The sequence below is a fragment of the Mytilus galloprovincialis genome, chromosome 3, assembly GCF_965363235.1.
Source record: "Mytilus galloprovincialis chromosome 3, xbMytGall1.hap1.1, whole genome shotgun sequence".
Taxonomy (NCBI): Eukaryota; Metazoa; Mollusca; class Bivalvia; order Mytilida; family Mytilidae; genus Mytilus; species Mytilus galloprovincialis.
In genome coordinates this window covers 101,028,907-101,082,661 of record NC_134840.1, presented here as the reverse complement: position 1 = coordinate 101,082,661, position 53,755 = coordinate 101,028,907, and the positions used below count along the sequence as shown (strand labels likewise).

General features: G+C 33.2%; 2 protein-coding genes and 1 long non-coding RNA gene across 4 annotated transcripts; 1 reads left to right on the top strand and 2 right to left on the bottom strand.

The window, feature by feature from the left end:
- The first annotated feature begins 2,598 nt into the window (after window positions 1-2,598).
- On the top strand, window positions 2,599-10,380 carry LOC143069547 (uncharacterized). 2 transcript variants are annotated; one of them, XM_076244232.1, is made up of 6 exons: window positions 2,599-2,744; window positions 4,913-5,039; window positions 5,543-5,626; window positions 6,116-6,168; window positions 7,235-7,609; window positions 8,524-10,380. In XM_076244232.1, the coding sequence occupies exons 2-6, from the start codon at window positions 4,920-4,922 to the stop codon at window positions 8,684-8,686; spliced, it is 795 nt and encodes a 264-aa protein (XP_076100347.1). In that variant the 5' UTR covers window positions 2,599-2,744; window positions 4,913-4,919; the 3' UTR covers window positions 8,687-10,380. The 2 variants fall into 2 exon arrangements, with proteins under 2 accessions (XP_076100347.1, XP_076100346.1); XM_076244231.1 differs by lacking the exon at window positions 2,599-2,744 and adding an exon at window positions 2,772-3,367.
- Window positions 10,381-14,556: 4,176 nt separating this feature from the next.
- LOC143069546 (uncharacterized) lies at window positions 14,557-28,964 on the bottom strand. The gene is made up of 3 exons (XM_076244230.1): window positions 28,218-28,964; window positions 16,932-17,456; window positions 14,557-15,337 (listed from the first exon to the last, which is right to left on the bottom strand). Exons 1-3 carry the CDS (start codon window positions 28,692-28,694, stop codon window positions 15,284-15,286), a joined length of 1,056 nt encoding a protein of 351 aa, XP_076100345.1. The 5' UTR covers window positions 28,695-28,964; the 3' UTR covers window positions 14,557-15,283.
- A 6,778-nt stretch (window positions 28,965-35,742) lies between these two features.
- Window positions 35,743-43,683, bottom strand: LOC143066671 (uncharacterized). The gene is made up of 3 exons (XR_012975731.1): window positions 43,544-43,683; window positions 42,214-42,269; window positions 35,743-37,499 (listed from the first exon to the last, which is right to left on the bottom strand). It is a non-coding gene; the product is annotated as an uncharacterized LOC143066671 (long non-coding RNA).
- Window positions 43,684-53,755: the final 10,072 nt, after the last annotated feature.

Here is a 53,755-nt window from a genome sequence, read left to right as displayed (position 1 = left end):
GTAAAGTTTTATAATAGATTACAAAAAATTAATGAAAGACGTGTGGATTTAATTGTTTAATTAAAAAGACGTTGAAATGTTCGTATTTTGTGCAATTGAAAATTTAAGGACATGATTTATATTCATATAAGAAATCAGACGATACCAAGAGAATAATTTGACTACTAGTGCAACACTTACACATGTTACAGGTCGGAAGAACAAAGACGGAAAACAAACAAAAAATAAACAAATTAGGCCCCAAAAATTATTCAGTAACTTAAAAGTTGTCTCACTCTAACATTTATCTTAAAAGTAAGTAAAAATTATGTCATTCAACTCCCAGTTTTCAACTTTTTCTACATGTGCAGAAAATAAACAGGTGTCTTCTATTCCGTCCGCAATTTATGGGAAAACTAAATCTAACTTTAGAACCATATTGAAATTGAAATTACACATGTAAGATAAAATATAACATGTCATTTCTTCTTTCACAAATTCCAATTTCGAAGAGATATATAGCGAAATCTGTTTTCTTTTATTGTGCCTGTGTGCATCATTCAACATTAGAATGTAATTTTGAAGTATCAAGTCTCAATTCAAGATTATGAATGAATAGAATATAGAATTTCGGGGGGAGGGGGTAGGACCTTTATCGGAACTCTGGGATCGGGTGTTTTTAAGCTCGAGATTTCGGGATTGACACTTTCGGGATCCGGGAATTCTATTTCCGAATTTCCGGTAGTCGGGAATTAAATTTTCAGGATGTCGTGTTTTTAAGCCCGGGATTTCGGGATCTGGATCCCTCGTCCCTCCCCCTCTATTATGGTTAAAGAAAAGAGGTCAGGGAGGTTTTGTAATACTTGTAACTGCAATTTAATATTTATTGGAATGAGAGGTGAAATGTGTTCAGACTATTACATTTCGATTATTTTTTAAATTTAACCCAAGTTTACTGCAAGGGGTGTTTAACGACCTCGATGATTATCCATGAGGATCTCGCACTCGGTCAGCTCTAGGTTTTCACCTAGTTCATGATCATACAAGAATTGAGAAGCCTGTGGTTTACTAGTCTTATAATATGAGACTTTGGAGTTCATATGATTTACATTCAACGTTTTTATCGAATATTTCAAGGCTTTTTGACTATCAATGTTGACCCCCCCCCCCAAATTGATTGGATAAAATGAATGGATTACCGCCCCTATTTCACACTAAAGTCCTATAAACTGACTGGTATTCGAATTTGTTAAAAGAATAAATTGGTATCTCTCATATTGATTCAATACCGTAATGCTGAAAAACAATCATTTGTTTCCGCGAATTCAGAACAGCTAGAAATATATCCCCGAGTTTCAATTTGAGTAACTCGAATAATTCAAGCCCTTTCCATGTCCGATTTTCTCCCACACGAGAAATGTAGCATTCGTACATAAGCTGAATAATACGACTGAATTATTCGGGTTACAGTTTGTGTAAATCCCGAATTGACATAAAAGTATAGGTCCAGCCCGACTTTCGGGAAAGGACTGTTGTAGATTTCAGATTGATTTCAAGAAATAAAAATCATACAAAAATGTTTCACGCAAATACTCGTCTTCAGACGTGTAAAGTTATACAACGGTTACTAACCGGTCTGGATTGTGATAAAAAGAAGTGCATGCAATGCATAAAATATATAATGTCGTGGCTCAGGGATGTGTTGAATTATAGAGATGCTTATGCGGCACAAAGATGAGATTAATTTACCCAAATGTACTAAGAATTACCACACAACTTAAATTTACTTAAATATTGATTTGTTATCCTGTGCCAGACAGATGGCTGATATTCTGAGAAGAGACCTTGATGAAATGAAGTTTTATGGGAACAAAGATTTTGAAAACACGTCGCAGTGTTTACATTTTAACAAAAATAAGGCACCAAGGTCGAAAATAGTTCTACTTCATAATGAAGAAAATGTCAACCGTTTTCTAGCTTGACGATCTCCGCACGAACCCGAATATAAAAGACAAATACAATACAATAGTACACAAAACGTAACATAAAGAACTAAAGACCGAGCAACACGAACTCCAACAAAACGGTATATATTTCATACAAGTATAGAACTATATGAAGCGTCGTAATTGTTGCGGCGACGTCAATAACGTTGTCGCTGTTTTTTGTTTTTTTACACTCAAGATTCAACTTTAACAGGGTATAGCTTGAAAAGTAGCACGGTTGCTAATGACTTTCTTTGCACCAATCGATTCCTCAGACATTTTAGAATCGTCTCATAAATTTAAAAAAAAATCGATTGTCTAATATAATAGAAAATCTTGGAAATGTAACAATTCCTGCCGAATTTCACGATTTTCCCTATATATCCTTTGTAATTTTGGTGTATGATGCTGTTAACTTCAACAGTATCTCAAAAACGAAAACGGTTACCCCCTTTTTTTATTTTATTTTCCGATTTATTTTTACAAGAAGAATCTACATGAAAAAATTTTAAAAAATCCATTGTGTAGTTTAATTACGTACTCTTCGCCTTAATAAGACTTTAATGTTTTGATACACCTTAACGTCATTGATGTAGCTAATTAACATATAATTCATTAAACAAAATCTGTCCTTTATCCAATACCAAGCTATTCCTGCCGCCGCCATTACTGCATAAAACACATGCGACGAGATCAAGCCGAAAACGAACGCCTTTGATAAACAGGAGGACCGTCCGAAGTTACCGAAGCAAGAAGCATCGTTAAGCTTTCGATTTTACCGTAATGTATATTGTATTGTGTCGATATCAGTTGTAGTAGCCTTGCCGCCTCTCTCATTTATGCCCGGCGTCCATTTTTATTCGTCTCGGCTAATGAGTCATACATGAACTTTCATTATTTTTGTTTTACACTATTGGACAGTTTATTTATCTCGTTATGATTGCACGAAATATGTTTCACTGTTGTAATAAAGAAATATTCGACAAATTGCAGAAGCAGTTATCGCTTTGTTCTAAATGCTTTGGGCAACACTGGGACCTGTTCAGACAAAGAAACACGATCCGATATTATTTTGCCTAAATCTCCCGTTTTCGATCACACATTCAATGGTATCACATTTGTTATGAATAAAAACCGATTTAATGATTTTCTGGCTCTTCCTGTCGTCCAGCACATGTGCGAAGCGATAATGAAAATTTTTCCAGCAGTTTTGCCCATAAATTCGTTTCTTGATTTGTCGAAAGTTTTCATTTGGTGACTTGCTGTCATATGGGACCACCAATTGTGCGTTTTATATCTTCTGAGCATGATGTAGCCCAGTGTTACACCATTCTGAGTGCCAACAGTTATTTAAATTTAATTAGATGATGAATTTGCTGCACCAACATAGTACAGATGCAATGGTAATTCATTTCTTTTGATTTTGGTCTATTTTAGGTCCTACAAACCATCTGGATGAATGATGCTATTTCTACCTGTCAAGAAATCTTCAAAAATTTGAACTTTTGAACACTTTCATGTCAGACTTTGTGCTAAACATTGAATGTATGTCATGGTATTACATGCTGTCATTCTGATTGTGATATCTTCTTGGAAGCTTTAAATGTGTACCAGTTTTAGCTTTACCAAGAAATAGTAAAAATGCATAACAAGTCACAATTGTCTTTAAAATTTTATCATTTTAAACAATTAAAAAAGAATTTCTTGACAGATGAATTATATACTTGATCCTGTAGGCTAATCAGCTTCATTATATTAGCTTTTACTTCCTGGAAAATGCAAAAGGCTTGTTTGATCTGTAAAACTGTATAGATAGAACTTCAAATTTTTGATTTTAATAATAACTAATATTTAATAATCGGAGTACTGCAAAACATTTTGCAGAGATATAAATGACTTGGGATTTATTTTTAACATATTTAGATTTTACTGAAAATTCAATTTTAATGCATTTTATTTGATTTAGAATAAAAATTGCTTTTCCGAAATTGTTTGAAGATTGTTTAGATTTACAAATTCTTGAATGCACATCATGCACTAGGCTAAATTCGTTTTACAGTTATTAATCATTTTAACAACAACGAAAAAAACATTTCAAATGCAGCAATTTTTAATCTTTAAGACTTGACAGTTTTGATGGACAAAATGAATCCTAAGAACTTTAGAAACTTTAATTTAGAATTTGAAGTTCTAGATGCAGTCCATTTAACAATAAAGTTTGTGTCATTATCCTTAATTCCTTCATTTTATTCACAGGAACACATCTGTAAGAGTAAGTAAATGTATAATGATGAGTGTTGTGACAGACACATATTGATATATGTGTAAATTGTTTTTAATGATTTACATTCTTACGGGTAGAACTTGTAATATGAAGACCTTGTTTCAGGATTTAAAGAAAAATGCAATGTATCCTGTTCTGACAAAATTTTACAAATCTTGCACATGAAAAAAGGTTTACTTCTGGTCTTAAATTCAAAATTAAAAAGTGTGTCTATTAATTTTTGTAAATCCAACCCTGATTAAATACACTAAATTGTAATATTCGAGAGCTTTTAATAAAAGTGAAAATTCAAAACAAAAGTTCTTTCAATTAGCTACTACATTGTATATACATGAATTAGTCAGATCACATGTAAGTAAAATCAAGAAGTATATATACTAATACATGTAATAACAAAGCAGTTATTTAAAAATTGCAGTTCTAAAATATTTTGGTAAATGTTCACAACGGTGGACAATGGTTTCAAATACTTAAACAGTCTTCACGATGAACTTCAAAATCTACAGGCCCGGAGCTCAATTTTTGAAAATTTTTAGTTAGATTCTGTTGGCCTGTAGATATGATTTATACAGGCCCGAGAGCAATTTTACCTGCCTGGGCTGCCACTCAGTGTGAAGACTGCTTAAACATGCCAAATACTCATGGTCCAATTCTATTTTTTTAGCTGGAAAATGGTGAAGATATTCGTGGGAAACCTGAGCCAGTCTACGGCGAGGGAAGATATACAGATGATGTTTGAAAAGTATGGAAAAGTTACTGAATGTGATGTATTGAAAAACTATGGATTTGTGGTAAGTTTGTTGTCGGACTCATCCCTTTTATAAAGTTGATGAAATTTGGCTACAGAATATTTTTGAGATTCATATATTTTTTATGCTGAATACCAAATAATTCTAATAAAAACAAACAAAAATTCCAAGGTTTGATCTGTTCATTCACATTTAAATTGCAGAGAAGCACAAGCATGAAAAGTAAATCAAAAGAGCAGGAAGGCTTTAGGGATAACTACATTGAAATTTTCTAATTGTTTTGTAAATAATATCTTGTCAGAGATTTAGTATAATGTTTGTTAAGACCATTGGAATTTTTCATAGTCTATCTGGGAATTCTGCACATTATATGTAACTTTACATGTGGATTTTTATGTAAACCTGTAGTTAATTTCAAGTGACTTATATAGAAGTTGTATTTGTTGAATTGGTCATTTCTTAGTTATTATTTCAACATATGGTTAGATATAAACTTTGATTAATAATAAGTTATCAATTAGTAAACATGAACAATTGTATTTCAGCATATGGCAAGTTCAGATGAGGCAGAAAAAGCTATTCAAGAACTTGACGGAGCATCAGTAAAAGGCAGCAGAATGAGAGTGGAGGTATATTCTAACTTGATATACTTTTGTTCCAACAAAATGATTTTTGATGGCAAAGATATTATATTTTGATCACTTTAATAATAAGAATAATGTATTTTATGTTTAATAGTAAATAAAACACATTTTATTAAAGAAAAGGAAGAAGAAGGATTATTGATTATAGTGTAACCTGAATATACAAATAACTACATGTTTTAAAATACAAAAATCAGCCAGCCAAATAGGCTGATGATGCACCTGATATGTTTTACTCAAGTATTTAGTTGTGAAAAATAATTGTAGATAAAAAGAATGTAGTTTCTCCCTGATATCATGCATTTCATGTTGTAAAATTAATCACTTTAATACTAAGAATAATATACGTTTATTTTTTATATGTTTTCAAGTAATTGTAGATAAAAAAAACACCTAAAAAACTTATTTCTTCCTGATTTTAATCGTTTCATGTTATAAAATCAATTTATTTAGATTTGAATATTTATTTTCTAGAAATCAACAGGAAAGTCTTCTAGAGGAGGAGGAGGTGGCAGAGGTGGAGGAGGGTAAGATATCTGTTGTTATCTCCCCTGCTAAGATATCATTGCTATCTCCCCTGTTAAGATATAATTCTATAGGTTACAATTGCGCAATTATTTACAATGCATTTTCCATAGTGTACCCTGTCTCTTTGAATCCTAATAAAAAAAAAAGTACATAAATTGCAGAGAAACCAAAGCCAGAATCTGAAAGGAGACATACTAAGAATTTATTTCAGAAAAAAAAAACAACATGCTTTTGCGGCGGAAATTGCCTTAAATAGCTGTTGTTATGGACGCTTCCAAAATCCGCACTAAATGACATAGCAAAATTTTCAGTCAACCTATTACCACAAAAAAAATATTTCCACAGAGAATACTAAATCAATCATTCCAAATTGTTACTATTTTTGCACCAAAATGGTTTATCTTTCATAAAATCAATAAATTGAAGGCATACAATCCAATCAGAAGCCTCATAGATTTTTTTCCTTACTACCATCTTGGGTTCAAAAACTTCCCGGTGAAATGTAAACAATAATTGCGCAATTGTAACCATTACCATCATGCATTTTCTCATCCATTGCTCATCTAATTTCTGTTTCTGAATATTTGGATATTTTTATGCATGATTGCCATATAAGATAAATGAAAATGGCATCGGTTAGCAATAGCTCAAAATTTGTTTGCTTTAGTATACTGTACAACTGGAATCAGTAAATTCACAATGCTTATTCCAAATAACCAGTATCAGAAACCAAAATGAAAATGAGTATCCCATTCATAAAAGACACGAGTTGTGCTGATCGTTGTAGAAAAATAGGATGTTTCAATGTTATCAATAAAAATTTTAAATTGATGCATAATGGCCAGTTACTTCATAATAGTGGCTCAGCCGCTGATATGACTTAAAATTCTGGCATACCTTTATAAGATACCATTATTTCCACTAAACTTGGCATAGAATCTACACAATTTTGGTATTTTTCAATAGCTCGCGAGGTCCAGCAGAGGAAAAAATAATTTTAGTGCCTTTTGATATCTTTGAATCTGAAAAGAAAATAGTATGTAAAGTGATGAATTTTATTTATAGAAAAATGTCTCGTGGTCGTGGTGGAGGTAGAGGGGGAGACAGATATGGCGGAGGTGGTGGGGGTGGATATGGTGATCCATACAGACGGCCACCACCTTATGGCGGCGGTGGTGGTGGCGGCAGAGATTCTTATGACAGATATGGGGGTGGATCAAGAGACAGGATGCCGATCAGCAGAGGGTATGATTCTTACGACAGACGTCCACCACCAATGGACGACTATAGAGACAGATATGGAGGTGGTGGTGGTGGCTATGGAAGTTATGATGCTCGCCGTAGTGAGTATGACAGGTATGAACGACCCCCAGCAAGAGACCCATACTACAGTGACCGTGGTGCCGCTGCCCGTCCCCCACCCGAGTACTACAACAGAAGGTAAGTAAGTATTCTTTTTTATTATTACCTTTTTGCTTGATTTTATAATCTGTACTATTAGCATTAGAACAAGGGCACTGATGTTATCTTTTTAACTCTTTAAACTGGTATTAAGAACTGTTAATCTGGTTTTAAAGGATTGGATTCTTTTTTCATTACTTTGCTTTGAACTATCTTTCTAGGCATGACATCCTCAACTTTTTTATTTATTTCAGTAACATAAATATAAAAAAAAATTACATTTCTTAATTTTGATATTTTATTGAAAAAAAGATAAATATATATATCTCTCGCTGCAAGAATGTTATTTTAGTGAAATTAAGTTGTTATGCACTCAGCTGCATCTGAGCTTATAGCTCACCAAATTGTTGGAATAAAATTATTTGAGATTGACGGTGCACAGTTTTTGTATTATCTAGGTGTCAAAAATAATAATAATGATGGCATGACAGGACTAATGATCAAAATTATTTTGGATGTTTATTGATTATTTGAAATTTAGTCGAATGTTATGATGTATAGTGTGGGAAAGATATTGTCACGTATTTTACATGTATTTGGTGACAAGTGCACTTAGTTTTAGAATTCAACGTAAAATGGTTGGTTATGTGAGTGTTTGGTATTAGCACAAACATTGATAAAGATTAAATGTTAACTTGCATTATGAAAAATATTTACCAAATAAGTGCCAAGTTTTGATTAAAAGTAAGATTTCTGAAAAATTAACTGAATTATTTCAAATGTAATTGACAATTATAATTTAAGCTGTACATTATTTTGACATGGCAAGCTTTAGTTCAAATTGAAATAAAATTGTAGTTCAAATAATCAGAATTGGAATACCAAATTTGTGTTTGATCTATTAATAATGTCTATTTATATAGGTAACTAATTCTGGTTCCCTGTCTTTGTAGACCACCTCCTCCAGGACCAGAAGATGACAGATTAACAGGATATTCAAATGGACATGATGCTGATAATTATTATGACAGATTTTACAAGAAACCCGCACCGCCACCACAGACACAAAAATCCGTTTCACAAGGATTCTTACAGAGTGAACCGTACTACTTTTAACCAGTCATATCATTTAGTGTTGTTATTCCGTCAAATCATGGAACCAATTCCACCAGACCAAGGCATTTTTTCATTCATTTGTTTATCCTGTTAGTTTGTTTGAGATCAAAGTACATTAAACAATTATATTGTATATGTTCATTGTTGTCATACATGAATCATTGTGCATAATCGTCATCACTTTTTTTATATCATGAATTTTGTGTGTATGTATGAGCTATTTACATTGATCTGTCAGTTATGTGTTACAGGGTTGTAAGTGTGGTACTTAGATGTACGTGTGATCTTTTAAATAAATCTTTTGAGGGGACAGCAGTTAATAGTCTCAAATTATTTTAATTCTTCTTAGCTACAGCTTGTAGACCATGAAAGTTCAATATATGAATGATCGTTGCACTGTACTTTAAGATTCTGCATAGGATTTTGAACAAATTTTTATATCAATAGAACAGAGTTGAATCTCTCATTTATGTGATCATTAGAATTCAAAGGTCAAAAGTTTATATGAGAATTAAGAGTTGTTTCTGGTTGAGAATTTATATTTATATATGGCCGCTTACAATGGGGCTAAAGATGACAATCTGATAAAGTTTTAAATGTATTTGGTAAATAGCTGGCTGATATACTTATTTAATTTTTCAACCTGATATAATTGTACTGAATTAACAAACAAAAAAGATCGGGGACCATTTTTGTACACATTGTCTCACAAAAGTTTTTAACGATCAGAGGGGATTTCTTTTTTTATCATGATTTGTTCATTTCATTCTGAATGAAGTGCTTGGATAGATTTCATGTTGATACAATGAAATGGTCCCTACTGTTATAAGTTGTCAGCAAAGAAGAAAAAATATAGTTTTGCAGTCTGAAGTAATTTTCTTGTTCACTAAGTTTGTGCCTTGTGATGAACCAGTATTACATGTGAGACTTGTGTACTTTGTATTTATTATTATTTGGATACCTTTGGTCCTGTGTTTAAGGGAGTCCATTACAAATTTAATTAAGATCTGTACATGTAGTATGAAGAATTTGCTGACAATTTTTCCTTCACCTAACATACTTGATGCTAAACAAGCAACAATTGATGCTTCATCCTTAAACATTGGTACTTGCAAAAATAAATGAAATCTAAGTACACACCTCAGAATAAATCTTGAAAACAAAGTATTATCTAAAGAAATTAAGAGAAACAAATTTAAGCTCACTTCGGGATAGAAGTAGGGGGAACTGTGATGGTATTTTAACTGGGGTTGCTTTTAATCTGGAATATTTTATTTTTTACGACAGTATTTTGTGTTTATATTGTACATGTTTAAGACAGACCAAAGAACTACACAATCTTTAAATGAACCACATCAAATGTGATTCTATTTAGATATATTTTACAGATGCAGTATATCAAGTTTTCCCTCAGAATTAACATTGTAGCCAGTAAAATGGATATTTATTTCATTATATATCAACACATTGAATTAAAGATTTTTAGAAATCCATTCAGTTTGTCCCTATCAAGTCATCATTATTGTTTCTTAGGACTTGCTGCAAATAAAGTATACTATTAGAGTACTGTGTACTTTTGGCATGCTGCAAATAGAATATATTATCATACTGTGAGAAGATTTGATATAAAATTATCTGGTTGTCTGTACACCAATAACATGACAACAGTGTTATAAAATAAAAATAAACTTGTATCAATTGTTGTTACTATTAATCCTAAAAGTTGCTAGAGCCCTAATCGTCAGTCATTCTTTTTAGTGTGGACAAGGTGAGGTTTTATCAGCACTTGTCCTCTGACATCAGTTGTTCATTAAACATGTCACTAACCTAGTACAGAGGTGTGGACAAGGTGAGGTTTTATCAGCACTTGTCCTCTGTCATCAGTTGTCCATTCAACATGTCACTAACCTGGTACAGAGGTGTGGACAAGGTGAGGTTTTATCAGCACTTGTCCTCTGTCATCAGTTGTTCATTCAACATGTCACTAACCTGGTACAGAGGTGTGGACAGTTGGAGCAGAACAAAAGAACCCACACTTTTTGCAATGGTTTCAGGAAAGGTAGGTTTCAGTTCCACTATTGACTTAAGTTTGGGATGTGTGACATTTTATTATAAGAATATAAGGAGATTTGGTATGATTACCAATAAAACTACTCTCCACCAGAGTTCCAAATGATGTAGATATAAGCAATTTAAGGTCAATGTACGACCTTCAACAATATGAAAAAACACTAGTTCACCTTTACAAGCCACGACTAAAAATATGAGAAACAACAAAACGCTTTCTTGTCCTTTTTGTCGAGCCTAAAAGTCGCAGGAAGCTCAACATTGGGACAGTGATCTGGTGACGGCGTCGGCTAACTTCATAAAAAAATTATATTTAAGAAGGTAGAAGATCTGGATACTTCATACTTTGTATATAGATGCCTCATGTTACGAAGTTTCCGTCTGTCACAAGTCCATTGTCCTTGACCTCATTTTCGTGGTTCAGTGACTACTTGAAAAAAAAGATTTTTTATAATTTTAATTTCTCTTATAATGAGTAATAGGATAACTATTTTCTATGTGCATACTTTGCAAGGTCCATGTCCGTCAGACTGTTTTCACTTGACCTCGACCTCATTTAATGGATCTGTGAACACGGTTAAGGTTTGATGGTCAAGTCCATATCTATGATACTAATAGCAATAGGTCTTCTATATATGGTGTAGGGAATGATTGCAAGGTGTACATGTCCATCTAGCAGATGTCATTTGACCTTGACCTTATACTATATGCAATAAGTCAACTATATGTGGTGTATGGAGATATTTTATGATGTACATGTCAATCTGACAGGTTTTATTTGACCTTGACCTCATTTTCACGGTTCATTGCTCTGTGTTAACATTTTATGTTTTGGTCTGTTTGTACGCCCCATTTATGGGATTATCTTTTCTGTTCTGTGTGTCCGTCTGTCCCGCTTCAGGTTAAAAGTTTTTGGTTGAGGTAGTTTTGGATGAAGTTGAAGTCCAATCAACTTGAAACTTAGTACACATGTGCCCTATGATATGATCTTTTTAATTTTGATACCAAATTCGAGATTTTCACGGTCCACTGAACATAGAAAATAATAGTGCGGATGGGGTATCTGTGTACTATGGACACATTCTTGTTCTATAAGCAATAGGTCAACTGATTGTGTTGAATGGAAGAATTGTAAGCTGTACATGTCTACCTTGACATCATTTTCATGGTTAAGTCTGTTTCATTAAAACTAAGCAATAGGTCAACTATATTTAGTGAATTGAATGATTGTTAGGTGTACTTGTACTTCTTGTTTTGTTTATATGACTTTTCTTGGATCGTGTTAAGTTTATGTGATAGTTGTAGTAAAGCTTTATATAAAGGACTATCAACATAATATCAATGATTAGTAAAGAAGGCGAGACACTTCAGCATGTGCACTCTTGTTCCTTATGGTACAAAGTTTCTCCAATGACCTCATTTCCACTGCTTGAAAAAAAATTGCTAATTTGTCATGTGTACTACTTTAGAGGAATAGAATAAACATTTGTTATTTGGGAACAATGCGAAATCTATAAACCCGTCATACATAGTTCACCCTTAACTATTGCTACATTTTCATGTTATTAGTCCGTATTTCAGATGCATGTACTTTCAGCAACAGGGCTTCAGATGACAATCCTTTTTTTATGGAAGGTTTTACCCCAGAATCCGCAGAATATAATGTTTTTGATCTGTCACTCACTCCTGTTCTTGTCAATGTTACAGCTCTGAAACAACACACCAGAATCTCCTGGAACGATTTAGATAATAAGGACACACTATGTAGATGTGCATCAAGACAAGTTAATCGATTCAAATTAATTTTATAGGAGTTATGGCCCTTTGAACTTAAAATTTTGTCCTAAATTTAATCTAGGAGATCTGGAATTTTTGACCTCAATAGGCTATGTACTGCAACAATTTGTCATCGCAACTCTGTCTTATCTGAAACCACAAAACAGAAACTCTGTCTCATCTGAAACAACAAAACAGAAACTCTGTCTCATCTGAAACCACAAAACAGAAACTCTGTCTCATCTGAAACCACAAAACAGAAAACTCTGTCTCATCTAAAATTACAAAACAGAATTTTCACGAATTTTTGTAGATATACGGATATACTATGTAGATGTGTATATCAACAAAAAAATATTAGTTGACTTAGTAGAATTTTTAGTCTTAACTTGGGAATCTAGTGAGATCTTGTATGTCAAGTGACAATGTGAAGGGCGTGTGGTTTGTGAACGTGCTCACAACGGTTCTTTCATTGGTCAACGATTTGATCTGTTTTTGTGGTAATATGTTAGCATTCGGGCATCTACATATGGTGTATACAATAATTGTAAGAAATACATTTTCTTGTGCTTGAGGTCATCTGACCCTGTTATAATTTAAACCATATACAAGAAAGCTAGTGTCATATAATCTTTCAGGAATCTGCATGATCCCTGGTGGCATTTATATATATATATATATATATATATATATATATATATATATATATAAATGTTACTGTGAATTTGTATAATCAGTGAGTATGTAGAATCCCTGAAATTTTCAGGGATTATGTAGAATCACTGGCTAGTTTAGGGATTATATATAATCACTAAAATTTTCAGGGATTATGTATAATCACTAGAAAAAACATTAGGGATTATACATAATAACTGAAATGAAGAAATAGTTTTATTTATAAAGAAAATGAGTAAAATTCAAATTATCTATTCTATAAAATCATAGTTAAACATCATTATAAAAATAAATTGTAAAATGTTGGGCACAATATATTAAAATAATATGCTTCACATCTGTTTCTATCACAATATCCACATTTTAAAAAACCTTTTCATTCACATATCGAATCATATTTTTCAACACGCCTACGAAAAATAAAGTTCAGTAAAACCATCTCAAGGTATCCCGAAAAAAAAGAATATTAGCAACCTCGAACCTGTTCGAGCAAAATACCATGTTTTGTGGCCAGGCAATATTCTTTTTCAGACTTTTTGTGAACAATTGCCAATGATTATGATTTTTGGGTTTCCCTTTCTTTTTTTCCCTGCGGAATTGCTATTAGAATACTACACCAAATGCCAGCTTCCTCTAAAGTTTTGTTCTATTTATCAATCCTTAATTCTAAAAAAAAAAAATTGAGAAAGGAAATGGGGAATGTGTCAAAGCGACAACAACCCGACCATAGAGCAGTCAACAGCCGAAGTCCACCAATAGGTCTTCAATGTAGCGAGAAACTCCTGCACCCAGAGACGTCCTTCAGTTGGCCCCTTAAAAAATATGTAAACTAGTTCAGTGATAATGGACGTCATACTAAACTCCGAATTATACACAAGAAACTAAAATTAAAAATCATACAAGACTAACAAAGGCCATAGGCTTCTGACTTGGGACAGGCGCAAAAATGCGGCGGGGTTAAACATGTTTATGAGATTTCAACCCTCCCCCTATACCTCTAGCCAATGCGAAAAAGTAAACACATAACAATACGCACGTTAAAATTCAGTTCAAGAGAAATCCGAGTCCGATGTCAGAAGATGTAACCAAAGAAAATAAACAAAATGACAATAATACATAATAACAACAGACTACTTGCAGTTAACTGACTCCAGACTTCAATTAAACTGATTGAAAGATTATGATTTCATCATATGAATATCAGGCACAATCCTTCCCGTTAGGGGTTTAGTATCATACCATCATAACATATATGAGAAGAAAATAACCCGTGTCATGCCAACACCTGGTTTTTAAATAAATGTGTTTAGTTCCGATGCAAAGACCCTATAAGTGAATCAATATTAACGCCAACATATGCAATCTTTAATGACTTGACATCAGTATCGTAACTACATCCCTTCTTAATAAGTCTATTTAAAGGTTTTGTTAGCTTCTGAGGTGAATACTGACATTTTTGTGCTGTATAAAGAATATTTCCATAAAATATTGGATGTGAAATACCTGCATGAACGTATAAGAAGTCTGCATGTTGTGCTATATTTATATATATATATTAGTAGTCTCAGGACCTACAGGTACATACACGTACTGGGTTGTACAATTGGTATTTGCTCACTTATGTGTGGCTTTTTCTTGTTTGTAGTCGTCTGAATAATCTAATTTAACTATCATTCCGAATCTGTGTAAATCTTCAATGCAGTTGCACCATTAACGAAATTTATATACTAGTATAAGAAACCATTGTTACTTAGAGTCGTCTCAAATTGCAACGTTAGGTGTGAGTTTCTGTATCGTGTTGGAGGGCTTCACTCTGACGTTGAAGTTAGGAACAGCAATAACTGCAGTCTCTTTGTTCCGGGGTTTGCCAATTAAGTGTTTATTTTAGTGTCATGAATTAAAAGACACACAATATAGCGGAAATCACTTGATTCGTTTGTAGGACGAATTATCTTTTTGCAGACTAACAGCTTCATAAACATGTTGAAAAAAATTTGTACAACAACACGCATTCTAATTTTATTATTACTTTTCCATGATGTCCCATAATGAATAATTTCTATGTCAGCTGAATTATCTTCATAGATGGGTAATAGTTTCTATACTAGGTTCAAAATCTTTCTCTTCTTGTTTCTGTAATAAACAAATATATACAAATAAATGTAATTCATTTTTTGAGATTGACAAAACCTATTACTTTCTGGACTATCATTCCACTTTCATTTATACCGATAGAATACGTTGAGAATATTATTCATAAAGCTAACCTTAGCCATTGGGTCTTGTACAATTCTGTGACAAAAACAATTCGGTAGCTCAGGGACCGTGGATAATTCTCCAATGATACCGCAACTCAATGACACAAACAATATACAGAGCAGGGAAGATTTAAACAATTGGTATTTAAAGTCCATACATCGACATCCTCCCGCTGTATGCATGAGTTATAAGAACATTTGATTAGAGATGTCTCTTAAAGAGGCACTAGCTGTCGGTATTTAAAGTCCATACATCGACATCCTCCCGCTGTATGCATGGTGATAAGAACATTTGATTAGGTGTCTCTTAAAGGGGCTCTAGCTGTCGGTATTTAAAGTCCATACATCGACATCCTCCCGCTGTATGCATGAGTGATAAGAACATTTGATTAGAGGTGTCTCTTAAAGGGGCACTAGCTGTCGGTATTTAAAGTCCATACATCGACATCCTCCCGCTGTATGCATGAGTGATAAGAACATTTGATTAGAGGTGTCTCTTACAGGGGCACTAGCTGTCGGTATTTAAAGTCCATACATCGACATCCTGCCGCTGTATGCATGAGTGATAAAAACATTTGATTAAAGGTGTCTCTTAAAGGGGCACTAGCTGTCAAATTCCCGTTCACCGATTCTAATCAAATTCTCATAGTTGAATGATTTATAACAATGTAAAACATTTATCCAAACTATTAAAAGTCTAAATGAAACAACAAACAAGGCACAGGCATGAAAATACGTATCTTCGTTTCGAGTGTATTTGAGTCTAGACGCCATCTAATTATTTATCGAGTTGACCTCTATAGTCATCCGATGACCATATAAGCGATGTCAACATATTTTTTTAGATATACATAGATTAAGCAAACACGTGCTGTTGAATTATTCTAGGTCTATTTAATTTCATATTACAGATAAAAAATAAATGTTAATCATCGTTTTTAACTGTATTAGAATGTTTATAATATAATTGTTGATCGAATCAGTCAATCAAATGCTTTACTTTGTTTCACTTTCAATGTTGACATTCTCTTCCTTTGAATAACTTTACACATATAATTCACGTGTTATCCATCTCAAGCTAAGGGATTAAATTAAAGTTCACATGGATACGGATTCAATGAGGTCGAATTATTCACTTGCAAATGAATAATTCATAATCAATATTTCTTTTTAGCTTATTTAGACAAAATTGAACCTTATTGGCTACTAAAAAGGAATTATTATTTCACTATTTGTATTTCATTACTGAAAGAGTAAAAAAAAACATATATTAGGTTTTTTCATGTATCTCGTAGCCAGTGCCCCTTTAAACAACATTTACTTCAGGCTAGTTTTAACCACCAGTGCCATTTACTTTGTACTTTTTGGATATTTTTTTAAGTGGATGCATGGGAGAAAACATATACAATAAATGAATTTACAGAATCAAACATGGCGTTGAATTAATGTATGTCGAACTATTTCATTACCTTTTCCTTATCTTGTAACCATGTCCTGTAACTACCAATGTACTCTGTAGGGAGTCGATACCATTGTTCAACAGATGCGTCCATTATGAAACCCTTTGAAACAATGCTTGTAGAGGAAAACGCAGATACGAGAAATATAAAACCGGTGAAACATACTGATCCTAATCCTATATCAGGTCCTATAATGGCTGTTATCTTATCTAGTAATGTCCATATGAATCTCCAGCATGCAACGTTCCCAACACCAAGAAAAATAAAATAAGCATCATGGATTATTAATTTCATTATGTATGGAAATTTTTCTATGTGCGGAGACGTTCTGCGAAAACAAAACTGTAGTATTTCCGCTAATATTTGAACACTGAAAAATATTATAATAGACCATATGAATGTTTTCTTTTTGTCGTCTGGAAATAGATGGTTGTCCATAGTCTGCCAAGCATCGCGCCAAAACACAACTACCAAACTTCCCAGTATAGACGTGCACAATAAGACGTCAAACTCAAAGGGTATCTTATTCCTAACCTGTCAAAAGATTAGAAAAAAACATATAAAAATGTATTCCACTATGAATATGCAATATATGAGCAATACTTAAATGGCAAAATTAGTAAATTTCATTAACCCTATTATTGAACTTTACATTAAAAAGTAATTTAAGATTTTGATTAGTTAATACGAGGGAGACATTTTACTGTACTCAATGGCCGAGCGATTGACATTTTTTTCTGTAATATCACTATCTTCTGCTGACCAATCAAGAATTGATAATTTAAAAGACTTCTGACAATGAATTGAATTCTCAAGACAAATTAGAAGTTGTATGTTTTTCTTCGCCTCGCTTGACAATGTTTTTTTTTTTTCTCGGGGAGTAAGAAAGTTTTATATATATAGTGAATTTGAATATTAAAGTCCCTTCAAAAGTTTAAGTTTTTTTCAGCGTAGTGGGGAAACTACCGGTTCTGGGCCACTTTTTCTAATGTTAACCCTATGGGGAAAAGGTAGCCTCCTAAGAGGTATACTATAGCCTCCCGATGTGAGGCTAATTTTTATGACGTCAATTTAAGTTTTATTACACTAATTAATTAAATTAATTACTTTGGAAGATAAGGTCATTATAAAGTGTTACTAATTACGGCTAATTAATTGGCGTTATTGAATAAGTATAAATATATATTTACTTTATATTTGATGAAAATTCCCAGTCTATAAATAGATACACAGGAAAACCCCACCTTAGTATTAACAGATCATTATTGTATTATATGGCTCTGGTATTACATACTATTTAATCACCTACGGCTATTTATCTCTGATAACATGATTATTAAATCAATATTGAATGCGTGTTTAAACTTGTCTATTATTGTACGTAGTGACCTTTAACATGTTGATACTTGTCAATAAATCCGCCATTTTGAAAAATCGCGTCTGTCTTTTAAAATCATTAAATAGTTATATTATTGACACTTATTAGAATAATATATCTTATATTAATGGTGTGATTTTTTTTTTTTTTTAAGTATTAGAATTTATAATATACTTGCTAAATCACTGAAAGCGTTCGTTAACTTGTCTGTGTCATAATCAAGTTTAGACTTGTCAATAATCCGATTTAAATGTAGTCGCCATGTTGAAAATATTATAAACATTGTCGCGTTATGCAGTCTTTTGAAATAAGTAAATCATAATATTAATTGAATTGAATAGTATTATTCGTACAAAGATGACATTTATCCAGTAGTTAATTTTAATGTGTTTGATGATACATACTGTTATATAAATACGTCTTTTGTTTAATATCCAACTACCATCCCTCCGTTATAATCATATATTTTAATATATAGTATACATTGAAAACATGTCAAGTAAATCTTTATCAGATAATGATTATTTCAACCTTTTTTTTATTAGGCTGTACTTAAGCAATATTCATTTTTGATAAACTTATTCATTAATAAATACTTTTATTTTAAATTATTCTTTTTTACACATGTTACATCAGGAGCAGACGTCAGAAAATATAAATTTGCCTTGATAGCAAAGAAAATACGTCTGATCGCTCTAACAGGTAAATTAGACTGAACTGATTATCGATCGAAAAAATTTCCCGGATTTGAAATTAACCAATCAGATTACGTAAATTACGGAATTTCCACAATTTATATTTTTTCTGCTATATAAACGCTGTGAATTGCGGGGATAGCACAGTCTTATCGATGACACTCTAAAGGTGAAATCGAGTTTACATTAGCAGTATCTTAAGGATTTAAAGGTTTGGTATGGCTAATAATTTGTTCATTTTAAACAATTTTTAACGTTTGATAGTAAAGGATTATATGATATAAATTAAAGTTTTCTTTATATTTTTGTTTTTTAAATTTCAAACTTATTTTACGAATAACAAATAAATGGACTAGACATATGCTACTATCAAAATAATGGGGGGGGGAAGGGGGGGGTTGTATTTTAATTTAAAGTTCTCGAAAGTTTGAAGTAGACTCCTGCACTGGTATGGTGTACTGACTTAGGGCAGTGTCATTTAGCTAACAATGGAGAGGAAGTGTCATGTGGCATGCCCCGCTATAGTCAGGAAGACCTCTCCGACCAAAACCTTTGCAGTCTTGCTTAACTGCGAGAGCAGCTCTGTTTCCAGTGATGGAAATGTTGACGGGCGGTGACTACTTTGGCGAGAGCCTTAGTCAAACATTCTTGAATATCAATCAGATCGTTATTCATATCAGTATCAAGACTGGGAACCCATACGGTCGGTAGACTGAGGAGTCGTTTTTCCGACCCGTGGGCGAGTACCAGTGGCGATAGGCTCCTTTGATATGAATAATAACTGGTTGTTCGTTTCATATTATAAGGAATAATAAAAATAAAAATAAAATTCCTATACTGAATACACTTTCACTTTTCAGGTTAAAAAGATGGAACCAGCATCGAAAAAAAATAAGGATTGCAAAATCTCAAATAAAATGTGGTGTATGCAGAAAATCGTTTTCCCATAAAGAGAGTTTGATGCGCCATAAGAGATCGGTTCATACTGGAACGAAATGGCATTGCCCCACCTGCGATGTAGTATTTTCAAGAAAAGACAACTACCAACGCCATAAGCGAAACCATGATAAACAACCAGTCCAAAATGGTGGTGGTGTTACTATGAATAGTACAGAAACAAATGAAAAAACGGATCCATGCAATTTCAAAGCGCTCAATGGAACCGTTGAAACACATACGATCGATGCAAAAGGATTGAATAAATTTGATCCAATGTCATTCCTAAAAAGCCGGTATGATGATGTTAAAGATGTCATCAAGCGTAAAATTAATGAAAGAGGTGGATTGAAGTGGTATCTATCCATGAAGGTTAAAATGAGCAGACGAAAAGAAGATGCCATAGAAACTGCAGAGCCGCATTTCCGTGGAAAATGCCAGACCAGTTTAAAATTGGAGGATATCGATGCCGGATTAAAGGAATCTATCAAAAAGATGTATACATCTTTCATTGAATATCAGCGACAAGGGAGTAATTGGACGATAGATAAGGTGGTAGATCTTACAATACACATGGCACGTTACAGACCACTAAATGGCTCAAGTTATATTCCACTTCCAATCAAACTTAGATCTAAACATGCGATAGTCAATGTAAAAAACAAAGATAGCAAATGTTTCATGTGGTCGATTTTGACAGCAATTCACCCAGCGAAATGTCACGGAGAGCGAGTTTGGAAATACAAGGAACACACTTCAAGCTTAAACTTTGATACCATCAAGTTTCCTGTGAAATTAGCCGACATACCAAAGTTCGAAAAGCAGAATGAAATATCTCTTAACGTGTTTGGGTTTAACAAAGGCGAAGTATTCCCTATTCATATTTCAAAACATCGATTTGAACAACATGTTAATCTACTCATGATATCGGACAACAAGAAGTCACATTTTTGCTGGATTAAAAATCTTAATCGATTATTGGGCGACCAAAAGTCTTCTGAACATAAGCATTTTTACTGTCCATACTGCTTGCATGGATTTACAAAAGAACGAATATTAAACAACCACCTACCATACTGCCAAACCCACGGACCACAGAAAATCGAACTTCCAACTGAAGACAATAAGTGGTTACATTACAAAGATATTCGTAAGCAGCTCAAGGTACCATATGTCATATATGCAGATTTTGAATGTCTTCAAGAACCAATTGTTGATAGCAACGAATGTGACCAAAAGACGAAAAAGACTACAAAACACATACCATGTGGTTTTGCATACAAAGTGGTTGGTCTGACACCTGAAACGTCAAATGAACCAGTAGTATATCGGGGTGCAGATGCTGCCGATAAATTTGTGGAGTGTATGGTACAAGAACAAGATAATATAGAACAGAAATTTAAGCATTGCGAACCCATGATCATGACTGGGAGTGATTGGCAATCCTTTAAGAAGGCAAACCTGTGTCACATATGTAAAAAAGAACTAGCGGACAGTAGAGTACGAGATCATTGTCATGTGACTGGAAAATTTAGAGGGGCTGCTCATAACGAATATAATATCAATTATAAGTTTACAGGTCGAATTCCAGTTGTGTTTCATAACCTTAGAGGATACGATAGCCATTTAATAATGCAAGCTATTGGAAAAGTTGAAGGGAAAAAGCTGAATTGCATTGCTAATAATATGGAAAAGTATATTTCTTTTTCATTGGGATGCATGGATTTTATAGACTCGCTCCAGTTCATGTCTTCCTCATTACAAAAACTTGTGGAAAACCTGGCAAAAGAAGGTTCTAGCAAATTTCGACACATGACAAGCCACTTTGAAGAAGAACAAATACACCTGCTTCTGCGAAAACAAGTATACCCATACGAGTACTTTGATTCCGAGGCAAAGTTTTTAGAATCTCAACTACCACCGATTGAAGAATTTTACAGTACATTATCGGGAGAAGGTATAACCACACTGGACTATGCACATGCACAACACGTATGGCAATTGTTTAACATGCAGAATCTCGGACAGTATCACGATCTATACGTTCTATCAGATGTCCTTGCATTAGCCGACGTCTTTGAAAATTTCAGGGAGATCTGTCTCAACTATTATGGACTGGACGCTGCACATTTTTATACATCACCCGGTTTAGCCTGGCAAGCTGCCTTGAAAATGACAGGTGTCAAGTTGGAATTACTCACTGACATAGACATGCATTTGTTTATAGAGAAAGGCTTAAGAGGTGGAATATCAATGATATCCCATCGCTATGCCAAAGCAAACAATAAACATGTACCAAGCTACGATCCAAATCAACCCATTAATCACGTGATGTACCTAGATGCCAACAACTTATACGGATGGGCCATGTCACAAGCACTTCCAGTTGAAGGTTTCAGATGGCTAAACGATTCTGAAATTGAGAACCTAACCATAAGTGACGTTGAAGATGACAGTAAAAATGGTTTTATATTAGAAGTTGATTTAGAATATCCTAAGGAACTACACGACGACCACAACGAATATCCATTAGCTCCAGAAAAATTAAAAGTTACAAATGATATGCTATCACCCTATGCAGAAAAGCTATTGGATGATTTAAACTTAAAAGGAACATCGACAGAAAAATTGATACCAAATTTACGTCCAAAGCAAAAATACGTGGTACATTCCAGAAATTTAAAACTCTACTTATCACTTGGAATGAGACTTACAAAGATCCATAGAGTCATGACATTTGAACAACGACCCTGGTTAAAGACATATATTGATTTCAATACAGAGAAGAGAAAGCTTGCAACAAATGAGTTCGAGAAGGATTTTTTCAAACTCATGAATAATGCAGTCTTTGGAAAGACGATGGAAAATTTAAGGAAGAGAACAGATATAAAACTTTTGAATGACCAATCAAAGGCCAGAAAATTAATCAGCAAACCAACATTTCATGCCTTCAAAATATTCAACGACAACTTGGTGGCTGTGCACATGCTGAAACAACGATTATACTTAAACAGACCTATCTACGTGGGATTCACTATACTCGATTTGTCAAAGACACTTATGTACGATTTTCATTATAATTACATAAAGGATAAATATGGATCTAGTGCAACACTCTTGTTTACGGACACTGACTCGCTATGCTACGACATCAACACTGATGATATATATCAAGATATGATGGAGGACAAACACTTATTTGATACGTCAGAGTATTTCCCTGAACATCGTCTTTATAGCACTTTGAATAAAAAGGTGTTAGGAAAGATGAAAGACGAAACACACGGTATTCCCATACAGGAATTTGTTGGTCTCAAGTCAAAGATGTACTCATTAATATATGAAGAGAATAAAACACTATGCGAGAAGAAGACAGCGAAGGGTATAAAGAAGAGTGTGATCAAACATGACACAAGACACGAACATTATAAACAAAGTTTATTCAACAAAGAAATCCACATGTCTACCATGACACAGATCCGTTCATATGACCATACGTTATATAATATATCAATCAACAAACTGGGCTTGTCCCCTTATGATGATAAAAGATACTTGCTAGATGATGGGATACAAAGTTTGGCCTATGGACATTGGAGAATATAATAAGGATGAAAATCAATATTTTAATCACTCTACGTCTGTCATTCGAAGGAAGTGGACGTGTTTTAAGAACTATCAAAGATGTCGAATACTTGTCCAGATTGTGGTTCAGAATTTTCGAGAAAAGATGTCATGTTGCGACACCAAAGAAACAAACACAGAATCAGTCAACCATATCCGCAGATCAATGATGCATATCCGCCGCCGCCGCCACCACCACCACCGCCGCCTCCGCCTCCGCCGCCGCCACCACCGCCGCCGCCGCCGCCAAAGAATGTGAAACTACATCATCCGTTCACTATGATGCTGGCTGGACCTACTGGTTCAGGTAAGACGTTTTGGATGAAAACATTATTGGAGAGAGCACGGACTATGATTACACCATCACCAGAGAGAATAATATGGTGTTATAAAAGATGGCAGCCATTATTTAGTGAAATGCAACAGACCATCAAAAATATTTTGTTCGTTCAAGGTTTACCTGAAAATTTGAATGATGACTCATTCATAGACTCTAGATTTCCAAGTTTAATCATCCTAGACGATTTAATGAGAGACGTCACTAATAGTAAGGATGTGTGTGAACTTTTTGTGGAGGGTAGCCATCACAGGAACCTTAGCGTAGCTTGTATAATGCAAAATGCATTCTCGAAAGGAAAGGAGAGTCGAACCATGAGCATCAATAGTCAGTATATAGTATTATTCAAAAACCCACGTGATCAAGTTGGGCCAGCCATATTTGCTAGACAGATGTATCCTAATAACCCGAAGAAATTCATGAATAAATACAAAGAGGGGACACAACAACCATATGGGAGTCTATTCATTGATCTGAAACAGAATACGCCGGAAGACGACAGACTAAAACTTAATATATTTGAAAGCAAGAACATGGTTGGAGGGGGCGATTCTAAAGAGTACATTAGCAGAAAAGAACTAGAACCACATCAGTTTGAAGAATCATTTCAAAGTGAGCAGACGTATTTACCAGACGATAAAGAAATCATGCCGTCATGTGATGATTGCGGTGTAGTCTTTGAAAGCGTTCCTGATTTAGCTAGACATATGAATAAGTGGTGCCCGGAAAATAATGATTTAAAAAGAAAAAGGGAAATTGAGGATGAAGACATACCCTCAAAGAAGTCTCGTGTAAACGAAATTGATATAGAAGGTGGAGAAGATATGGCTTTTATAAAATTAGCTGAACTTGCCAGAGAGGCAAATACAGATATATGGGAAGAAAAAGTTGATAAATACATGGATGGTGACATGAATGAAGACCACGCCATAAGTAAGGCCAATCGCAAATTAAAAGACGATGATATGGGCCAATTTTTGTCCAGATATAGCAGTTTAGTTGAGTATTTACTACAGTTACAAAATGGTAAACTGCATGGCAAAGTCATGCAAATGATAACAGAATTAGTTAACGATGGTATGGACACCGTAAAAGCCATTAAAGTAGCTATCAGGAAATATAAACCTATGTTGGAAAGCTATCTAGATGAAGCCATTGAAAACGAAACAAATTATGATGGTTCTGAAAGTGAAAATAGCATTGATGACGATGAAGAGGAAGAGGAGGATGAGGAGGATGAAGACGATGAAAGTTCAACTATATAAATACGAGAACGTTGTACTCTGTATATCATTCTATAGTCATCATTCCATGTGAAAAGATGGCCTCTTGGGAAAAGTACTTGAGAAATATTTATTACAATCCAGCTAACCCAGCGAGTTTTGCAGGGCCTGATAAACTTGTTCGAACAGATGGAAAATTCGTTCTCAGTAAATATAAAATTCGAAAATGGTTACAACGACAGGAACCATACAGTTTACAAAGACCATTAAAAAGGTCGTTTAAGCGGAACAGAGTTATCGTTATTGGAATAGACGACCAATGGGATATCGATTTGATGGACATGTCTAAATTTTCGAAATTTAACAGTGGATTCAATTTCATATTGGTGGTGATTGACATATTCTCCAAATATGTATGGCTAAGACCTCTAAAGAATAAGAAAGGCGAATCCGTGGCGACTGCTTTGAAACACGTTTTATCAGAAGGAAGATCACCAAACAGAATAAGAACAGATAAAGGACAAGAATTCAGATCAAGATTAGTAGAATCTCTCCTAAAACAGAGAAATATTCAACATTTATTTGCACAAAATACAGAAATCAAAGCTAATTACGTTGAAAAGGTTATCAAGACTATTAAATCAAAAATCATGAGATTTATCACCAGTAAGCAGTCATATGATTATGTGGATAACTTACAGAATTTTGCTAACAGCTACAATAAGACCTTCCATAGAACGATTGGCATGGCACCAGATAAAATCACCACATCTAAAGAGACCAACCTTTGGTGGAAAATGTATTGGCCGAAAAGATTACAACCTAAGAGAGAGAAAGTACGAAAACCTTTCCGTTTCAAAATCGGTGATAAAGTTCGGATCACATACATGAGAAATCCTTTTACCCGGGAATACGATGAGAAATGGAGCGGAGAGATATTTAAAATATCTCAAAGAATATTACGTGGTGGACTCCCAGTTTATCGACTTATTGATTTTCAAGACGACGAAATTTCAGGAACCTTCTACCAGTCAGAGGTGCAAAAAGTGGATGTTCGGGAAGACGATATGTGGAAAGTTGAAAAAATCCTCAAAACGAAAGGCAAAGGACCCAACAAGCAACATTATGTGAAATGGTTTCACTGGCCAAAGAAATTCAATTCTTGGATTAAAGCTCGCGATTTATCTGATATTTGAGAGAGTTGACTTTGAAAGACTAACTTCAAGTCTCGACAGTTTACACCCCTGCACGAAAGATAGCATACTGTTGGCCCTTTCGTGAGGTTATAGATACTGTTGAGTGGTAGACAATTCTTTAATCCTTTTATCTCGATGTATAAAATAGTTATATGATTTTGTTATATTGTAAAGACATCATGCGGATGGCTCTCCGACCCATGTTTGTCTGAATTGACGGAGATATTAAATATTGTACATACTATTGTTATTATTATTACTAGTGTGGTACCAAGAAGCAGAAACTTAAAAAAAAAAAAAAATAAATAAATAAAAAAAAAAAAAAAAAAAAAATAGGGATACAATCACTAAATAAAAAAGGGGGGTCAAAATTGACATGAGCAAAACCTTAAATTAATGCAGACAAACACACACACACACACACACATACCTGAAAAATGATAAGCATCTACATACATTATTCAATGAAAACAATTAATGTTGGAATACCTAAAAATGACGTCATAAAAATTAGCCTCACATCGGGAGGCTACCTCTTAGGAGGCTACCTTTTCCCCATAGGGTTAACATTAGAAAAAGTGGCCCAGAACCGGTAGTTTCCCCACTACTTATCTATATAAAAAATGTAAACGTTGTAACGTTGAAAAGTTTTAAAAAACAATATTGGTATGTGCATTTATAACTTCTGACGTTTTTGTGAATTTAAGAACGAAATGCCAATATTTCTGAACTTGAAATGTAGTAAAATATGTCTGAAGATGACTTCAAATTGAATTTAAAAAAAATATTCGGTCAATTTTAAGCATTTTTAATAAAAGAAAATAATGAGAAGAACAATGTTAGATTTGTTATAAGCAATTATTATAATTATAAGGCTACTGAATACCAATTTGTTTTTATAGACATACGGGAAATTGTTGCAAAACCGTTCTTTAAAGTTTAAATTATTTAGAATCTTTTGAATTTTCAATTCAAATAAATTTTAATAACTTTCATATATTAATGAGAAACTTTTCTACATAATGGGAGATAGAACTTCATGTAGAATGTAGGTGTTTTGTGTTTAAATCAAGTTTACGTATAATTTTAATTAAAAAGTAAAATCACAAAAATAACTCTACTAAACTTTGGTACAGATAATTATATTTCCTAATACCCATTTGATATTGAGTTTTTCGGGACCATTAATTTCATTCTAATTGCTTTTTAATTTCACATTGCATATGTAGAAAGAACTTATCTGCGAATGATTTTACACCCAACACAATAGAATCAAAAAGACATCATCATCTTACATTTTATGTATACATGAGGTATAACATTGACCCTACCTTGTTTTCTGCACCAGATGCGCATTTCGATAATACATATGTCTCTTTAGGGATGTTGGAGGCCAGAATATTTGAAAACCTAAAGCTGATTAAAAAAATGAAGACTATACACCATAATGGATAATATCGGATGTAAGGTATCAGAGCTTTGCATGAGGAAGATCTATTCCTTAAATACATTTAAAATAATTTCCAAAATTTTGATACACACAATCCGTATTTTCATGCCAATACCGAAGTACCGACTTCAGGGCCGGAGATACACTTGAGGACTAACAGTCAACTAGCAGAGGCATCGACCCAGTGGTAGTAAAATTATAACATCAAGATTTCCACCAGATGCGCATTTTGTCAATAATATCCTTTCCTTGATGCTCGAGGTCAAAACATTTTAAAAACTAAGAATTGAAGCACAATACTACCCACATATTAGTTTATTTGAATACATGTATTGTATTCAGATTATAAACTCTATTTGATATAGATTACTATATAGAGAAATTCAACCATGCGAACTTATTTCAATTTTTGTTGATAATGAGAATAACAAATAAATATAAACATAGGCAACTTACAATTTGACTGAAAATCATTGACTGATTGAAGAACTGGTCTCTGTATCCATCAAAACCAAGAACAAACGGCGGTGCTAAAATATTCCTTATGCTACGAAGAACACATAACACAACAAGCCCTATAACAAGAAGGACCTTTGGTGACAGAGCCGCTGTATATCTGTCTAAAAAATTCCACAATCCTCTCCAGTGACATACACCACACACTGCCCAGAAAAATGCGATGCATCGAGAAATAAGAAAAAATATGACACAGTTTGTATTACGAAGTTTCTTCTTTATAGCAAATTGTGATATCGCGATGATCGATATACCGATGATTCCAATCGATAATGATAAACCATTGCTCAGTCCGTGGTGATTCGGAAACAGGTATTTGTCTTGAATATTCCAAGTAGTATACCAAAAGGCAACGACGAAAAACACAAAAATATCACTTATTATTATATTTCCAAATTTTTCGCAATTCTTCATCATTTCGTAGGTTTTCACCAACTTCGTATCCACACCAAAATGTTAAATTTATTTGTGAGAGCATTGTAAAGCACCTGTTTTTGACATCGGATAAATGTGATGTAAGATTTCATTTCTAAAGAAAGTTTCCTCACCAATCAAATAGACATACGCATGAATTCATACTTGTGTATTGATGAGTTAATCCTTACCCTATATGATACGTGACGAATAATAAAGAGTGATCGTATCTTTTGTTAGAAAGATGATATAAATGGACACACAAAATTCAAATTTGCAATGTAGACTTTTCGTCCTAGTTAGATTGAAATAAGAATGAAAATACATTATTTTTATAAATCGGTAGTGATTTGTACAGGTGCTATATTGCAAATCCCGGGTGGCGGGTTTCAATGGAAATATCTCATAACAAATGGATATACATATATACATAGGATACATAGGTTAAGGAGTACAAGACATCTTCAATAAAATAACACTACACAATGGGATGAATGAATTAATACAGATTCATTTATATAAGATTATTAAAGAAAATGTAAAAATTGCTCCGTAAAGGCATGACGTCTCGGTTATTTAAAAAAATAATTAAAAAGTCTTTACCTTTGTTTCTGTCCGTATTGCTGATTGACGTATTCACAAAAGTGTTTTTATCGTTATCTCGAGTGATTTATCCGCTATTTCGATTTATAAGTACTCCCCATGATCTTATAATTAGTTAATTCGATAGTTTCATTGTTATTAATATCAACTGCCTCGATTTATCAATTCGTTCTATCCATTGGTTTGTGCAATATCACGAATTGATGGCTTACAAGGAAACTATTGAAAAACGGGTTCCAAGATATAAAATTGATGTAATTCTTTCGAAAGTTTAATCGATACCACCCTGTGTCACAGATGACCATGGTAACCACATTCCCGTCATCTTTTCCAAAATTGTGACATCAACGAATGAGCTTCATCATCGAATGAAGAATGTCACTATTATTATAAATTAAGACATGTTTACCATTCTGGAGCATCATTGTTTGGCTCGTGGTGCTCAGTCTTTAATTTTTCCGTTTATTTTATTATCATGTATGTAATTTTTTTCGACTTTCGAGATTTCAATGTTCCTGAAAACAGTTGTATTTTTCGCCTCTATTTTGTGATGAAGTGAACATTTGTCTCATAGATAACATTAAGTATTTTTCATAATTTTTATTACATAAAATTTTGCTTTAATTCACAGAGCATGTCTCTTGCACAGTCACACATTATGCGAACCGTAATAGTTTCGACGTTATATACAAAATTACATCACCACGTGTATGCATTTGATATGATACATTAATTTTAATGGTGCAATTGTAATGATTCTAACTAAGATTAGTATATAGAGCAGAGACATTTCAATTTAAACACTTTCTAAACTATTAAAGAAGGGCGAAAGATACCAGAGGGACAGTCAAATTCATCGAAATAAACTGACAACGTCATGACTAATGAAGATAAAGACAAACAGACAAATAATAGTACATAAGACACAACATAGAAAAATAAAGACTGCAACACGAACCCCACCAAAAACTGAGGGTGACTTAGGGGTGCTACGGAAGGATAAGCAGATCCTGCTCCACATGTGACACCCGCCGTTTTGCTCATGTTATTTCAAAAACGGTAAATAGTACAATTCGGTAGGTCACATTCGTGAAAAAAGAAGGGGATTGAAGTTACGACATATAAAGGAGCATATACAAAACCATCTGTGAAACGGATATTCCATAACGGTCAGTTAAACAACTCGTGATGGCGTCCGTAAAACTTACGAAGGCCTGGAATGATTTAAACATCATCATTTGGAACTCTTGGTTTAATAGCTTCGTTGTGAGCAGAAACTCTCTAGACATATAAAGGAGCATATACAATATCATCTGTAAAACGGATATTCCATAACGGTGAACCAACTCGTGATAGCGTTCGTAAAATTTATGAAGGGATGATTTAAACCATTTGGAACTCTTGGTTTAATAGCTTCCTTATGAGCAGAAACCCTTTATCAAGGAAATAATGCATTATCAACATAATTTACATGATTTTAAGAGTATCGTCGTAAATGAATCAATCTGGAAAGGAAGGGTATACGATTGATATTTACCCTTTTATTGTAAACCTAATTGATACATAAAATACTAAGGATATTCAATGTTAATGAATTACGTAGTTGGTAAACGTTCTTTTAATGCAAACGTAAAATTATATGACATTTTCAATGTACATTCTAATGCAACAACGTTTGTAACGTTCATTTTGATTGGATAACGTCACTTTCTTACATGGCATCAATTGACAATTGATGCCATGGGACGTACGCGCAAGAGCAGTCGGCATATGACAGATTTTAAATACATGTTTTAACGTTGTTTTCTGTCATTATCATTAGAATGGAGATAACAATATTGTATTTTAAGCTCCGACGGCATCAATTGGGGATTTGATGGTCGCAAATTAAGTTTACTGTCTCCGCTAACGCGTCGCCAGTAAACTTAATTTGCGACCATCAAATCCCCAATTGATGCCGTCGGAGCTTAAAATACAATACAGTTATCTCCTAAGTACAAGCACATGAAGAAATTCAACACTTTATCTGATTTAATCGCAGCACTAGATGATGATAAAAGAAATTAGTTTTGGAAAATGACTAAATAATTTAAAATTCAGAAATCTAAAGAAACATATTTTGCGTAGTGTAATTCCCTTTATATGTCTTTATGTAGAAATTTGTTTATGCATTCATACATAAATGCATTTAATCAAGACTGACTAATATTCCAATAAATATGTATTTATCTATACAGTTAAAATGACATTACTGATATATTTAAATAATTATTTTTTTAACAACCTATAGAACATGCAGAAGAAGTTGAAGATTTTAATCGCTTCAGTTCAGTTGTGAATGTATTTCGTATTGTTCCTGAATGAAGTATAATCAAAGTATAAAACATAAGTTATTCTCTTTATAATAAATGCATTGTAATCTGATGCTTTGAATTTATCAAAATAATTAATTGCAATAATTTGAACTTATAAAATAACAACAAAATATATACAATGTTTGAATCCCCCTATTTTCTCGTGAAAAACTAAGTTGAATATTGTTTACATTGAAAAATACATAATTTCAGTTACATGATTTACATTTATACTAAGTAATAACACAGTTGGTTTTAAAAATCATTCAACATTCATTTCACGAACAAAACATATACTGACCAAGGACAAGATGAATTTCATAGAAGGATTTCTTTTTTAGCCATGGTATTAATTGTCAGCTTATTTTCTACTTAATAGTTTGAATGTCCCTTTGGTATCTTTCGCCTCTCTCATATATGCACTATAAGAAATGAATGAAAAATATATAAAAATATTTATTTTGTTAACTCCACTAAAACATCCATTATGATATAGATGATATAATTAACATTTTGAATGACGGTTACAGGAATTCTTATATTATATTATCAATTAATTGGTGATTTAATGTTGTCGCTGTTATGTGGCAAGAGGGAACTCAGGAACCTTTACATCTTCCAAGACCATTATTCTGGCCTGTTGAAATGAATTGCTATTGCATATTTTTAAACTGCTGACATTAATACTATTTGTAAATTATTCTGCATTTCAATAATAAAGGAAATCAAAGAAACATCAATTAAGTGTTATCCCTGCTTCTATAAAGACCCAATGAGGATCCTCACTTAGATCGTGATCCTCATTTAAAGATTTCTGTTTTTTTTTCTTTTTTGTCTTTAGAAGTCTGTTCGAACTACTAGTCCTCGTCCTCTTCAATTTAAATGAGAAAAACCTTACCAGGATCTGGTTTAAACTGGCATTTCATTTTATAATGGAAGCCGTACAATGATCTATAGTTTCTGTGTCATTTTGTCTCTTGTGAAGAGTTGTCTCATTGACAATCATACCACATCTGCTTTTTATGGCCTTGCAACGAAGTTGTCGGTGCCATATAGTTTTACCCTTGTCCGTCATTCCGAAATTCTGTCATTCCGTCATTTCGCAACAAATCATTATACGGAGTTTTTTTTCTAAACGCCTTCAGATATTGGGCTGATTTTTGGTATGTGAGTTAACCATGATGAGTTACAGATCAAATTAAAGTTTCGTTCCGCTCTGCTAATTTTTCCCGAAATTACGGGCTTTTTAACTTTGATAAATTGTTGAAAATCACAGTTATACAGACTTTTTTTTCTAAAATCTTTCAGATATTGGGCTGAAATTTAGTATGTGAGTTAACCGTGATGAATAAAGGCAACAGTAGTATACCGCTGTTCAAAACTCATAAATCTATGGACAAAAAACAAAATCGGGGTAACAAACTAAAACTGAGGGAAACGCATTTAATATTAGAGGAGAACAACGACACAACATTAAAATGTAACACACACAGCAACGGACTAAGCATTAGACAAAATCCGATGAGAATAATCAGTATAACATCAAAACCAAATACATGAATTTGGGATAGAAAAGTACCGTGACACGTCTTATAGTAATGTGAATTCACACTCAAAAATAGGAGAAAACAAACGACACAACGGAAGCACAACGTTAAAATGTTACACACACAGAAACAAACTATGATATAACAATGGCCATTTTCCTGACTTGGTACAGGAAATTTTTAAAGAAAAAAATGATGAGTTACAAATCAAGTTTAAGTTACCTTTCACTCTGCTAACTTTTGTTGAAATAACGGGCTTTGGACTTTGATAAATTGTTGAAAATCACAGTTATACAGACTTTTTTCTAAACTCTTTCAGATATTGGGATGATTTTTGGTGTGTGAGTTACTCATGCTGAGTTACAGATCAAGTTTAAGGTTCGTTCCGCTTGGCTAATTTTTGCCGAAATTATGGGCTATGGACTTTAATACAATGTTGAAAATCACAGTTATACATACTTTTTTTCTAAACGCTGCAGATATTGGACTGATTTTTGGTGTGTGAGTTACTCATGACGAGTTACAGATCAAATTTAAGTTTCGTTCCGCTCCACTAATTTTTGCCAAAATTAAGAGTTTACAACTTTGGTTTACAACTTTGAAAATTGTTGAAAATCACAGTTTAACAGGCTTTTTTCTATACGCCTCCAGATTTTGAGCTGATTTTTGATATGTGACACTACCATCATGTTTGTGTCCACATGTGTTATTGAAATTGCAGATTTTTCAACTTTTTGAGACGGGGCCATTCGTGTCGCTGGTGCAGGAAAATTGGTACCGTTAATGTTATTATTTGACACATCTTGTTTTGTATATTAGTCTGCTTTGCTCCTTCGTCATGCAGAAGTATGTTGCAGACATTCCTCGCTGCTACCTTCATTATTTTCACAATTTATTTCTGCTTTTCGTTTCGGTAAAACCTTCACTTAGCTTTTTCATGGATGTTATCTACGTTACTGAAATCAAGCATACATCTTTGAATAATTTTTTGATCACGTTCATTTTCAAAAGAATGACTTTGTTTTCGTTCATCTATTGTTTTCTTTCAATCATTTTCTCCCACTCTTGTTGTTTTGTCCAACTGCATATTTAAGCAATCAATGTACTTGTTGAGCAGTCGAATTGTTTGTTTCATTTCTTCTGATTCAAGCTTAGCATAAATTTACTGACAAACTATGTAGTTCTTTTTCGCTTTCGTATTCATTTTTGTGTTTCTAGTTTTCTTAAATTAGAATTTTACTTAGCATTTGTATTTGTTGTTTTTCAAAAGTTTTGATTTTTCCTTGTAAATCCCGAACAAACTCATGTAGTAATTAGTTTTTCCTTAACTAATTTCAGAAGAATTTTTCATTGAAAGTAATTCTGTTTCAAGTTCACAGGTTATTGCATCTGACCTGATCTGTTTCTTTCTTTTTGCCGGGGTGAATTCCGCTTTTCAGTGTTTTGCAAAACAACCTTGGGTGTATATCTTAATGCCTATAATCACTAATGATTAATGTGAGTGCATAATAAATAAACGAGACTGACACATAAAGACCAGAGCCGATATACAAAAAATTTAAAAGCTACCTAAATGATGCAAGTAATGACGAATATGAAAACATCACGTTAAATAAATCCATATGCGTCTAATGCGCTTTTCTGGATAAACCTTATTCAGAAACGCTCAAAGCCGAATATTTGAAAGCCGAGAATGTATAAAAAACGAAACTGTTGAAGAGACATATAATTATATACATAACAAATAGCCAAATCTATCTAAGGTAAATTTTGCTAGAAGGAGTTGAAACCTTTGTTGTTAAGGTTCTATCCTTTTTTTTTTTTTTTTTAGAGTTTATTTTTTATTTAAAGTTTTTTTTTTATGTCTCTATGACAACCTGTGATATTCCTATTCTAAGACATAAATGGTAGCTACATGTTGGTTTTGAAAAATAAAATGTAGAAACGTAGTATGCCTATACCATGTATACATATCTGCAATTGATATATAATTCAAGTATAAAAAAAAAAAATAGATTTTACATAAATCTTTAAAAAGCACGGGTGTCACATGGGGAGCAGGATCTGCTAACCCTTCCGGAACAATTGAGATCAACTTCAGTTTTTGGTTGGTGTTGGGTGTTGCTCAGTCTTTAGTTTTCAATGTTTTTTTGTGTGTACTAATATTTGCCTGTTAGTCTTTTTTCGTTTTTAGCCATGGCGATGTCAGTTTGTTTTCGATTTATGAGTTTGGATGTTCCTCTGGTATCTTTCGTCCCTCTTTTGAAGTCGGTCATCTGTGTCATTTTAAAGAACAAGATCAAGATATGCTTTATGTTTTTGTCCTTTAGAATGTTCTGTACGAATTCCGTGTCAATATATTCGTAAATTATACTTTAAAACCACTAGAAAGAAGTAATAAATATATTTTGACTAAAACGTTTTATTGATAATAAATGGCGGCTATAATATATTTCTTTGATGATTTCTAGCTCCTTTTACCAAGGATGAGTAACCGTTATCAATCATATAGGAAGAATGGTAAAATTAAACTTGTTAAGAATAAAATTATATTAAAAAATGTTTTATATTGATACAATAGTACTCCTATTCTATATTTTATACATTGATAACATAATATCATGATAAGACAAAAATATTTTATGATATATACATTTGCATAAAATTGTTATCTTTTATCAGCCCAAAAAATAGGTTTTGGCAATTAATCTAGAAAAAAGACAAGATAATCCAGCGATTCATATGGCCATACAAATGCAGTAATAAGGTTTCAGTTCGATGACAGAAAAACAAACGCAATTATTTAAAGATTTCACTCCAAAATATAAAACTTCAAAACATCTACTGCATCTACAAAATTTGAGATGATGACAGTTTTTCCTGATTTATCAAATCTAAATGCCGTTTTTAGAACAAGAGAACAGATAAAATATTTATTTACTACCTCTATGTAAACATGGTAAATCAGAATGATGTTGTCGTCTCATATTTTCGGGACATTCATCTTTCAGATATGAGAAGTCTACATCTGATACGCATTTTATGTCAGAAAGATATACCATACATATAAAATAAGTAATCAAAACAGTTTTGAGGTATAGAGAAGTTAAAGACTATATTAAATATGCACATCAAATATACCAGAAAGATTAAAAAAAATATTTAACATTCTTAAAAGTTATAGATTTATTATCTTTTAAAGATGCATTTTTTGAATGAGGGTTCACTGCAATTTTTGATTTTCAACACGTACATCTTTTAAGATTTTTCATAAGGATACGTAATCTAAATAATTTACTGATGGATTGAAACAATAAAGGGAACGACCATCTAACTTCAAAAAATAAAAGGAGAGGGGTTATGTTTTTTTTTATTGATAATGAAATATTCTGATCCGCAATTTGATAAAATAAAATATTGTCTTGAGGTCATGCAGATGATAAAAAAGAGTTATTCTGAATCAAGACTTTAAAGTTTGAAAAGATATTGTTTGAATCTGACTCAGACAAAAAAACCATACCCTCCCCTTGAAGTTATATGTTGCTCCCAACCCTTAAAGAAAATTTGATTTGTCAATGGGTAATACAACTGCAAACCAAAAATTATGGAACTAACACTAGCGGTTCCTGATAAACTGAAATAAATATATTGTTGAACCCGCAGTCTTAGTTTTTTTTATTTTGTCAAGACGAGTTGAAAACTTCTTTACATTTGGTAGCTGAAGTTGTAAGTCTTACATAACAAGAACACAGATTCATGATAGATGTATAAAGTCAAATGCAAATACATGTAGTTTGAAATGAACAAACGGAATATTATTTGTGTTATAAAATGAAATGGATTCAAATTTAGAAACCTTTTGTGATGAAGACCTGTATACCTACAGATTCTAAAATGTATTGCGTTATTCCTTTTTCATCGATAGGTATCTTTGAGTTTGCCTCGTCTAACATCTTGTTGAGTTCATCGATGTTTTCATGAAGCATTTTAATTGTTTTTTTCATTTGTTTATTTTCAAGTTTATAAGGTTGTAAATGTTGAACGGTGTTAGCGAGGTTTTCGTTTTCACTTTTGTAATGATCTAAAAGTAGTTTTTCCCGTTCTCTCAACTTTAAAATTTCACTTTCCAATTGTTTTTCACGTTCTGCTAAACAATTTATTTGCATGAGTAATTCTGTTTTAGGATCAATGTTAAACGTTTCACAAATATGCTGCCCTGTTTTGGTTTCTTGTTGATGTATGCTTTTATGGCGAGTTTCGCTTTCAAGATTCTTGCAAAATGTCCTTCGATGTTTATCAAATACCTAGAAAAGATACGCATAAGCATAATTGATTGCTGTGAGTACACAATAAATGTTCAAACCGGGTATCGGTAAATTTAAAGTAAAATCACAAAAATACTAAACTTCGAGGACAATTCAAAACGGAAAGTTCCTAATCAAATGGCAAAATTAAATGATAAAACCCATCAAATAAATGGACAACAACTGTCAACTTCCTGAATTAGTACAGATATTTTCTCCTGTAAAACATGGTGGATTATACCTGGTTTTTAAACAAGCTAAATATCTCACTTGTATGACAGTCGCATTAAAATCCATTGTATTGAACAAAACAAACAGACATAATGGGTAAAAAGTAAAAAAAAATAGAGGTGCAGCAATGTAAGATATGTCTTTACTGGGATATTAAGTGGATGAGATTGTGGTTACGAAATTAGGAACATATCCGCTATCATATGCGAAACGGATATTCTATCATAGTCAACCAACTCGTGATGACGTCCGTAAATTTTTAAGGGATGATTTAAACTTCATCTATTGGAACTATTGGTTTAATAGATTCCTTAAGAACAACGGCCCTCTATCATGATAGGTAAAACAAGCCCTGAAATATCGTATCAACAAGGTGATATATACTCCGAATGCAGATAACTGTATACTACTGATGTGTGAATGTGTACTAAACGAAACTTGTGTGATAATGCAAGTTAACGTTCATTAAAATCTATTTGAAGCATACACCTCCCAGTTCCATATCATAATTTCCTTGGTTAAGGATCGCTGCTTCTAAGGAAGTCATTAAACCCAAAGTGTCAAGTGATGGAGTTTAAATCATCTCTGAAAATTATACGGACGACATCACGCCATCACATGCTGACCGTATTGATATTCTATGGTTTAACAGTATTATTTAATAAAGATAAAAGAGGAAAATAGTTGTCAAAGGAACCAGGCATATAATTTAACAAGCCACACGCGCGTTTTGTCTACACAAGACTCATCAGTGACGCTCAGATCAAAATAGTTAGAAAGCCAAACAAGAACAAAGTTGAAGAGAATTGATGACTCAAAATAACCCAAAATTGGGCCAAATACGGCTAAGGTTAGCTATGCCGGTGATAAAAAAAACATTCGTTTTTCGAATAATTCATACTTTTGCAAGCAGTAAATTTTTTAAATTACCATATACTAGAATCAATATTTATGTCAACACCGAAATGCTGACTACTGGACTGGTGATACCCTCGGGGACGAAACTTCCACCAGCAGTGGCATGGACACAGTGTTGTATTCTGTAAAAATCTGTCAGCAAGCTATAAAACGGCCCCAAAAATGACAAGTGTAAAACCATTCAAACGAACGGGAAAACCAACGGTCTGTCTAATGTTTAAAAAAATAGAGGCTCTTAAGAGCCTGTTTCGCTCACCTTGGTCTATGTGCATATTAAACAAAGGACACATATGGATTCATGAAAAAATTGTGTTTTGGTGATGGTGATGGTGATGGTGATGTGTTTGTAGATCTTACTTTACTGAACATTCTTGCTACTTACAATTTTTTCTATCTGTATTGAACTTGGCCCTTTAGTAACAGAGGAAAATATTTTGTAAAAACTTACCAAAATTTACCAAATTGATGAAAATTGTTAAAAGTTGACTATATAAGGCAATAACTCCTCAAGGGGTCAACATGACCATTTTGGTCATGTTGACTTATTTGTAGATCTTACTTTGCTGAACGTCATTGCTGTTTACAGTTTATCTCTATCTATAATAGTATTCAAGATAATAACCAAAAAGGAAAAATTTCCATAAAAAATTTCAATTGGGGGGCAGCAACCCAACAACCGGTCGTTCGACTCATCTGAAAATTTCAGGGAAGATAGATCTTGACTTGATAAACAATTTTATCCCTGTCAGAGTTGCTCTAAATGCTTTTGTTTCAGAGTTATAAGCCACAATCTACATTTTCCCCCTATGTTCTATTTTTAGCTATGGCGACCATCTTCGTTGGTTTGGCGAGTCACCAGACACATTTTTAACCTAGATACCCCAATGATGATTGATGCCAAGTTTGGTTACCAGTGGCGGATCCAGAAATTTTCATAAGCGGGGGCCCGTTGACTTGCCTAAGAGGGGACCCGCTCCGGTCATGTATCAGTGATTCCCTATATAAGCAACACAATTTTTCCAAGAAAAGGGGGGCCCGGGCCCCCTGTTCCCCCTAAATCCGCCTCTGGTTACATTTGGCCCAATAGTTTCAGAGGAGAAGATTTTTGTAAAAGTTAACGACGACGGACGACGGACGCCAAGTGATGAGAAAAGTGTACTTGGCCTTTTGGGCCAGGTGAGCTAAAAACGAGAATTGAGATACATTTATGAACCACATCAACTACTGAACATCAGATTCCTGACAGGCACAACCAAATGCAGCGGATTTAAACGTTTTATAGGTACCAAACACCATCCTTATGTGAAACAATAGTACAACATGACAACATAATAAGCTCACACTGGTTATGTTTGGAATTATTGTTTTTTTGGTCCTGATATTCAGTTGGTCCTCATGCACCAATCGATTTCATGCTTATGATTTTCTAATTCAAGTATTGTCGTTGGAATACATTTTCCAAAAACAATTTTCCTATATTTTTTCCTTTGAATTTCCCTGAACCATTGAATTCTATATAATCAGATCATTTACTTGAAAATGTTTTATTTTTTCCTCCATCACAAGCCCAAATCCTTTCAGTGTTAGAAAAAGTCTCAGAAATATTGTAACATATGAAATTATTCTATGATTGTCTCTTAATATTTATCTTTGTTTTTAATTTTATACTTGATAAACTTCTAAACTGTTCCTTGATGTAATTTAGCTAATTTACGACGTATGCTATTGGGATATTTTTGTTTAATTCTCACAAAACATCACAAAAAATAAACATGTATTAAAAATACCATCTTTTCTCCTTGTTTGTAGAAAATTACTTCAGAGACACATAATTATATTATGATTATCTGGTTACATTTAAGGTGGTACCCAACACTTTCACTAAAATTAATTTGGTTCGTTTAATTTTCATAAAATTTTGACAAACTATTTACTTTGACTCTTAAATAAAAATATAAAAATTTCAAAAATTTTGAACCAACCGTTTTGTAAGAAAAATTACACTGGTTATATAGCAGTTTGACAAACACCAATTTTGATCATTGAGAAGCTTAATATTCCATTTACAACACAACGTAATCAAAACGTGTAGCTGACTTTACAAAGTTATCTCCCTGTAGTGTTAGGTACCACCTTAAGGAATGACTGATACTTTTTTTTTCTCTCTATGAAGAAATAACATAAAAAATGTCATGCACACTGACTATACACAGGTTATTTTAAAGTGTGCATCACATATATTTTTTATGTCGTTCGAATAGACAGAAAATTATTGCAGTCATTCCTTACAATTCAATTGTAAATTTCCTTTATGCCAGAGCAGTTGACGAAAAAACGTTGATGACGCCACGGTCACATGACAAAATTATGTCTTTTAACTGATCAACAAAACAGTGTCAGCCAATAAGAAGACGTGTTACATCCAACATTAAATTATTGATTTATACTAACACAAATAAATTACATTTAAAACAATTCCTGATTTTCCAACATTTTAACTTTCGAATTCTCCCCCAAACATCTATCTGATTGTTTTACTTCAGAATTGTGTAAGTAAATGTATAAAACATATAGATTTAAAACTCAAAAACTTTCATTATCAGAGATACCCCCCTTACGTGTCAAAGTTGAAAAAAAAAATAATCAAACAAATTTGGTCATTTTTATAAATTTCCTGTTTTTAAAACTTTGAATTTTTCGAAAAACTAAGGATTTTCTTATCCCAGGCATATATTCTCATCGGATTTTGTCTTAGTCTGTTGCTATGTGTGTTACATTTGAATGTTGTGTCGTTGTTCTCCTCTTATATTTAATGCGTTTCCCTCAGTTTCAGTTTGTTTCCCCGATTTTGTTTTTTGTCCATAGATTTACGATTTTTGAACAGCGGTATACTACTGTTGCCTTTATTTACCTAAGCCGTATTAAGCACAACTTTTTGGAATTTGGATCCTAATTGCCCTTCAACTTTGTGCTTGTTTGGCTTTAAAAATATTTTGATATGAGCGTCACTGATGAGTCCTATGTAGATGAAACGCGCGTCTGCCGTACTGTATTATAGTCCTGGTACCTAAACCACTGGATCAATGCCACTGCTGGTGGACGTTTCGTCCCCGAGGGTATCATCAGCCCAGTAGTCAACATTTCGGTGTTGACATGAATATCAATAATGTGGTCATTTTTATAAATTTCCTGTTTACAAAACTTTGAATTTTTTCGAAAAACTAAAGATTTTCTTTATCCAAGTCATAGATTACTGTAGCCCTATTTGGCACATCTTTTTGGAATTTTAGATCCTAATTGCTCTTCAACCTTGTACTGGTTTGGCTTTATAAATATTTTGATATGAGCGTCACTGATGAGTCTTATGTAGACGAAACACGCGTCTGGCGTACTCAATTATAATCCTGGTACCATTGATAAATAATAACTACCCTCGAAATCTAGACCGGTTGTCATCTGCTTATAATTTCACAATCTAAGATGGAGGAAGACACTCTATCAAGCTACCTTAAGCCTTACTTAATGTTGTAGTACATACATAATTCAACATAAATGTGTATCAAACCTCAGATTCATTTTTGATCAGAATCATCCCCTTCTTGGCACCATTTTTATTTTCTTCTGAAAAAGAATCATAACAGACATTAAGGGGGAAAAATACGTTTAGTCTATCTTAAATAATAAAAAATAATAAATTATCGCTATAGCTTTGTTTTATTTTCAAAATATCAAGAAATATTTCACCGAAACTCTTCTGAAACCAATCAAGTAAATTTGAATAAAGGCAACAGCGGTACTAAAAGTGAGACGAAAGATATTTGAGGGACAGTCAAACTCATAAATCGAAAATAAACTGACAACGCCATGGCTAAAAATGAAAAAGACAAACAGGCAAACAATAGTACACATGACAAAACATAGAAAATTAAAAAATAAGTAACAAGAACCCCACCAAAAACTAGGGGTGATCTCAGGTGCTCCGGAAGGGTAAGCAGATCCTGCTCCACATTTGGCACCCGTCGTGTTGCTTATGTTATAACAAATCCGTTAAGTAGTCAAATCGGTAGGTCACATTCATGAAAGGGAAATGGATGTACTAACGATGAAAGGAAAGTATCCGATATCATTTGTGAAACGTTTAATTCATACCCGTCTCGTGATGGCGTCCGTAAAATTTACGAAAGGATGATTTCAACTTCACCATTTGGAACTCTTGATTTAATAGCTTATTTGTGAGCAGCAACCCTCCAAAAAGAAACTCATGATAGGAAATGCAAGCACGGGAATATCGTCTGAATTGGGAGATGTATACCCAGTATGCAGGTGCTGCTGAAATGTTGCTACTAGAAATGAAGAGTTCACAATTTGAAAGCTGAAATCATCTCTTTTGTCGTTAAGTTTTGTTTTCAAACGACCCTAAGTATTGTTCGAAAGTCATATATCGATTGAAAGAAAACAAATCCGGTTTAAACAACATGATTGTTGGGTGGAAAATAGTTTTCAATCCAAACAGTGTGAAAACAACACTGAATATACAAAGTAAATTATGAGATTAGGTTACTAATGAAATTGTTTGAAGGTTTGATATTTTTACCTGAATCGTAACTTACTTTTTATGTGTGTAGTTTATGTAAACAATACATAGTTGGGACCTCCAAATGTTTACAAGAAGCATTAATTTGAGATCTGGTAATGCTTTTGCTTACTATATGTGACTCTCTGTGTGGCGGCGTGGTTGAGAAGGAAGATTTGCATTATAGTGTGATCAATTATTTACAGATTGTGATAAAAAAAGTGTAGATTCGCATGGCGGATGTTACTTACCTTTTCGACGCACATTTTCTCGCTTTTTTTCTTCGGAGTGCATGCGAGTCCGTCAGTCTTTTTTTAGTTACCTTGATTTGGTTTCATCCTATTCGTTGAACTTAAAAGACGGAACAGAAGCTGGCTTAGTGTACCTAATACTTCGTAAACCTCCATTAAACGGTTTTATTGTTAGTCTTTGTATAAAGTAGTTCTTTTTTTAGTTTCTTTCCTTCTAAAACTGAAAAAAGAAGATAATTAATGTTTATCTTTCTGCAGAATTACTCATAATCTGATTTCATGATAATCATTTCTACGTACAAGTGTAGAATTGTACATTTGTTAAAGTCTATAAACAAGAATGTTAAATATAAAGTAACGTATAAAACGTTGCAATCCAAAAGTCAACAAACTAAAACATAATTGCACACAAACAATATCCATGATTGAGCAACACGTTCAACCCCCCAATAACCAGAGGGGGCCTCTTGACTCCGAAGCAAGTGTAAAAGAAGATACCAGAGGGACATTCCAAATCATATGTCGAAAATAAACTAGGAACGCCATGGTTAAAAAAGAAAAAGACAAACATACAATAGTGCATAAAACACAACATATGAAACTTAAGAATGAGCAATAAGACCCCTATTACGAACTTAGATGGATTTCAGGTGCTCCGGAAGGGTAAACAGATCTTGATCCGCATGTAGCAACCGTCGTGTTGCTTGTGTTAGTACAAACCCATTAATATGTTTAATTTTCTTGGTCACAATTGGGATAAGGGGACAAGCCTGTAGTAACGATATTAGGAACATACTGATATTCCATAAATAAAGGTAACAGCAGTATACCGCTGTTCAAAACTCATAAATCCATGGACAAAAAACAAAATCGGGGTAACAAACTTGAACTGAGGGAAACGCATTAAATATAAGAGGGGAACAATGACACAACATTAAAATGTAACACACAGACAGAAACGGACTAAGCATTAGACATAATCCTATAAGAATAACAAATATAACATCAAAACCAAATACATGAATTTGAGATAGATAAGTACCGTGACACGTCTTATAGTAATGTGAATTCACACTCAAAAATAAGAGAAAACAAACGACACAACGGAAACACAACGTTAAAATGTAACACACACAGAAATAAACTATAATATAACAATGGCCATATTCCTGACTTGGCATAAGACTGGTGAAGGTGTTTTATAGCTGATTTTTTTTACACAATTTATGTAGGAATTTGAACCGTGATTGTCACGCTGAAGTAAGATAATTTGAAGTTGAAGTGCTTTTTTATATCACGTTGAAATGTGATGGCGGCATTGTTACGCTATCTTGTTTACAGCTACACCAAAGTGCGATGGTAGTTACGCTGAGGATAAAGTGTGATGGTGGTCACTATGAAGTGTGCTGAATTGCATATACTATCGTTTAAATGTTTAACATGTCGATGAAAAAGTCAAGTTGTTTGTTAGAAACACCTTTACATGCTTATTAAGTAAATCGTCCAGAATATTAACACGTTAAATAAAAAAACATTCATGATAAATATTTTCAGTCAAATATTGTAAAGTTGTAGTTTACTTTAGACAAAAATAAACCATCGTTCAGGCTTTTCTACCTCAAGAATAGATGTATTTAGCGAAACTTTTAGGAATTTTTGGTCCTCAATGCTCTTCCACTTCGTACTTTATTTGGCCTTTTAAACATTTTTTGGTTCGAGCGTCACTGATGAGTCTTTTGTAGACGAAACGCGCGTCTGGCGTAAGTGTAAAATTTTATTTCTGGTATCTATGATGAGTTTATTATCATACAATCACCCAAGACGTTACATATAAAGGTTATTTTTTTCATTAAAACAGTGGTACTACATTGAAAGTGAAACAAAGGTAAATCATTTGATTGACTGATTCGATCCACAAAAATCATTCTTATCAAGTAAAAACGATGATTAATATACAATTTTAATCTATATTATGAAATTAAACAGACATAGAAAAATCGAATTGCACGTGTTCGCTTTGTATTTTTATTTGTATTTATATCTATATTTCTATAGATATAGATGCAGGAAGATGTGGTATGATTGTCAATGAGACAACTCTATATCCAAGTAACCATTTATAAAAGTAAACCAATATAGGCCAAGGTACTATTTTAACAGCAAAAACAACAAGCCAAACCTTTCATACTATGAATATGATATATAGTGTATACGTTTTAAAGGTATGAATCCTAACTTATAAAAGAAAAATACATGGAGAAGGCATTATGTTACAATGAGACAGTGCCTTTACATTACATTATTTGTAAGTTTTTTGAATTACATGAAAACAAAGACAAAATTCATACCTGACAGATCCTTCCGCGCTACGATCTAAATAATGCAGATTTATTGACAGGTTTGATTATATACGCAGTTAAACGAAACTGTTCCAAGAAATTCATTCCTATAGGCAAATTGTTATATATAGATTTCTTTTTACAATTTGTCAGATATATTACAAACTTTAAGTCTTTTATAGTTTTCATTATGCAATTCGTCTCATTTACTCATAGACATTACTATTTTTCCACGATACTTGTATTCCTTTGAGGAAAACTTGCTATATATAGATTTCTTTTTTTAATTTGACAGATATTTTAATAAATTATACGGAGTATATGTCAATATAAGGTCGGCTTTTTTATTTTCATTATGCAATTCGTGGTATATAATTTATATTAAAAAAAATCTGATACCTAAAGAAAAACATCCCTTTTTGTAGCATATTTCGCATGGTTCGTGATGCAGGACACTCTAATAAAGTCGAAGAACCATGTCTGGTTCCGTTTTGAGTTCATACGATTCTCTGCGATATTCTGAGTGCATTTCTTTCTAACCAAAATGTTGTAAACGTTGTGTGGTGTTTGTTGTTGTTTTCTAAATCTACAAATACATAGCATAATCAGTGTTAACTGACCCTGTTTGAACTTTCAATAATGCATGCACATGTTGCGATCACCCCTAGTTTTTGGTTGGGGTTCGTATTGCTTATTCTTTAGTTTTCTATGTTGTGTCATGTTTACTATTGTTTTTCTGTTTGTCTTTTTCATTTTTAGCCATGGCGTTGTCAGTTTGTTTTAGATTTATGAGTTTGACTGTCCCTTTGGTATCTTTTGTCCCTCTTTTGTTGATAAACAGACTTTTTACAAACGTAGTAACACATACATCGTTTAATGAGGGTGAAGTTAGAAACAAATATAGCGGCGTTTGTTCTAACAATCGATGAACGTAAAACTGTAGACGCATTTATAGCGAGTGCATAGTTTGTCAAAGTTTATGTAAACTTTGCAAACGTATGTTAGAAACAAATGATCAAAACATGTTCGCGCTTAGCAGTTTGCATCGTTTGTGTTAGAAAGAAATGCACCCTGTGATTAATCTGTTTACATATTCCAATAAGTTTATGTGTTGTGAACACCGCTAAACTATTAAGTCTCATTTTAATTATTTTCCGTTAAAAAAACTGCGATTTCTGCAAACTGGTTGTAATTGAGATATCTAAATATCAGAGTGCTGTGTACTGTCGATTGTCTGCTCATCTTTTCATGGTCATAGTTTTTAATTATGTTTTTTTTTCTTCCTTTCTTTTGCGTGTTTCCTACCTAGTGGACTGCTAGTTCATGAGGCGCCGTATTTACCAATGGATGGTTGGTTATAACATTAAATAGTGGTATCAATTCTAGTGCAAAACGGGTATATTTTGTCACTTTGTGTGCGCTGATGGCTTTGGCTAACTCGGCTGTGTATTTGTTTGTGTTGGTTCATGTTGTTTTATGTAATATATCCGTTTTTATTCTGTAGTTAGTCACCACTTAGGTTTTATCTTGTATATCTATTATATAGTCATTTTATAAAATTTACTATTTACAAGAGTATAGATTATTCTAAGTAATAAAGCTGTTCTTATCCCAGGCAGATTAACCTAGCCGTATTGGTCACAACTTTTTTGAAACTTTTGGTCCTCAATGCTCTTCAAATTTGTACTTGTTTTGGCTTTCGAACTTTTTTAATCTGAGCGTCACTGGTCAGTTTTGTGTCGATTATGTGGTAATTTTCTTTTTTTATAAATTTACTGTTTGCAAAAGTATTAATTATTCGAAATACTAAGGGTTTGCCTATTCCAGGCATATATTACCTTAGTCGTATTTGGCACAACTTTTTGGAATTTTGGTCTTCAATGCTTTTCCACTTTATTCTTGTTTGGCTTGCTATCTATTTTGATCTGAGCGTCACTGATGAGTCTTATGTAGACGAAACGTGCGTCTGGCGTATCAAATTATAAGCCTGGTACCTTTGATAAATATATATGTTCCGGACCATATGAGTATTTGGACCATACGCGTATGGCCATGACCATATGCGTATACTCATATGGTCCGACCATACGCGTAGGTTCGACCGTATGCGTATGGTCGGACCATATGAGTATATACTCGTTTGTTATTAACGGGCCGGACCATATGAGTATTAGGACCATATAGGTATTGTTTTTCAATAATATGCATTAGAATTTTTTTATTAAAAACAATGATTGGTACCTGCAATTGTATTATTTACAATTCAAATAACATAAATATTGATGCCAAAGTTAGTTTTCATCGCTAATTGTATTCTTGCATGTATGCGTAGGGTGACATTTACTTCCACTCGGTACATAGCTTTTTCTTGGGACCTGGGTCATTCCGATTTGTCTACAGTGTTCTTAAAAAGTTCTAGATCTCCAATATCGTAACAAGACTGAAGTGCACCAGACAACTTTGAGTCCTTGCCGGTGACGTCATTCATTTTTTAATAAACAAAAACACGCATAAGTATAAAAATTCTGAACATTGCACTGCTAATGCTAATTATATAAAGTTTCAAAGGTAAGCAAATTATTAGACTCTTTATCCTGTCGACTTTTACGTCAGTTTATAGTAAAACAGTTGACTTCTGACGTAACAGTTCATTAAGCTAATTTTGGAAGTTATCTTCCAAGGTCGACATTTTGCCATTCACTCGTAATAATATATATCGGTAATGAAAATAAAATGTGTTTACCATGTTTACTGTAGTTTTTACTAGTGATGAAATTAACTGTGTGAAACTGTCTATTTTATTTTGTTAATCTTGTTAATATTAATTTTTAATAGATCTATAATAAAATGACCTTTGGCAGTGTCTTTTCAATGACGTGACAACTAGAAGTAAACCTGTTAACTATATCCATATGGGCATGACCATACGCGTATGGTTCAAATACTCATATGGTCCGAAACATATATATGTCTTGCTAAAATCCAGTAAATCTAATATTCAGTCATCCTCTTTTTCGGTTAAACTTCAACGTAAAGGACAAATGTAAAATACTAGGAATAAAACAATAGATGTAGGTAAACATGTTTACTTCCCACCCAATTGAATTGGATGGTGTTAAATGTCCTAAATACTTATACCGTGTTATTATTTTATTTTCTTAAAATAGATCATTAATTCGTTCAGTCTGATATAATATTCTTGTTTACCTCACCGATTTAGTGTTATTTTGAATATGGTGTTTATATGGTCAAAGGAAAAAATATTTTACGATGGTATAAAAAGTTTTGATAATAGTGAACATGGGTTCAAATTGATGTGACCACTTCATGGTGAACTAACTTAAATCAAAACTTTCATCTGGTACGGGCGCACATACATACTATCAAAACATAAAGACACATACTATCGTTGATAAACTCATCATAGATACTAGGATTGCAATTTTATATTTGTGCCAGACGCACGCTTTGTTTACAAAAGACCCATCAGTGAAGCTCGAATGATAAAAAAATGTTAAAAAGGCCAAATAAGTACGAAGTAAAAGAGCACTGAGGACCAAAATGTCTATGCGTTTTGCCAAATACAGCCAAGGCAATCTATTCCCGAGGCAGAACAGCCTTTGTATTTTAAGTTTTGTGTACAGTTAATTTATATTTATGACCATATCAATGATAATTCAAGTCAACACAAAAGTTCTGACTACTGTGCTGGTGATACCTTCGGGGAATTAAAACTCCACCAGCAATGGCATCGACCCAGTGGTTGTAAATAAACTCATCATAGATACCAGGATTGAGAAATTTTATATTTGCGCCAGACGCGCGTTTCGTCTACAAAAGACTCATCAGTGACGCTCGAATAATTTTTTTGAAAAAGGCTAAATAAAGTACGAAGTTGAAAAACTGAGGACCAAAAATTCCTAAAAGTTTTGCCAAATATAGCCAATGCAATCTATTTCTGAGATAGCCTTAGTATTCTAGTGCCATGAAGAGAAAAGATCGGGTACCACAACTCTAAATAGATATAAGAAGATATGGTATGAGGGCCGCTGAGACATCATTCCATCCAAGTCACAATTTGTAAAAGTAAAACATTTTAGATCAATGTACGGCCTTCGACACGGAGCATTGGTTTGAACACCAAGCTATAAAGGGCCCAAAAATTACCAGTGTAAAACCATTCAAACAGAAAAACCAATAGTCTAATCTATATAAAAAACGAGAAACACTTAAGCATGAACTACATCATCAAACGACAACCACTGAACAACAGGTTCCTCACTTAGGACAGGTGCAAACAAATGCAGTAGGTTTAAACTTTTAAAAGGAGTCAACCTTCACATTTACTTAAAACAAAAGTGTAAAATTACAACATAGAAATTAAGACACACTTTAAAATGTCAATTAAAATGGCATAGCTTAATCAAATGACAAATTAATAAATCAAGTTAACAAACAATGAACGACTAAATTTGATCTATGACACAATGTAAGCATTTTTGTGATTTTACTTTTTTTTTCGGGCAATTTTAACATTGCATAAATTTTATACTTGATCTATAATTTGTCATAGTGTAAACTAAATAAAAAATATCAAGTCAATATACTCAAGCATGGCGAAAAAGACTGTTGAAAACTGATAATTTATGTGATTTTTTTATGTCCAAAGACCATAAATCTTAAGATCGATTCACTTAACATAAAGTTACTGTCCGGAAACCAAATATATCTGCGAACGACGACGACGACGACATCATACCATTATACGATCCCAAAATTTTTTGCGGTCGAATAAAAATTAAAAATATAGCATTCTGGAATTTTTTTCAGAAAAAAAAAAAAAAACAACCTACCACTTAATTCTTCAAACCATTTTCCAAAGAAAAGGAAAAGTGTCCAACATGTCATTTAAAAATCTTTTAAAAAAATGGATTATTTCCCTTTGACCAGAAATCTAGTAATTTTGATTAAAATAAGTATTTCATTAAAAATTTAATTCTAGAGAACGGCTTTAACTGAACAAGGAAAAAGCTGAAATTGTGAAAATTGAACTTGACCTGTAACTTGTCATGATAAAACAAATAAATATATCTTCAAGCATGATGAAAAAAGTCTGGATAACTGATTTGCCGGACTCACAGAGGGACAGACAGACGGACAGTCTCCTTCGACTTCGTTGGTAGGGGACAAAAAAGAATGCCTAATGAAGTATAACGTTGAAACCAGTGTCTCGTAAAGAGATTTTTTATCTTTTAGAATAGCCTTCCCTTTATATTTGAGGAGGTAACGATTCTGTTGTGCGAGATATAGGGGTTACTAAAAGGGAAGATGTGGGGTAAAGGGGGTAAAAAAGGTGGACTGTGGAAAATAGGTGGTTAATAAAAAAAGTTGGAAGTAGGTTAACAATTAAAAAAAGATTAATTTTGGAATAAGCAACCCCATTTGGCCAACTCATAAAAAAAGGGGAAATATGCAAAATAGACTTAAGAGTTTAGAACATCATTAAACTATATGTTGCCTCAAATTATATAAAATTATTATATTACATCATACTGAGGTCAGGAGATATTTTACACCTTATAGTATAGTTATTCTCTATCTTTCATAATTTCAAAGGAGTTAACAAACAAAAGTCAGAATGACAAATTCCTCTTTAACATTTTAAGTTGATTTGAAATTCATTGTCATGGACCAATAACTTCATTTCAAATTTCTAGTTCTTTCCAATAAACTCATCACAGATACTAGGGTTTGATTTGCTTTCTACGCCAGATAGCACGTTATGTCTAGAAAAGACTAATCAATGATGCAGGCTCAAAAAAGATAAAAAGATCAAATAAAGTATAAAGTTGAAGAGCATTGAGGATCCAAAATTTCGAAAGTTTTTGCCAAATGCATATAATGTAATCAATTCCTGGGGTAGAAAATCCTTCGTTTCTCGAAAAATTAAAGTTTTGCAAACAATTAATTTGTAATTATGACCATTTCAATGACATTTCATGTCAACACAGAAGTCTTCACAACTGGGCGGGTGAGATACCCTTGGGGAGGACACCTCCATCAGCAGTGGCATCTAACCACTGTTTGTAAATAAACTTATCATGAAAACCCTTTACATTCATGAAGTGAAGCAATATTTAACTCATCAGTGAAGCACGAATAAAAAAAGTTAAAAATGCCAAATAAAGTACGATGTTGAAGAACTTTATGAAACAAAAAGACAAACTAAATAAACTGCTGACACAGAGATTATGTTTCGTCTATTTGTTGTTTTGATAATGCATATGTTGAAATTGAAATCGCAATACTTTAATATGTTAAGTTACGCAAATATTCAAAGTCAATGAACCATGGCTGAAGGTACAGGGCTAAACAATCTCCTTGGAAATTAGATAAACCAATGCTTTTAAATACAACTGCATACCAAATACCACTGAAATCTCATAAGTCGTTCCCTTTAAACAAACCTAAACACAGACTTTAAACTTGTAATCTATGTAAAAGTTGCAAGGTCAATGAACCATAATGAGGGTGTAAAGTTATATAATCTCCATGGAAATGAAACTTAAAATGCCAAATCATTAGCATACCAAATATCATTCAACTAAATATTAGTGGTTAATCTTAAAACTGACTTAATCACAAACGAACTAAGACATGTAAACTAAGCAAAAGATTCAAAGTCAATAGACCATGACTGAGAGGACTGGGCCAAAAAAATCTCCATGGTAAGTAGATGTGCCAATGCTTATACAACTGCATACAAAATATCATTGACCTACCACTTGTGGTTCCCCATTAACTGACCTAATCACAAACTAATACATGTAAAGAAGCAAAAAGTTCAAAGGCAATAGACCATGACTGAAGGGAAAGGGTCAAATAGTTATCAAAGGTACCAGGATTATAATTTAGTACGCCAGACGCGCATTTCTTCAAATAATCTTCAAGGAAATGAGATACACCAACGCTTAAACGAACAGCATACAAAATAGCATTGACCTACCACTTGTGGTTCTCCATAAACAGACCTCATCACAAACTAATACATGTAAACTTAGCAAAGTTTCAAAGTCGATAGACAATGACTGAGGGGGTGGGGCTAAAAAATCGCCTTGGTAATGAGATGTGCAATTTCTTATACAACTGCATACTTAATATCATTGAACTACCATTGTTCACCATAAACTGGACCTAGTCACAAACTAAAACATTGTTGACGAACAGCATACTTATGTCTCGCTTAATGTCTATGTAAAGGCGAGACAAAAACTGAGCAACACAAATCCCTCCAAAAAATGGGGGTTAAGTCTGGTGTTTAGCAATTCCTGCTTTTTATTTTTTATACAGCTCAAGATGATAATGAAATTCCTTTATTTTCTTTGTCCTGAGTTGTTAATTTTTGTAGTTCACAAACTAATAGCTGACATATGTACTTGCAATATATTTAAATCCTTGTTTTAAAAATTTCAATAGGGAACATACTTTACCTTTGTATAAAGTTAGTTTAATGACACAAAATTAGTACCAGCACAGCAAAAAAAAAAAAATATATGACAACAGTAACATACTTTGAGCTATATGAGGAGCCTTTACCGTAAATATTCCACTAGAAACATACTTTCTTTTACATTTGTAGTAATTTTAAGTACATGAAATAAACATTCTTTTTTGTGTTTTTTTGCTGTGCAGGTACTAATTTTGTGTCATGGATGGTTACCCTATATCTGTAGTTTTTATATTCTCAGTCTTGGATACCATGAATTGTTTATTTATTGTTATTTGCTTTGAACTAAAAAGTGTGAGTACTGGTAGATCAGCCCTTAGAGTTTTTTAGGGTTATTTGTGCCAATCCAAGTCAAAAAGTAAAACTTCCTTTCCTTGCTAGCCCCATAAATGACTGTATTTATGACTCTTTAGAAATAAAATGATTTGATTCATAAA

Excerpts from the sequence above, each read along its gene's own strand:
- LOC143069547 (XM_076244231.1), top strand. Across the intron at positions 5,040-5,542 it reads TGAAAAACTATGGATTTGTG|CATATGGCAAGTTCAGATGA; the intron begins GTAAGTTTGTTG and ends ATTGTATTTCAG. Across the intron at positions 7,610-8,523 it reads CCCGAGTACTACAACAGAAG|ACCACCTCCTCCAGGACCAG; the intron begins GTAAGTAAGTAT and ends CTGTCTTTGTAG.
- LOC143069546 (XM_076244230.1), bottom strand. The coding sequence starts at position 28,694 with ATGATGAAGAATTGCGAAAAATTTGGAAATATAATAATAAGTGATATT. Across the intron at positions 17,457-28,217 it reads CAATGATTTTCAGTCAAATT|GTTAGGAATAAGATACCCTT; the intron begins GTAAGTTGCCTA and ends ATCTTTTGACAG. Across the intron at positions 15,338-16,931 it reads GGTTACAAGATAAGGAAAAG|AAACAAGAAGAGAAAGATTT; the intron begins GTAATGAAATAG and ends TGTTTATTACAG.